We start from the raw sequence: 72,089 nt of genomic DNA, 5'->3' as shown, positions 1-72,089 counted from the left end.
GTTGTTTATGAAAATAAGTTCAGAATTCGTTTATTTGTTTATGATCAAATGTCCTTAAGTTTTTTCAAGCCTCCAATATTAGAATTTCAGAAATTAATCTTTATCAAGAAAGAACATCTATTTATGCACAATTGTGAATAAATTTTGTTGAAGGTCTAATCCAGATTTCTTGAATTAAGTTTAAAGAAGTTGTAAAATTCGGTTATGGAAGTCAATCAGTTGTTAGGAATTCAATTTTTTTGGCAATTTAAAGTTTAGAATCAGTCAGTTTGCACTATGAACAAAGATTCTCAGTGTGGTGTATATGGACCGTGTTAACGGGCCCACCCGAACAGGAACCTGAAAATCATGCCAATACATGAACCTGATATGACACCTGTATATGCGGTTGATACTCAGGTCAGACTGGCAGGTTCACAAGTCGACCCGTTTAACCCAACAATTTTATAAAAAAATTGACAAAAAGAAATAAACATTATGTTTTATGGTTTGAAAGTATTAGTCAAAACTTCTCAAACTGGCAGGATCGAAACCAAACACGTTTGGTAAACGAGTCGGGGTCTGGACTTGGGCCAGCATGGCTGGTTCAAGAGCTGACTCATGTAACCTAATAATCATTTCAAGTTTTTTTAAATGTGTGTTAACATTAGTTTTTAATATCGTTATTTTAAACATACTTATTTTAAACACATTTAATTTTTGGTTGTAAATTAGAGTTTCAGAATATCAACATGTAAAAAACTAAAAATTATGGGTTAAACGGATCACTTTCATGTCAAATATCAACTCACCTGACTCTAACTCGGCTGCAAAACGTGTTTTAGAAGTTATCACTAATAGTTTTAAATGTATGGTTTCAGAAAAAGACAACCTCTGCCTATATGGATATCCAAATGAAACTTGGGAAGTAACTCTTCCAACAGAGACGGTCCCCACAATGCTTCCGGACCCGATTCTTGGAATCAACTTTGCACGAGATAACATGGCCCGAACTGATTGGCTTTACCTCGTTGCAGTCCACTGTGACTCGTGGTTATATGCAGTCGCTTTCTTTAACGGCGCAGACCTAAATGCAACTGAAAGGTTTGTACATTCTTTTCACATTTATTACTGGTTCACTCTATTTTATTCGGTTCGGGTTAAAACAGGTCTTCTCAAACGGGTTGAGGTTTTAGAAACCTATGAGAACAGTTGCATTTGAAGCTTTGTGTAGGTTAACGGGCCTGTAGTTTTATGCAAGTTTGGTTCGATTCATTCACGGGCGTGTGCATTTTTTTTTGCAAGTTCGAATTGTTTTCCTTAACGGGCCTGTAATTTTTACAGGGGTCGTTTGTTTGGGTTGATTAACAGCCAACCCACCGTGTTTGAAGTTACAAGAGAATGGAAACCTAAGAAAGGAAAAAGTAGTGAAGCTAGCAGTAGCAAATCTAGCAGCACTCGGAAAGTAACAAAAATTCAATTTGTCAAATAGGTTGGGTGGTTTGACCGAAAAAACTTTTCGTTTAAATTTGTTCAACATTTTTGAAGTAGTTATAAGATCACAAAAACTAGAACTATTACTTTATTTGAAAGTATTTGGGTGTATCAAATGAGTAGCTTTCTGTATGGGTCAAACGGGTCAGGTGAGTTGATTCAATACACTTTCTGTGTACAATCTTTCAAACATTTTTAAGTGGTTTGTAAGTAAAATGTGATCACAAATACTATAACTGTTACTTTAATGGTAAGTTTTTGGGTGGTTCAAATGAGTAGTTTTTGGTTTTTGGTGTGGGTCAAAACGGGTCGTGTGGTTGACCCAAATCACTTTTTTTTTCAAATCTCAGAACATTTTTAACTAATTATTGTGTTAAATATGGTCACATATATTAGAATTGTTACTTTATATATTTAAATTTTTGAATCAAATGGCTTATGTGGCTATGGATAATTAAAGATACACTCCATTTGACCTGTCTTCTTGTTATATAAATTGTAATTATGATCATATAACCTGTTAAATCTTCATATTTGCAGAGAAAGAGTCCTGTAGAAAATAAAAGCACCTCAAAGATGGCAGAAGAGAGTAATGTGGAAAATGAGAAACAACACGAGAAGACACTATGTGGCAGCTGTGGAGGAGCTTATAGTGGGGATGAGTTCTGGATCGCGTGTGACGTTTGTGAGTTATGGTATCATGGCATGTGTCTGAACATAACACCTACAATGGCCGAGAAAATAAACCGGTATGAATGCCCGTTCTGTGCCCTTAAACAAACTGAGCCCATTAAGATTCCCTGAAACGAACCGGACTGTCATCTATAGCAACTGACTGGATTTAGCTTAAAGATAGTTTGCTCATTTTGTTGTGAAAAGGTTAACTCAAACATGCTTTAGTTACTTGTACATTGTTAAGTGAAAGTTAGGCGTTGCGTTGATTTCGATTAAAGTTTACTTGCTTTACTTGTTAATATACTATTTCGTATGCTTCATGTTTTCATGAATACAATAGCAGCTCCAAAATTATTAGTAACAATAAAAAACACTTGAAATTAAGAACAAGTTGTTCGAGAAGTGTAATCAAGTTGAAACAAACCAAACCAAATTAAAACAACCAACTTAATCAATTAGACAAAAGACAAACTTGCCCTTCATTTAATCAATCAACATGTGAACTTTAACGATTAATTTCCAACGTAATGATCTGAAAAAAAGGCCATGCCCATAAAGAAAACAAACTAAATTAAAGCAAACGTGTGTTGCAATGAAGTTTAGAATTATCAAGCAGAAGTAATGATTTTGTGTAGGAGGTCATCCTGAAACAGACCCCATAAATCCCAAGACTGTTGATGTGTTCGGAGGAGGGTTCATAAATATGAAGTTCTCTTTCCGAATAATGAACTTGTTCTACTATTGGTTGGCCATTCTCCCTAAATCCAAGTATCCTATCAGACCTAACCTTAACCGTATATAGCTTTGTAAACGAACCATTTTTCAGCACCATCCATACGTTGTTGGGAATTTCTGTTCAAGACCGTTACTTGACGTGCAAGGTTAAGTAACAAGATTTAAGGAGTGGATAATTATAGACAATTAAATGTGCTTATATTTAATTGTTAGTATAATTATTATGTCCTAATATTTAGCAATCCTAGTTGTAGTCTAAACGTGATAGGTTAGATTATAAATACCCGTGCTTTGGGGTTTAGAGATTGTAATTGGGTAATTGAGTTTTGTGAAGTTTCTCAATAATATAACATTCGTGTTTGGGTGCTTAGCCAAATTAACGTGTCTGGTTTTTGAGTTCGTGTTCAATACCTGGTACCAATTCCATTAATTGGTATCAGAGCGTTCGAGGAGGACCTGTGTTAAAAGATCGGAATCGTGGTGTGAGGAAGTTTCGATCAGTGAACAGCGGTGATTTGAGGTCGACAGTCTCTTCGGCAACTGCAGTCATTAGCCGGAGTAACCCGCGACGTGAGGGAAATTCCGAGCAGTGAGAGTAGCCTGTGACGTGAGGGAACTCCCACCGGCGTTCAATTGATTCGGCAGTAGCGGCATCCAAACCTGTGACGTGAGGTGGAAGCAGCAGCAGTCGATCAACGGAATCACCAGCAATCTGCGGCCTGCAATCAACGATCAACGTGTACCTGCCACCGGAATCAAAGCCTGCGGCGTGAGGGAACTTTGTCCGGTTATCAGAAACCTGCATATCGAAGGTTCGTTCAGGTAATCAGAACAGTGATAACCTGAGTTCTGATTTGGAGAGTTCGATCGGTTGAAGATTGAATTGTTTAAATCTGGTATGCAAAAGAAAATAAAGAAATTTGGTGTTCAACGAATTAAATCAAGTGTTAGGTGGTGGTTGAAAGAACTTGTTTTGTGGTGGTGTTTTGTAAAATGGCACAACAATCAAGGTTGAGCTCTTTCACTTTTTCACGTGAGCTTTGATCCAAAGTTGGTGGCTTGGTGTTTACTTTTTGTCAAATTTGTTTGAAGGGTTTTGGTTGTAAAAGTATTTAAATAAATCTTTATTCAAATTGAATACTTTGGTGGTTTGGTTGCGCATAAAAACTAAATCACGTGTTGGAACCAATAAATCGAGGTCACGTGATTTTTCATAAACATATAGTCGTAGAACCAAGATGGGTGACACGAACCAAGCGAAAAAGGAGACGATCTCCGGATCGTTTCAGTGTCCGCGTTTGACGAAAACAAACTACACAATTTGGAGTATGCATATGGAGGTTATTTTTAGGATTCATGGAGTTTGGGATGTGATTGACTCGGGATTTAATGATGCGAAGCAAAATAACATCGCGAAGGCGCTTATGTTTCAGTCGATTCCCGATGAAAAGACACTTCAAATCGGTAATTTTAAATTGGCAAAAGAGATGTGGGATACCATAAAATCAAGAAATATGGGCGCGGAACGTGTGAAGGATGCTAGACTTCATACGTTAATACGTGAATTTGACGGTTTGATGATGAAAGAAACCGAAACCATTGACGAGTATGCCTCGAAAATAACCGCGATCTCTTCTAGAGCAGCCACACTTGGACAACCGTATGAAGAAAGGAAGCTAGTCCATAAATTCTTCACAAGCCTGCCGAGCCGGTTTATCCAAGTTGTAGCATCCCTCGAGCAAGTGTTAGACCTTATAACAGTCGGTTTTGAGGATGTTGTCGGGAGGTTAAAGACTTATGAGGAGCGTATCAAAGGACACGTGTTGCATTCTGAAGAAGGTAAACTTTTGTTTAATAATTCTGAATCCTCTTCGAGTTCGAATCAGTTTTCACGCGAATCGAGTAGGGGCGCGGGAAAGGTTCGAACCGAGGACGTGGTAGTGGACGTGATGGTGGACGTGGGCGTCAGAACCGTGGTTCATAAGGAGGTTCCAACGAAGGGGATAAACGAAAGGGTAAAAAGGATTACTCGGAAGTTCAATGCTTTCGTTGTGATGAATTTGGTCACTTCTTTTCGAGGTGTCTGGTACGAAGGAAAGAGAGACAGACAAATTTGGCCGAACCAAAAGAAAAAGACCCGTCCCTCTATATGTTGCAGTGCGTTCAAGAAAAAGTGTACTTGAATGAACAGAAGGTTATACCAAAAGATTACGAGGGTGGTTCGAACGAACAACACTTGTGGTATTTGGATAACGGTGCGAGCAACCATATGACGGGTAATTTATCTTTTTTCTCTGAATTAAATAAGCGTGTTGGTGACAAAGTTAAATTTGGAGATGGGTCTTATGTTGATATATGCGGGAAAAGGGTCAATATTGCTAGTCGGTAAAACGGGGGAGCAACAATTATTGACCGACATTTATTATATTCCTAGTTTACAAAGTAATATTATTAATATTGGGCAAGCAACAGAAAGTGGTTGTGATATTCGTATGAAAGAAGATTACTTGTTGATGTATGATTATTATCAAGGAAAATTGTTGATGCGGGTTACTCGATTCAAGAATCGTTTTTATACGATTAAGTTAAAGACGGGGAAACCCGTGTGTTTACAAGCCCAGATTGATAACGAGAATTGGCTTTGGCACGCGAGACTAGGACACCTAAATTTCGAGTCTATGAAACAAATGGTGAAAAATAATATGGTTGTTGGAATGCCAAATGTTGATCAATAAAATCAAATTTGTGACTCGTGCTTAGTCGGGAAGCAAACGAGGAAACCGTTTCTGAAGTCGGCGACTTTTAGAGCAACCCGAGCGTTGGAACTAATCCATGGAGATTTATACGCCCATTACTCCTAGTACCATAGCCGAAAATAGGTACATGTTCGTCTTGATAGATGATTTTTCACGTTCCATGTGGATTTTTTTGTTAAAGGATAAAAGTGAAGCGTTTGATACCTTCAAGCGATTTAAAGTCATGGTGGAAGCGGAAAATAGTGAGAAAATCAAGACGTTTCGAACCGATCAAGGGGGAGAATATACTTCTCGTGATTTCAATTGGTTCTCTGAAAACAAGGGTTTTATTCGGCATTTAACCTCTCCATATACACCTCAACAAATCGATGTTGTGGAGAGGCGGAACCGCATATTGGATACAGCTCGGAGCAAATTAAAAGCGAGATTGGATCCAAGTATAAAAGTTTCTAAATTTGAAGACGAAGAAGATTTTGATGCTACGAGATATTGAAAGATTGTCGGGTGTGTCTGGTACCTCTTACAAACTCGTCCCGACTTGGCGTATTCAGTCGGAGTCGTAAGCCGGTACATGCAAAGTCCGAAACAATCTCATGCAACTCTTATAAAGCAAATTCTTTGTTATATTCAAGGTACTCTCAGTTTTGGTATTTCTTACACTCGTGGGAAAAACGTGTTACTTGGTTATAGTGATAGTAGCCATAACATTGACCAAGACGATGGCAGAAGCACTACGGGGCACGTGTTTTATCTTGGGTCTTCACCAATTACTTGGTGTTCTCAGAAACAATGTACGGTTGCACTCTCATCGTGTGAAGCAGAGTACATGGCGGCAAGCGCAGCCGCGTGTCAGGCGGTTTGGCTAAGAGACTTGATAAGTGAGTTATTCGACAAGGAAATTCAAGCAGTGGTGTTACGTATCGATAATACATCAGCAATAGCTCTCGTGAAGAATCCAGTTTTCCATGGAAGGACCAAACACATTAAATCTCGGTTTCACTACATTCGAGAATGTGTTGATCGTGAAGAAGTAAGTGTCGAGCATGTTAGTGGTGTTAAGCAATGTGTCGATATCTTGACGAAGGCTCTTGGGAGAATCAAATTCAAGGAGATGCGGGAATTACTTGGAGTTGAAGACTTGTCAGTTTCGAGTTCGAAATTCCGGGGGTGATTGTTGGGAATTTCGGTTCAAGACCGTTACTTGACGTGCAAGGTTAAGTAACAAAATTTAAGGAGTGGATAATTATAGACAATTAAATGTGCTTAGATTTAATTGTTAGTATAATTATTATGACCTAATATTTAGCAATCTTAGTTGTAGTCTAAACGTGATAGGTTAGATTATAAATACCCATGCTTTGGGGTTTAGAGATTGTAATTGGGTAATTGAGTTTTGTGAAGTTTCTCAATAATATAACATTCGTGTTTGGGTGCTTAGCCAAATTAACGTGTCTGGTTTTTGAGTTCGTGTTCAATACCTGGTACCAATTCCATTATACGTCACAAATCGGTTTCTCTAAATCAGAATCAACTATGTTGTAACCGTTAAGCACAACTAGAGATTCGTTGATCTTAGATATCGACAGTTGTTTGGGGTTTACTAGCTTAGACGGAACGTGTACTTCTCCTAATATTTCCCTTGTCAAATCAAATGAAATAATCCGCCTTCTTTTTGTAATCACACAGTAACTAACCCAATGAATAACTCCATCTATAACTACCGGATTATTCGTAAAATAATTATATTTTAAACACAAATTAATTGATATACGTCGCCAAGCCCCAGAACTTAATGTAAAAACTTCTGTTGTGATGGTAGTCGTATTCATTAGTTTTAGGACACACACCAAAACCAAAAACATATCTTCCATTCGGAAACCGTATATCAACATATATCCGGGTTGATGGATTCCAAACAAAAACCGTATAAATTTCATTGTGCAAACACACCAATCCATGAGAGGAGCCGAGTAATTTAAGGCTAGCTCGCTTAAAAACCGGAGATATAATAGAGGAGGACTTAGGGAACGTAACATCATCAACAATGGAAACGTATCTGTGCATGCAGTGAAAGGTATCATAAAAAGATACTAGCAGACGATGTTGGTGGGCTTGGTTGGCAGTGTGATGAGTGATGAACTTGGGGCTGTCGATTAGAGACTTCCATTGTTTTGAAACAGATTGGAAGTGAAGTAAAGACTTGACGGGAAGAACCCTTTTGATGATTTCCACTTGGATGTCGAAAGGAACGTTAATGTTGGCTGAGGACTCGGGAAATTCGTTTTCCGTTTTTTTAAACATAGACCGCATATCATTAACTGGGATTCTGATGGCATTGTTGGCAAACATTGTGACAATGATTTAGATATTGATTTTGTGTGCATGATAATACTATCTAACTATCTATATAATTGTCTAAAATAAAATCTTAGGTGTCACTCTCAAGTTGTCCCCCCCCCCCCATTCTATGGAGCCACCAGATTGCTTGATTTATAAATAGATGCTTCTCATGCATTTGACCCGAATTCGCGGGTATGGGTCTCACCAAACCCGGATAGTTTTTAAATGGGTTATAACATCTCATTTAATTGTAAAACTATTTCATAAACAAACAATAATTTTCACGGGTCATGAGTGTCATCAAACCCGGATAACCCTTAAACGGGTTATAACATCTCATTTATTTGCGAAATAACCCCTTTATTATCAAAGAATAATTTTCACGGGTTATGTGTCTTACCAAACTCTAATATCCCTCAAATGGGTTATAAGATCTCGTTTATTTATAAACACTTTCATTATGAAACCCTAATTTAATTTATTTGCTTTACATGTTCTTCGTTGCTTGTCTATCATCTCCATCGTCAGTTAACTTCCAATAATACCCACCATCGTCAACTAAATCAACACCTCTTTTTTCATTAGACAAATATTTGTGTTTATGTTTATATATTTAAAAAAAATCAACATGCTCGTTTTCGTTTATGTTTGTTCGTTAAAACTCTAAAAAACCCGGAATCTCAATTGATAAAACCTAAACGTTAAAAAATATAATAACAACCTAATATATATGTATTAAATTAAAACAAAACTACGTAAAAAAAATAAAATAATCATCATAAAATAGGAAAACGATTATAAACAAAACTTTAAATAAACTCCCGTAATACGGGAGGATCAAACTAGTATATAATAACGTGGAAGGGAAGATTAGTAGTTGCCCTAGCATATTATTTTGGGCTGCTAGAATAATAATAGTGAGTGATTTTGGGCCATTGATTAATGAGTTAAACATTATTGGATTATATATTGATTTTGGGGGTAGAATTGGATATTATAACGTGGAAGGGAAGATTTTTAGTTGGTCTAGGGATATGAAGTATAGGCTTTTAGGCTTCATATGCCATGAAATATGATAATTGTTGGGTCCACTTTGTTTGGAGTATGGGTGTTTACGGTTTGGTTGAGTCAAGCCTTTAATTACTGATTTTTTTTTATTGTTATATTGCGGGCTCATTCAAATGCTAATGATCTTATTTTGTAATGGATTTTATACGATTGTGTAATGTTTTTAACTTATATATTGTATTATGTTGAACTCTTTTGTATTTGGTTGAAGTTTATTAAAAAAAAATAAAGAAAACTTACCTTAATCGAGCCAACTTAATTGGTTTAAAAATTAAAACCAAAGTTGATGTAGAGCAAAATAGTAACACAATGCTAAATAATATCACACAATGTGGAGGAAAAAAACACAGTAGCGAGGAAAAAATACAAAATGACGAAAGTAAACAAATAACACAATGATAAATAAAAAGATTCAATAATCTGAATAAAAGTTCTAAAATCTACAAGCTAAAAATCGAAAAGCGAAAACCTAAAAACCAATATCGTAAAGTTTGATGAGACGGTTTCAATGCTGCTAGTTTGAGTTCAATCGGAGTCCATTTGATACCCTTAATCCAACGAATTTCTAGTTTTAGAAGACTGTGTATTTGAATCCAAGAAAGAAAAGTCTCTATATAAGCATAAGATCTGTGAACTCGATAAATTAATAAACAAATTATCTAAGAAACTATTATACCAAACTATGATAAAATCCTTTTTTTTTTCTTACAGTCACAACTCTCTCCTATCTTACTTAGAGGATACATCTAATATGATAAATATCACCAATAGTTTCCTAAATTTAGATCTATTCTCATTTGAATCTTGCGAATATATAATACCCTGCACAGTCATGAGTGTTGTCTAAGAAGGGTAGGAAACGATGATTATGCACCATGAGTACATTGTCGGCTCCATGCATGAGGGTATTTGCTAGTATTTACACACACAAAACACAATATAGTTATCCTGTGTAATTGTGTTGTTTTAATAATTATGCCTGAAGAGGTAGGTCCCCGCAAAGCCCAGTTGGACCCGCAAGACACACCTTGAAGAGGTACGTCTGCGCAAAGACTAACTGGCCCCGCAGGACCCACCATGCTCAGAGAGAAGACCTTACACGCAGTAAGCCAGCTGTTCCCGCAGGAAAGCCTCTCTTGGTATAGTACCCTGCATGTTCCCGCAGCTATGGGTACAAGCCAAGAAGGAAGGCTACCCGCACTAACGGTAAGGCTACACGCATAAGGCACTAACTCTTATACTTCAGCAATGTCACCTGAAGGAATGAGCAAGGCGGGAATATTCCCGCCCAAAAGAGCCAGTCCGTACGCTTCTGGAAGATCTTTTGTACTATACCTGCCAAGGTATGGACAAAATAGACAAGATCTGACCAAAGCAGCCCATGAACCAATCACAGGGTGACAGCTCACCGACAATAGTACGAGGAGGAGCACGCTCTAGTACAAAACGTCACTATCAGCCGCTGCCTACCCACCAACTCCCATCGTGGCACGTACATAGCCCGTAGTTGGTGGAAAAGGAATAGTATACAGCCGGCCATGTCACTATCAGCCCCTGCCTACCCACCAACTCCCATCGTGGCACGTACATAGCCCGTAGTTGGTGGAAAATGAATATTATACAGCTGGCCGTACCTGCTTGGAAACCTACCTTCGGCTATAAATACTCCAACACCTTGGAACGGTATCATTATCTTATCTTCTCTAGCTATTTCTCTTAATATACACTTATATTCAGAGCAACTTAGTCTGATTCTCACGCCGGAGGGTGGTCACAAGGAGGAACCCCCCCTTCTTAGTGACGAGCTCACGGTGTCTGTTTTGCAGGTTAAGAATAACCATCTTTACCGGACCTAATCCTCGTGGGAAACATCTACTTAACCCTAAGATTATCCGTAATCTGCCGGGGTCACTTAGTGTTTCTTCATTGGCGCCATCCGTGCATAAAAGCTAGAACTAATTCTTTTTCTCAGTTTTTTCAAAACCTCTGGAAAGATGGTTAAGGTTACTCCGATGCCAAGGCCAACGAGTGACCAAGAAACTCCGGTAACCACAACCCCAGCTACTGGGGGGAACACCGGCGAGTACACAATTTTTACGAACACTACCCCGGTTACCCAAGCCGGGGCAAGTGCAGTAAACAATCCTCCCCTGGGATTCATTGATACCCAGTTGGAGAAACAACAGACGAGGCTCCCCCGCCAAACACTTGATCAAGTTAAAGCGTGGGCAGAAGCACGTCAGAAAGAATTCCAAGCTGAGTTGGATGAACGTTTACGTTCACTCCAACAGGCTAATGATGAATTCGGAAGCACTCGACAACAGCTAAACATGAGCAACGATTGCGAGTACTTAGACGATGATTGGGAGGAGTCCGACAGCGACGCAAACCCTCGTTATAGGGCGAAAGGGAAGCGTAAAGAAACGGACTTCCAGCCGAGAAAAATTTTTGGATAAACCTTTAAACCAAGGAACGCGGGGGGAAACCCACGTGACTTCTCCAAAACCTTCAGGCCAACTGTTGAAAATGCGGGAACGTCCAAGTTTGCAAGGGACATTGCGGAAGCAATCGCCCCGAAAAGTGCCAAACAGATGTCCAACATCGGCACTTATGATGGCATATCCGACCCAGACGATCACTTGAACAGATTCATAGCGGGGGCAACCGTCAGCAACTGGACGGAACCCACGTGGTGTTATATGTTCCAGATGACGCTGGTCGTAGCGGCCAGGGCGTGGTTCGATCGTCTGCCGGTCCACCACATCTACGATTGGGCGAACTTCCAACACAAGTTCAGCCAACACTTCAGTCAACAGAGAAAATATACTGAAAAGCAGTGGACGATCCTCAATTGCGTTAGAGAGGAGGATGAATCTTTGCTAGACTTCATCACTCGCTTCAACTCAAAGAAGCTGAGTCTGGGCACCATAAGTGAAGATCTTGTTCGCAGCCGCTTTCATCCAAGGCGCCGAATACCCAGAGCTTATCCGCACACTGACGGGTAAAGACGGCATGCCATCCACATGGGATGCCATCATGACGGCAGCCAAGCGCTTTGCCAAAACGGAAAAGCAACTGGGTAGGAATCTTCCCCAGAGTACAAACCTCTACACGCAGAGGACCAGAGAAAACAACGTCCGTACCGCCCGGAAAAATAAAAAGAGGAAGCTTGGTATTTGGCAGTCAAGGGTAAACTTTGACACCTCATCCAGCTCTCGCCCTCTATTAGGCGGAAGGGATAACACGCACTCATCAAACCGGAACCCTAGATGGACGCCACTCACCAAAAGCGTCACAGAGATATTTGCCACCGAGAAACTCCCATGGCCAAAAGCTCCAATGATCCGACAGCGCCATAACGCTGATCAGAGCAAATCCTGTGACTTCCACGGGACAAAGGGCCACACCACTGAGGAGTGTACATCTTTGAAGGATATTGTCGAAACATTCGTCAAAGATGGAAAACTTACACACCTTGTGGCATCAATCAAGAATGGAGGGAGAAATGATAATCGGTACAAGGGCAACGGACGAAAGCCCGTCGACATCAGCATCCACATGGTTCATGGTAACGTCAGAGGAAGAAAACGACGAACGACAGAACCATGTGCGTGGAAGGAAGCTGAAGTGCGCTTCCCGCGAGTGCCAGGAGGGCACAACAAAGAAGGCCCTATAGTCATCAAAAGCTAGCTGGGGCACTACATCACTTCCCGCACTCTTGCTGATAACGGCGCTTCGTCAACGGTCATGTACAGGCATTTCTTCGACAAGCTAGACGACGAAGACAGAGAACGCCTGGAAACGGTCTACGCCTCGATGGAAGGGTTCGATGGCAGCACAAACACCCCCCTGGGTATCCTATCTTTCCCCGTCACTCTCACGGACGGGAAACACTCCCGCACAGAAGACGTGGACTTCGTCGTAATGAGGAAGCCACACCACACATACGACATTCTCTTCGGGAGAGACGGGATGGCAAGATTCAATGCCGTGGTGTCTTCAGTCCACGGCATGATGGGGTGGCCAATAGCTGAGGGTGTAGCGATGATCACCGGTATTCCCCAGGTATTCATCGCATCTGTCTCATCTAAATCCAAACCAAAGATGGCTAAACCAACCATTACCGAACCAGAAGAATGGGCCTTCAATGGCAAATACCCTGACCAGGCTGTTACCATTGGCCCAACAATCACCGACCCCACACGCACCTTACTCAAACGCTTACTGCAGAAAAACGTTGACATCTTCGCGTGGACACCAGCTGACATGACTGGTGTACCTCGAATTAAGGCAGAGCATAAGCTCAAGTGTGACCCGGCTTTTACACCGGTAATACAAAAGCGTCGAGTAATGGGGGCGGAACAGGCTAACGCGTGTAGAACCCAAGTCAAGGAACTCCTAGACGTGGGCATCGTACGCGTTAGTAGATATCAAACATGGGTTGCAAATCCCGTCATGGTACCGAAATCTAACAAACAATGGCGCATGTGCATAGATTTCAAAGACCTAAACAAAGCATGCCCCAAAGATTGTTACCCGTTACCCGAAATTGACCTTAAGGTAGATTCGTTAGCACCGTTTCGCCTTAAATGCTTCCTTGATGCGTATAAGGGATATCATCAAATCCACATGGCCGTTGACGATCAGGACAAAACCGCATTTCGGACGCCCGATGGCACGTTTTGTTATCAAATGATGCCATTCGGACTTAAGAATGCCGGGTCCACATACCAACGCCTGATGGACAAAGAGTTTCATGCCAAAATTGGGAGGAACTTGGAAGTTTACATGGATGACTTGGTCATCAAAAGCCCTGAGCCAGAAGCGATGTTGAAAGACATCGAGGAAACTTTCAACACGCTCAGAAAGATAAACATGAAGCTCAACCCGAGCAAGTGTTCCTTTGGAATGGAAGAAGGGAAGTTCTTAGGAGTCATCGTTACCAAATATGGCTTCAGAGCGAACCCTGAAAAGGTCGAAGCCATTATCAAAATGGAATCACCTACTACCATCAAACAAGCTCAGACACTGAATGGACGACTAGTCGCACTTAACCGCTTTTTGGCGAATCATGCGGATAGGTCGTTCCCATTCGTGTCAACATTGAGAAATTGTTTAAAGAAAACGCACTTCCGCTGGACACCAGAAGCGGAAGCAGCTTTTCAAGAGATTCGGTCACGCCTGATCGAACTCCCAACGCTCACAGCACTAGGAGCGGGGGAGGAGTTAATCTTATACCTCTCCGCCACAGACAGAGCAACCGGGGCAGTCCTACTAGTAGAACGGAAAGGCATCCAGATGCCAATCTACTATGTTAGCCGCGTCTTAACAGACGTAGAAACCCGGTACTCTACTATGGAAAAATTAGTCTTAGCGCTTGTACAGGCTTCACGCAGGCTAAGACGATATTTCCAAGGTCACCCAATCACCATTCTCACCAATTTCAAACTTGCAAACGTTCTAGGCAAACCCGAGTTGTCAGGACGCTTAGCCAAATGGGCAATAGAATTGGGAGAATACGCAATAAAGTACAAGCCAAGACCAGCCATAAAAGGCCAGGTCTTGGCCTACTTTATTGCAGAAGTCCCCGCTTCGCGGGAAAAAAGAGTGCCAGGAAGAGGCTCAACCCTCTCCAGCACAAGACATTGATGATATCTGGCGACTCTATACTGATGGAGCAGCCAACAACGAGGGTTCAGGCGCAGGGTTGAAACTAACTAACCCAGCAGGCCAAGAGTACACTTACGCTATTCGACTAGATTTTCCAAGTACGAATAACGAAGCGGAGTATGAAGCATTCTTGGCCGGATTGAGAATTGCGCGTAAGATGGGAGTGAAAAACTTGGAAGCCCACGTGGATTCCATGTTAGTAGCCAACCAAATAAACGGGACGTACACGGCTGTGAACGACACAATGGCCCTGTACCTCGCACAAGCAAAAACCCTTATGCGCGATTTCAACGATTGTAAAGTCATACACGTCAAGCGAAGCGAAAACAAATCTGCGGATGCGTTAAGCAAGCTTGCATCATTAGCCTTCACCCACTTGGGAAAGGACATCCGCATTGAACTCCTTGGAACACCATCAGTCCCGCACAAGGAAATTTGTGTCATCCAAACCGGCACGGAAACGTGGATGACACCAATCATAAATTACCTTGCGGCGGGTATACTACCAGAGTCAAAAACACAGGCAAGAAAGATACGCTGTAAAGCATTGAACTATCAACTCGTGGATGACATACTTTACAGGCGTAATTTTCTTGGCCCACTCCTAAGATGCGTGGACAACCAAGATGCTGATTACCTCCTAAGGGAAGTACACGAAGGCATCTGCGGTGTACACGCAGGTCCACGCGCAGTTGTAGCTAAGCTAAACAACGCGGGATACTTTTGGCCGGGGATGCATACGGATGCGCTGGCATACATCAGAAAATGTAGGTCTTGCCAACTCTACGCACCCAACACGCATCGCCCGAAAAATGAACTTGTTCCAGTCACTTCTTCATGGCCATTTCAGAAGTGGGCCATCGATGTGACGGGCCCATTTCCCACAGCAGCAGGGAACGTTCAGTTCCTAGTGGTAGCTATCGATTACTTCACCAAGTGGATAGAAGCAAAACCCTTAGCCCAAACAACCGCAAAAAATATCAAAAAATTTATTTGGGAATTTATTATTTGTCGTTTTGGACTTCCACAGAATTTGGTGAGTGATAACGGCACCAACTTTGCTGACAAGAAGCTACAAAAGTGGCTGGAAGAACTTCAAATCACCCACACCTTTACCTCAGTGGCGCACCCGCAGGGTAATGGTGAGGTGGAAAGAGCAAATAAGAGCATCGTCGACGGCATAAAGAAAAGACTCTTGGAACATAGATCCGGCTGGGTGGACGAAGTTCCACACGTGCTTTGGGCAAACAGAACGCTGAAAAAGGCAAGTACGGGAGAAACCCCGTTCAGCCTCTCCTATGGTACTGAAGCCATGGTCCCGGTCGAAATTGGTCTACCCTCACCAAGGGTCTTGACTCAACCAGAAGACAATGATGCGGAAAGACGGTTAGACCTCATGCTAACCGAAGAACGCAGAGACATAGCCGCAACGCGTGAAGAGAATTACAAGCGACAAATGCAAAAATACTACAACACGCGGGTAAAACTCTGCAACTTTAAAATCGGAGACTACATACTGCGTAACAATGAGGCTTTGAACCAAGAGCGCCCAGGAAAGCTGGCCCCGGTCTGGGAAGGGCCATACATTATCAAAGAAGTTTTGGGAAAAGGCACATACCGGCTCGAAAGGCTCGATGGCACCCCCATCCCAAGAACATGGAATGGAGCTCAATTACGCAAATGTTACATGTAGATCAATTCCAAACTTGTAAAGAAAAGGCCTAGAGCCACTTCTAATGGAAATGATTCTCCTCTATCACATTGTGTTGATAGCCTTACCTTTATACTTATGAACTTTCCAGACTGATATGCCAGTATTCACCGCATAAATGTGGAAAGAAGTAAGTCGTTGCGTGTGGAAGGCGGCAAAACCCGCATAAACATAAAAACGGTAAAAATTTCTAAGGAAAAGATGAGGAAAACCTTCACGCAGGTCAGATATAGGTAAAGTTTGGCCATCCTACTAAGTGAAAGTGACGGTCTTACCCGCACAATCATGATAGAGGAAGCAAAACTTGAACTTATTATCTACCACGTTGACAGGTTAACTTATCCTAAACACTTAGAAAATTGCTAAGTTAAACTAAAATATGCATGAGCACAACATATAAGGTTTACAAGGCAAGACATTAACAAAACATTTATATTCCATAAAAATTCAAACATTACAAGAATGGCTGGGTATCTACCCGCCTACAAATATATAAATCTATCCTAATGATGGGAAGGGATCTCAAGGTTCAAACTTCAGGACCACTCCCTCCAAACCCACTTGAACCCGCACCATCAGTTGGCTGTGGCGGTTCAAGGAAAGCCTTGAGAATAGTTAGCCCATCATCAGCAGCAGCAATCTCGTTCACCTTCTCCACCACCGGATGCGGGAAGGCAGCATACTGGTTCACTGCTTGGTCGTAAGCAGCTTCAGTGTCCACGTCATAAAGAGGGAAGTTGGAAGGCGGGATGCCCTTCTCAACAAACCCCAGACCAAGCAGGAAACCAGCCTTTTCCCCATCCTCATGAGAAGCGTTGAGGGTTGCGCTCATAGCATCGTCATATGATGTGTTCGTGAAAATCCGATGCACAACCTACAAAATAAAAATATATGTATCAAAAACTTTTCTAAGTATGAAGAAAAGCATAAAGAAATTACGGAATTACGCATACCTGCGACAACGCTTCTCGTATAAGCCATTCCTTGGTGATCAGAGCTTCCTGGAGGGCAGCTTGAGCTTGATCACGGGCGCATTCGGCTTCATTTTTGTTAAGGTTGGCAAGCAACACATCCTTAGCAGCAGCCTCTTCAACACCCTTCAGTTTACGCTCAGTGCGGTCAAGCATACCCTTCTGGTCCAGGAGCTCTTGGAGTTTCTTGGCATCTTCTAATGCCAAAGCATCATGAGCCTGCTGAAGCCTCTCTAGTTTGGCTTTAAGCTCTTCATTCTCGGCGCGCAGAGGCTCAGCAATGGCTTCAGCTTTGGTGGCCCTCTCGGTAGCGTTCCGCGCAGTTTCCTTAGCCAACCTAAGCTGTTCGTTAACAGCTTGGGTAGCCTTGGAACGGGCCTCATGCCTGGCCTGGACCTCGACCTCAAGGTCCTTGAAGGCCTTCTCCTTCTCCGCAGCAATCATGGCAAGCCTTTTGTTCTCCTCCCGCAATGCACGCGCCTGAGCCACTTCCAGGCTACGCGCCTTCTTTAACTTGTCGTTTTCACGACAAAGCAACTCGACGCGCGGCTGCATTCGAGTAAGGAGAATTCGAAGCTCATTGGTTAGCCTACCCTCATGGTAGCTAGCCATTACCTCCCCCAGCGCACCGCTCGGGGCGGCGTGGTGCGCCCATTCGACGCAGTCCACAGCCGTTCGAAGGGTTGTTCCCCGGCGGATGTTCCACCGTGGAACATACACCTCATTGGAATCTGAAACTGCAAAAACAAAAAACAGTTAGGAAAAAAATGATAAAAAAAAAAGATAATAGGCCAAAATAACCCTACGCACCTGTAGGGTCGACAACAGGCCGGTAGCCGCCAAACCCATCACCCGAACCTAAGGGATATCCATCCAAGAGGTCAGGGAGATGGGAAGGAGGCAAAGATTGGCTAGAAGCCCCAACCCTGAACATACCTGATGAACCGGCCGGGGACGAGGTAGTCGCCGGTGCCGGAGGCACGGTTGAAGCCGCCGCGGTAGAGACCATCGGAGGTGAACTCACTAGAGGTGAACTCACAACCGTGGCCGCTGCTGCGGAAGAGCCCGCAGAAAAAATCACCGCCGGCTCAGTGAAGGATGCGGTGAAGATGGCACTGACAGCCGGCGGAGATGACGACACAATTGGAACAGTTGCCTCAACGGGATGAGCAACTGAACCAACACTGCAAACAGGCGCAGCCGCCTGGGTCATCGCCTCGGGTAGGTGGACCAAACCTACCGTCGTGGGTCCAGAACCGCTCCTTCCCGCACCACTTTGGAATGCGGTTGCATCCACGCCTGCATGAAGATTAACAAAATATTAAAAACAATGGCGGAGAGGAATGCGGGAAAGATAAATAAAAAGTACACTTACGGGTTTTCTTAATCTTGAAGGTTCTGACGGGCGGGGACGAACCCGATGGAACTGGCCTCTTCATACCAGTCACCGTCGTAACGCTTGGCTGCTCGGAGGTGACAGCTGTCCCAACCTCCGAGACAATTGTCTCACCACCACCAGGGTTCCCCGCCGCCCCTTCTCTTTCAGTCTCGGAGTCAGACTGATCTCCTAGGTCGACGGCGGAGGTAACCTTCGCCTTGCCCTTCACGGCAGCAGCTTTCTTCTTCCTCACGAAGACAGGCCCATCTACGGATTCCTCATCAGAAGATGACAAAATTAGAGGAACTCCAGCAGAAGTCTGAGCATGCAGAGGGCGAGGATTAAAGAATCCCTTACCTGGCCGCGTGGCGCTCAAAATCTCGTGGCCCGGCGGGTAGACCTCCACGAACCTATCCGCCGTCTGCTCCAAAATAGGAAACTCGTTCTCGTCGAGATCACGAGTACCCAGTCGAGCGGGACCACCAGTCTCCCACGGTTGCAGAAGCGATTGTAAGTTGTTTCCCTCTGAAAATAAAAAGAAAAACAGTTAGAAGAAAAACCCTAAATCAGCACAAAAGACGGAGCATACCGTAGGGAGTAGAATTCAAACCGTATTCGAGGATGATAGGTACTTGCGGCGTCCCAGAACCGGCATCCTTCCATACCCGGCTCATCCCGAGCATCACCATCCCAGACTCCGCAAAGCGGTAAACCGGAGTCTGGATCTGGGAGATCTTGGTAAACCATTCCGTCTCCTGATAGTTGGAGGCGTGAAGGTTGGGGAGTGCTCTCCCGTTCTTGAACGCCATCGCAATGGGGACGACGCAGGCAGAGATGTAGAAGAACTCCCGTTTCCAAGACCGAAGACTGCGCTCGGTAGCGCAGATCTTCAAACCCTTGATCCGGGTGACCAAGGTATACCAGCCCTGGATGCACATCCAGGAGTAGAAGGTCATCAGGCGGTCGACACGGGGCTCAATGCCCAGAATGTGGCACACCCATTCAAAATGGCGGACCTTAGCGATCGCCATTGGGTGTACCTCCATCAAGTGTACACCCTGTTTCTCCAAAACACGGTATACAAACTTCGTTAATGGGAATCTGAGATTCCCATACATGAAGAATAAGGCATAAACCCCTATCTTGCCCTTGGGGGCATCATACACCGTCTGGTGAGGCTCTGGAAACTCAGGCTCGTAGGGCTCGAGCATGAACTTCTTGACGATGTAGTGATACAAATCGACAGAAAGAGCACACTGGCACTCGCCAGCAGTACTCTTGTCGTCCTTGTCAGACGTGGACATCGGGTTCTCAGGGTATACGTCGGACTCTTCGGCAGTAACCTCAGGATCATGAACGGATGACATGTTTTAAGGTAGGAAAGAGAACGATTTCAGGAGAATGCTCGACAGAGAAGTTAAGAGTATTCGCCGAAAATCGCTTAGAAGAAGAAGAGTGAAGTGAAGGTGTGAATTGAAGTGCACCCTCTCTCCCCTTTATATACTCATCGCAGTGAATGCGATGAATTTAATGCGGAGGAGAGAGGGAGCGCAGGTGCAATGAAATGGCGACACGTGGAAAGCGCAAACTGGCAATAGCTGTCGAAAGGACGCGTGCCGTAAAATTCGCGCCCACGCGCCCGAAAACTCGCGCCCACGCACCTGAAAAAGCGTCTAGAATGACCATATACTGTCACGTCGCCATAACTTCCTGCACGTCCTGAAACCGTCAGAAGAAACCGTCAGGAGACGCCAACGTCACTTCAACAGTTTGGACTGTTCTTATCCTTTCACCAACTCTTCGAATTGCAAAAAGATTCAAAAAGATTCAAAAATAAGAGGGAATATACCCCCTTACCTTGGGAAGCAAAAAACCATAAGACAAATGCGGGTACAGTGTCAAGGCGAAACCCTTCACATACTTAGCACTTGCAGGGAATTGAAGCCAAGAAGGGCCTTATGGGCCATGCTTGCGGAAAGGGAAATAACACCTCCGCATGGCGGGAACGTTGAGAACTAGATTGTTTGAAACTTCAAGGTGGAATTGGTAGTTTAACATAACTTATCACTATGTCCAAAACTACCAAAACCTCGTGAAGAGTCTATATAAGTGAAATTCAACACTCCCGACTTGCGAAGAGGTTAAACACCTACCCGCATCATAACCAAAGATCAGGCAGAAAAGTCGGGAATTTCTGCAAGTGACGATAGGAAAACCGCGGGAAGAATCCCCACGGAAAACCTTAAAAAACAAAAACCTCTTTAAAACCCCTTGCTTAAAGTCCAAAAGTTCACCTCACTTATTAATAATTCATGAGAAGAACAATGGACTGGGGGGACTTGAAGAGGTAGGTCCCCGCAAAGCCCAGTTGGACCCGCAAGACACACCTTGAAGAGGTACGTCTGCGCAAAGACTAACTGGCCCCGCAGGACCCACCATGCTCAGAGAGAAGACCTTATACGTAGTAAGCCAGCTGTTCCCGCAGGAAAGCCTCCCTTGGTATAGTACCCTGCCTGTTCCCGCAACTATGGGTACAAGCCAAGAAGGAAGGCTACCCGCACTAACGGTAAGACTACACGCATAAGGCACTAACTCTTATACTTCAGCAATGTCACCTGAAGGAATGAGCAAGGCGGGAATATTCCCGCCCAAAAGAGCCAGTCCGTACGCTTCTGGAAGATCTTTTGTACTATACCTGCCAAGGTATGGACAAAATAGACAAGATCTGACCAAAGCAGCCCATGAACCAATCACAGGGTGACAGCTCATCGACAATAGTACGAGGAGGAGCACGCTCTAGTACAAAACGTCACTATCAGCCGCTGCCTACCCACCAACTCCCATCGTGGCACGTACATAGCCCGTAGTTGGTGGAAAAGGAATAGTATACAGCCGGCCATGTCACTATCAGCCGCTGCCTACCCACCAACTCCCATCGTGGCACGTACATAGCCCGTAGTTGGTGGAAAAGGAATATTATACAGCTGGCCGTACCTGCTTGGAAACCTACCTTCGGCTATAAATACTCCAACACCTTGGAACGGTATCATTATCTTATCTTCTCTAGCTATTTCTCTTAATATACACTTATATTCAGAGCAACTTAGTCTGATTCTCACGCCAGAGGGTGGTCACAAGGAGGAACCCCCCCCCCCCTTCTTAGTGACGAGCTCACGGTGTCTGTTTTGCAGGTTAAGAATAACCATCTTTACCGGACCTAATCCTCGTGGGAAACATCTACTTAACCCTAAGATTATCCGTGATCTGCCGGGGTCACTTAGTGTTTCTTCAATGCCATATGATATTGTAGCAATGAACATGTTTCAGTTTGACTTTGACCAAAGTTTACTCTCTTTAATTGTAAATTGGGCCTGCCCAATCTTTTGGAAGACTCAATGTGAAATGAAAATATGAGGCATTTTCCAAATTAAATTGTTATAAACCATGTCATTATCCGAGCATGTGACCGGCAATAATAAATAAAATTTTATAAAATGTTCAACGTGTCTCTTAAGAAGAATTTTAATTGATGTGATACATGTGCAACTATATGATATAGACTGTAATAAGCTCAACTACGTGGAACTATGATATATATGTCATCTAGAACCACAAGAGTTGTGGAACAAAAGGTTTGTCTTAGGAAACCTAAGGTATGAAGTCTTGTAAAACTACGCGTAGTTATCTCAAGAATATTGTTTGCCATCTACAGATGATGTTTTCAACCCATTGACAGGAACAACTAGATCAGATTCTGATGCTATAAATTACAAATACATGTAACTTTCCGACATGACATCTAAAGACATACCGATCATCTCCTTAACCAGACTAAAGCATGCAGACTATTGTTTACTTAAGATGGGACCATTTTGAGTTCACACAAACGATAGTTGTGGAATATAGAGCTTCCACAATTCAAGATTCAAGTTCCATCTGGTTTTAAATCACAAGGCAGCAGATCTGATGACAATCAAAATATGGCCATTTAATAGAATAGTCTGACCCTATTAAAGTAATTGGTTTTTTTGGTTTAGGGAATTATGTAATTAATGATTTTAAGAAAGGAAACATGTAACTGATTTTTTGATTGGGGAAATATGTAATTGACGAGGTTAGGAAATAGAAATGGAGATACGTGAAAATTTCTTTTTCAAAAACATGGTATATATGTTATATGTTCATTTCGGTTGTAATGATCAACCCAATTGTTCACGCGTCTTGTATGTTGAGATTCATCTTGTATGTTCATACGTTTGTAATGGCCAACCCAATTGTTCACGCATCTTGTATGTTGAGATTCATCTTGTATGTTCATACAATTATACGTTTGTAATGACCAACCCAAATGTTCACGCGCCTTGTATGTCGAGATTCATCTTGTATGTTCATATGTTTGTAATGACCAACCCAAAGTTATCCGATTTCCGATCTCTCTGTTCCCATTCGTTCATACAAAAAAAAATAACAAAATCAGTTCACCCGATATAATAATGGCTAAGGCGAGGACGGAGGTGGTTGTGGCGACAATGGGTACGATGTAGAAGGTGGTGGCGGGCGTGTCAATGATGTCAGCCACAGGAGAGGTGGCGATAGTGGGGTGTGGGGTGGTGGTTGGTGGGTGCGGTGGCATTAGTGTAGTGGTGGATGTTGGGCTGGTGTTGGCTATGACTGTGGAGGCAGCAACGACTTTGGTTTTGTGGCGACACCGAAGATGATGGTGGCGGCGTTGGTGGAGTGGTGACGATGATAACGAGCCTGCGGTGGAGAGAAACATGGCCACGAGCGGTGCTAACCCAATCAGATATTTTTAAGTTAACAAGTTTTATATTACGTGCATGTTTAACCCGGTGACTCATTTGTCATGACGTGAATTGACCCATTGTGGTGACCCAGATTATTTCATAGACAACTTACATTTGCTCAAATCAGCTCATTCTTTGTAGAACAAGTCGAGGTTGCTACGTATAGTCAAAAGGGTCGATACAGGCAAAATGTTGAATACATTGAGTTATTTCCCAAAGATGTTTAGCATCGTTATAAGTTGAAATGTCCTTTTCTTTTGAGGTTCATTCTTGTTCCTAAACATAGTATAAGGATCCAAACACGATTCAATGCATCTTAAGTATGCTATATCTTACGTTGATTAAAGCATCTGTACTGTTCAACACAACACACACATCCCAAACATATAGTGTAACAAATAATATCAACTTCATAATTACCTAAGCAAGAAACAAACAAACTATTGCAATACAAAACCACCTGCAACTACATGAATTAGATATAACCTCGAATGATTATAAATGGGCCAATTCTTGCTATTTATACAAGTTTGGCATCATGTAACTGTATGCAGCTTTTCCTTTAATGACTTTAAAAACTAATTGCATTTTTTTTTCTAAAAACATGTATCAGCCTCAGGACTGATTTACCAATCACCGTGAGGTAAGCGACATGTGAATGATCCGCTCACTCGGGCCGGGCCATTAGTTTGTAGGTGACAATTAACACGACTGGTGAGGGTGAGCATAAGTCAAGTCAGTGCAGTTAGTGTCTAATATCAAACCACAACCAAATACTTTGGTTACAAGAAAACCATAACCACCCTATTTCGGTTATTAAAACATGAACCATTTGTACCTAGATTAATTGGTTAACCAAATTATACCCATATAGCCAAAATAAATAAATAACTATTAAAACCACCATTACTAGACTGGGCCTAATTTTATTTTAATGGTTCGTTTTTGGTTATAAAAAATGCTTAACTTAACCAAACGACCATACCGTTTTTGGTCATAGAAAATGCTTAACCAAACCAAACAACCGTACCAGTAAAATCTCGAACTTCAGTTTGTCATGACTCAACTAATCATTTTTTCTACTCACCCCTACATGACCCGCAATTTTCTTCTAAAGCACTTTCTTCAATTAAAATGACTATCACGATCCAAAATTACCGACCCTTTTGAGACAGACATTATAGTGGGTATGCATCTCTAATTATACCCAAAACTAGAGCATTAGAACAACATATTAATTCAAAATTTGGCTACAAAAAAGATGACAAGTACACAAAAAATAATTAAAAGAAAAACAAGATTCATTGACATACCATTGTTTTAGAAGTCTTCGTCATCGTCTTCACCATACGCATTATAGGCGTTGTTGTCATCATCGTCGTCGTCATCCTTGCTATCATTCTCATTGTCATTGTCTGAATCCTCATACGCATTGTCACTAGAAGTCATGATTTCATCACTATCACTATAAAAGTTTCTTTTAGAAGACTTAATTGCCCGATCAGACGGATCAGATAACTTAAGCACACGCCTATACTTTTCGGGGCTATCCCACCATGTAGGAGTAAGAATTATAGCTTTTTCTAGCCAATACGGATCATATGGGACCGTTGCTCTAAACTTTTGATAAAATTCAGCAAACGCGTACATTATAGTCCTGATACGAGGACCTTTTTTTCCCAATATAAAGTCGAAGATATATCTTATGAAGAGCTTCAGCTGGTCATGCCTAATGATGTACAAGTACTGAAAACACACAATAACAAAATAAGTGTTAGCGGGTCAACCCACAAAATTTTGACTTTTGACCCGAACCCATGTGAGCCCATATTGACCCATTACCCAACTGGCACGCCCTACTGTTTTGCCTAGGCATGTAAATGAAACAAATGAACATGTATGGGGCATGTTCCTGTTCGTACGTTAACTTTAACCGAACAAGCGCTCGAGCACGAACTATTAAAAGAACAGGTTTTCTTGTTCATGTTAGTTCATTAAAAAAATGAACTTGTTCGTGTTCATTTATAGTATAAATGAACGGGTCACAAACATAAATGAACATAACTGAAGATAGATATACCAACATAACTGAACGAACACTAATTAAAAATAAACGTGAACATCAAATTGTTCAGCCTAAAATATTAATAAAACCAGACTAAATTGTAATGAGTGGTATTTAGTTTCATAAGAGTAAACTAATTTTGTAAAGGGCCTAAACATTTTAAATTAATGCATAAACAAACAAGAACGAACTTAAACGAACGAACAAAACACATTTAAATAAATGAACAGTAACCGAACCAAAGTATCCAAACCAAATTAAAAACCAACGGTTTACTTTGTGTTTTGTAAAAAACCGATTTTTCGGTTCGGTTTTGCATTAACCGGTAATCGAAAAATCCAAACAGAAAAGAAGAAATATACAAATTTTATATGATTAGTTTATATATAATGTTGATATATGTATTTAAATTACTGAAGTGACGGACGGTTAATCAGGCATCATGTAGTGGCGTTGATAGCTGAAAGATAAGGGTACATGCACCGATCAGCCGGTGTCCCGATGATTGAGTGCCATGTGCCTTATGTCCAAGGCTTGATGCAAAACTACTATCGAGCCGGGGGTCTCACCGGAAACAGCCTCTCTATCCCTATGGGGTAGAGGTAAGGCTGCCTACATCTTACCCTCCTCAGACCCTACCATAGCTTTGCTATTGGTGGGATATACTGAGTACGATGATGATGATGATGATGATGATGATGAAGTAAAAGAAAAGAAATAGGCCTAAAGTTTTTAGTTCTAAATGTATAATAATCAATCAATCACTAATTAGCAAATGGTGTAATCTAAAACCTTTAGCTCTAAATGTGTAATAATCAATTAATAATTAACTAACAAAAAGTTTAGGCCTAACGTTTCTATGCCAAATTCAATGATTTTCAGCCCAAAACTTTCAAGCCCAAATGGTAAACCCAAATAAACCAAACCCATTGTGAAAATCAAACACCAAAACGGAGTTTTTGGTTTCACTTGAGCCCAAAACGGATCCAAATTGACCCAAGCACACCCTTATTGGCTGGCCAAAAAAACTTTTTGTCCACTTATAAATTAATCTAAATAAACCTAATTACAGTAATAATTTTGATTTCTGAGTGCGTACTTTAGTAGTGATTAGTGAACACTAAAAATACTATATGTGGGCTTCAGATTGTTTGACCTTTGACCTGCTAAAAATAAAACATAACCGAATCGACATGTTCACTTTAAGCAATCCTAATGTTGTTGACCATACTTTTAACTCTTAAAAAAAATCCTTGACAATTTTAAAAAATAGAATAGATAAAATAATAATATCATAAAATAATTACCAGAACGATAAGCGCAAGGATTGCCAATGTCACTTGCAGTATATCATCCAAGAGCCCATCAAAGCCTTCATCATCTGTCCCACCAAACCCACCGCCACCGTCACCACCACCGCCATCGCCACCACCAGGTGGATCTCCATCATAGTATTCTTTTCTCTCCATTTGTTGCCTCAATACATCCTCTAGAGACGGTTCCTTTTTAAAACTACTCATAGCCTTTTCAATAGATTTCCATGGAGAACCACCCTGTTTAAAAAAATAAATATAAATAGAAGTAGTCACAAGTATCATGTCTATATCAGTATACCATACGACATGAACTTGATTAACTTATCATAACGTATGGAGTGCACACCATAATATTGTAACCTTTCTTTAAAGATTAACAAATAATATTAGTAATTTAAATACTTATGTTATATGTTTCTGATAGAAACCGGAAATCTAAATTACTGAAACTAAAATAACTAAACAAATTCGAGACAGGCTTGATCTCCGATTAGCCAATTCGAGATGGCAATTCTCCAAATCAAGGTTAAGAAACCCAAATTTTATAATAATAACATCGACACCATTAATAAACAACAAACGATCTACTGATAGTCTAATACTACTTCTAATGATGGTTATTCACTTAACTTCCCACTACACATTCTCCTACTAATTCTCATTAATAGTTGGGTACGTATCAGTTTCCATATTAACATGTCGTCAAATGTATATGACTATATTCAAGGTTCTCTAAAAAATTCAATCATTCAATTGCATTACACATTACCCTAAAAACTATAGGCATGATTGACATATATACCACAACTTTATAACCAGGGGACAACCAAACAAACACAACTGAAACACTATCCAAACACCACTTACGTATCGTACCCCCTAGGTATTCTCTACCTACCCACCTGTGTCGGTTTGACCGTATATTTCATTAGAGTTCTATGCTTCAGAGTAGCCTTTCTTATTTGATCCCTTTGAATTCCATATTCGAAGTTGCGATCGGATCTATTCATTAAAAGAATCGATTCAATAAGCGCATGGTCCATATGGGCCGTATGACATGAAAATGAAAAAAATGGCCAATTGCCCGTATGACATGGAGAAAGCGAACATATGGGCCGTATGACATAGTGACGATTCATACGGCCCATTTAAATTTTTTGAGTGACAAGTAAATAAATGGTGACCCTGACAAAGTCCCATATGACAATTTAGCTTATTATACGGCCCATATGATGCGACAGGTTACAACCCATTTGATTTTTTTCTTACTAATAAATGACTGATGTGACCCTAACAAAGTCCCATATGACCGTTTTTAGCCCTATCATACGGGCCGTATGATGTGGCAGGTGCCCAATGTATAAAATTGGGGGCGGTGTACCAATGGCATGACCCTATAACTATCAGATATATCGGTGGTTTAAGGTTTATGTATATTATTGTAAGCCAGTCTAGAGTAATTCATATTCAAAATCATCCAATATGAACAATATACATGCTGATATAACTATATAAGTCATATAACCGGTTTTAGTGATTACCAAACATATTATCAGAAAGAACCTATTAAAGATATGCCTCCACCTCCATATAGTTTCAGCTCTCCGTTCGATTTTCACAATACTCTTTGTTGCAGATTTCATACATACCAGCACACGAAACAAAACAAAGCGTGGATAACATATCATACCTCGTTACCATTCTTGGAATCTTCTTTGCCACCAAACGAACACACAGGCGTACACTGTTGATAGCAATACGCACTCCTTTTATGCAACGTGTTACATTTCATTAACTCTGTGCATCTCTTTGACGAACCAATTGACGGTTTTAGCGCATTATGATGGTTAACTATCTTCACTGGAGCAATGCATTGTATAGCTGATCTACCTAGTGTGTTAAACTGATCGGGTACCCGTAACGAAGGCCGGACCGCAGTGACTTGAAGATAACTCATTGTATGGCATTCAAAAACAGGTTTAAATGCAAGTTCTTTTGTTCAAATAAACCTGAAAATAACAAACTATGAAATTAACCACTAAATTTCATCTATTTCTAACTTATTTTTATAACACCACAAATTAATTCTAAACCCTAAATTAAACTAATTAAACTGATTGTATAATTCGAAAAACAAAAAAGTAAATTTCAGAAATTACCGACAGAGAAGCAAAATTAGTGATTTGAGGCTTGCCGGAGAATATACGCCGGTGAGGATTGGAAGGCCGGAGATATAGTTCGAGTGTTGAGGTGTACGGCAGTGGCCGGTGGCGAACAAGATAAGAGTGATAAAATGAAAAACTAAAATTGGTTAAACTACATATTAAGTCCTTCGATATTATTTTTTACTTTTAAAAGTCCTCATTTTTTCATTTCTTGACAAAAGAAAATTTAATTGTATAACATAGGTTATTCCCACACCATATAGGTTATTTGGACTCCATATCCGCATATACGGCTCCTACGGGGGCTATACTAGCCGTATAGTTGCAAAATTTTGTTCTTTTGTGATGAAGAGTGTCAAGTGTTTGATGTCTATATGGCTCGTATAGGGGCTATACAACCCGTATAGACTAGAAAAGTTGTCATGCGTACATTTAGTTAATCATGTGTGGGCTATATGAATCGTATAGCCCCTATAAGAGCCGTATAGAGTCGTTAACACATCATGGATGTGGTGTTTGAATATAACGATCCAATTGAATTCATCGAAATTTATCAAAGTATCAAACAACAAAATATATAATGCTAGTATACGTAGTGGTGGACTCACAAAATTTTCTCACGGAGTCGGAAGTTTTCTCAGTTGGCTATCGTTATATACTCACACTAGCTGATCCGGTTTTTACACTATAATAATACTTAGAAAACTCATCTCACAATAGACGTTCGACACTTGTAACACAAGCTTAGGTTCGCCCTTGTAGTATAGCAGTAGGTTGCCCGTGTAATGTTGAACATTTATAGATATAAGATAGTGGTAGTTGGAATGTGAAAATGTGCGATATTGAGATAACGTATATTCAATGCCACACTTACGTATGAATGGCAACATTTCTAGTAGTTGTTGATAGTGGGAAATGGCGATTGTAAACATGGTCGACGATAATTTGATAAAAGTCAACCATAAAAGTCAACACAGTAAAAATGTAGATTTTAGATATTTGTATGCAGAAAGTTAAAATTATAAGGCGATAGTTTACAATTACAATTAGTTTGATGCGTCACAAAAGTTTTAATGAAAGTCACCAATGAATAAAGTGGAAACCAAATTTTTATGTTTTGTGACAAACCGGCAATGGAGAAAATTGTGTTTTCTCATTGTGGAGAAATCCATTAAACAGCCGGTACATCAGGTTTAACTTTGATTTATTATGATGTAAAGAAAACGCTATGTAATGCTAAGGCTCCACGCTATGGGAGCCAAGGGCACCGAAAGGGGGGGGGGGGGGCTTCACAACGATGGGCATCGTTCTCTCTTCATATTTCACACACACATACATATATATGTATATATAGGGCGCTAAAGGGGCTTTAAACCATAGCGGGACGTTATGGAGAATGGCTTCGAAGCCCCGTTTCTTACGTGCCTATGACGTGGCATTGTGGAGGGGCTTCGATACTCCCACCATAGAGAACAACCTAATTAAAATTCACTATACACTAAACTCACTACCCAATATTAACATAACAGCATCAATACTAGTTTCAACTACTTTTAACAAACCGAGCATATCTCAAAGTTTTGTCCGCTTTTGCAACATGTATGCGAAATGTCATTACACGAAGTGAAATCTAGAAGTGAGTTAGCATGTCTAGTGGACTTCGTATGCGTTCATGTCCACAACCAAAGACATCTCGTTTGGGTTGGTAATAGGGGTGTGAATGAAATCAAAATTAACGAACCATAACCGGAATTACCGACTAACTAGATCGACTGAAAAAACGGAAATTAAGACATTTGATTTTATGCTTTGTAAGAAACCGATTTTTCGTTTCGGTTTTGCTTTTGCATCAACCAAATTCCAAATCAAACCAAGAACATAAATAACCTTAAAAATTGATTTTAAATAATCAATAAGAAATTAATATATGTAATAATCGACTAATAGTTAATTTAACAACAAAAACTTAGGCCCAAAATTTCAAATCTATGTTCATTATATCGAGTCATTTTTTTTCCTAACATTTTAATGTACAAATGACACTAAAAAAACTGAAATCCAAATTAAACCCATCATAACACTGAAATGTAAGTCAAATGGTATTTTTGTTCTACTTGAGTCACAAAATCAAGCAATGAAAACCCATAGTTTATAAGGCTTACTAGGCATACTTTGACTATTGCATAAGATGATGAATAATGTCACACTACTGTATGGCTAAGACCATGCGTAGTGATTTTGCTCCAAAATGGCTCCACCTTCCTTTTCATTGGCCTGAAAAAAGTCAACCCCCACCATACATTTCCTACAAGGTTACAAAACACTCAAGCCAAATTTTCCCCCAAAACATCTCAACACCCCCCCCCCTTTATCTGCGCGTTTTGGGGGCTTTCAACTCTCTAAAACGCCCCCACTACATTCGGTGCAATGGACCCCTAGTTATATATAGTAACCTAGAACAATAATTCGGTTACATACAGAAGACCTAATTGAAAAGTAAATAGAGCACTAATGCACTATTCCATGATAGAACACGGCTGGTCGATACGCTAAGAATCCAAATCCATAATAAGATTCTCAGATTTTATGCGCTTAATCATAATCCAGTTGTTTAGTCAAAAGTTCTTTAGTTAAAACTAGACGTTTTATGAAATATTTGTTTGAATAATGTTAAATATCTAAACATATAGATTAGGTGAACTGTTTATAGATGTTCATAGGTGCCTAGCTCTATTTGCTAAAATCCACTAATCGTGGCATCAAACAAAAGATCAAAAGCAGCAGCCCCACAGTCATGATTCAACCTAAGATCGCCAATTCTCTGCCTAAAGAGACAGCAAGACCACGGTCTATTGAAGATTAAGAAGTGTAATGCAATAATCATTGTTTTTCAGTGACAGCTCGATAAGTAAAGTGGGTAGTGTGTGCTTAAAAAATCTTGTTTAGGAGTCGCCGATAAATAAAACGACGAAGAAATAAATAAATTTTTTTCACTAAAAATGTACTACGCCAAGAAAGTTGAGGGTAACTCCCTCAACCTATGCTAGATCTGCCCCGTTGCTGGCAAGGTTGTCTCACTATTTAGCTGGTTTATAAAATCTTAAAAGTCTACATACAGTGGCGACGCTTGGACGAAAACGCAGAGAGTGGACTCAATGCGTATATAAAATTATATAAATAATCACTACACAGGATGGGGGGCTCAAAAATTTCACTATATATATTTACGTATAAAAACTTTCGGAATAAATGAGTAAATATACACTATTGATAAATAACTGGGACGGGTGAAGGGAGGAGGGGGGACGGACGGAACCCATGTCCCCATAAAGCCTCGCCATGGTCTAAAATGTGGTTTATGCAACACATTAAGTAGATGTTTTGGTGGATTAACGAGCAAAGAGGCTCAAGGTGATGGGACCACAATCATATTCAACCAATGAGAATAAACCTTTTTAATTCAAACCATATATTTATAAAAACAAAAATGATTATAAACTTGGTTAGTTAAAGCCCCTTCACTACACATGATTTACATATTAGTTAGTTAATGCCCTGCCACCTAGGCGGCAACGACATGACATCCCCTTTGGTTAACTAACCATGTTCCACAACAGATATAGTCTAACAGAGTAAAATAAGTACTGAATATCTTATAAGTAATTCTTATTTAATTCAAACGCACTATATATATCATGATACTAAAAAGCCTGTCAAGTGAGCTGCGAGTACTGCAGAGGGTTTGTGACACTCATTATTAAGGAGGGTGCTGATCAAGATGGAGAAGCAGGGCACGTGCATCACGGACTCACCATGCAAAACTACACTTCAATTTCAACAATATATATATACACCAGTTCTCAGGTTTGATGATCTTGTGCTATGGCTCATGGTTCAATCAAACCATGGCCCAGCTTGTAAATGTATCATGTACGTCAGTACGCATGTCTTGGTTTAGTCTAGAAATTAACAAGTAAGCTAGCCCATCTTCAGTTCTCTGGTGCATGCAAATGAGTTAGTGGTTCATGTGCCCAGCTCCCCCATCATGACCACCGAACCCTTTGTCCAAAATGGTCAGTTACATACACACTTAAACTACACTTCTTCAGGTTAGTAAGTTTATCTTCTGTTAATGGCTAATTGCCTAATTATATAGCTGGAAATTAACTTCATTAGTATCTTTTTATTTTAACATCAATATTTTTGAGTACTATTATTATTATTATTTAATCTTTCATCATCATGCGTATCTCGATCCTTCTTTTTTGTTTTTGTTGGAATATTTATTTAACTTAAATTGAAATCAGGAATCATTTTTATAATATATATTAGTCAGAGACGATGCCAGAGATGTTAGTTATGAGGGGTCTTACTGTTACTTTTAATAAGAAAAAATTATGTAAAATACATATTCAAACTTTGTTAATAGTAATAGTAGTTACCAACTTACCATTGTTACTGTTATAAAACAATATGTCAATATATAATGAAAGTAAGGGGTAGATGAACTACTTTTTCTATAGTGTAATATTGTCATTAACAACTAGAGTGAAATATAAGTGACACTGATTACACTGCTTGATATATACTATTAAAAATCAAATTTCAAAATAAAATAAATAAATTACAAAATACTTGTTTCACTAGGAAACACGGATAATAAAGTTAAATAGTTCACGAGAAAGATCATATAAATGAACTTTTTTAAAATCTTGTGAAGTTTGGTAAAAAATGACAAATTTTGGTGTTTATTGTAAAGAAATAACAAAACACGTACCAAAGTGTTGGCAAAATCTTTCAAGACTTGGAACCGACACAAGCGGGGCTACCTTACCCATAAAAGCTAAAAACAATTAGTAAGACAACAACACAAGAACAAATGTCAACCACAAATTGCGAACCCATCCAAATCACACTTGCTGTAACAATTATTAAATGTATATTATTATATTTAAGAATAAATAGGTTCACAAAAGAACTCTTAGGATAGTTCTTGTTCTTTTATGAGATCAGCTTTTTGTTATTGTTATTTTTTCTGACATTAATATAATTCTCGTAAACATTTGTCTCATGCTTAAGAATTTTTCGACCAATTTGACCAACATGAAAATATGACGCTAAGCACAAGTGGTGAACTGTGAAGTATAGTTAGCAAGTTGCCAGGACTTTCCCTGGTCCATGTGTCATATACTCATATATATGTCTCATTTCCACTTTCTTGGTTAGAAATTAACAAATTAATTAACATATATTTAAAAATATATGCATGATCAGCCTTTTGATCTTCTTTATCAAAAAAAAAAAAAAATATACATGTAAGTATATATTGAACACAAATAACAGTAAGGATAACCCTCTTTCGGTTCCAAGACTATCACTATCACACGATAAAAATTTTAACCAGTGTTCTTTTTTTCTCCTCTCATTCACTGTTTTTTTTATAAGTGTCGCCCTTTTCCACACCCCCCTCTCTCTCTCTCATATAAAACGGACGCCCATGATTCTTCTTCACGTCAAAGCCTTGGAGATGGTCTAAAGAGCTAGCATGCCTATATCCATATGTTCGGTTCCCAATTATTCACTGGTCTTGTCACTATGACTAATGGAAGGATCATTTGTCATTGACAAGTGCATTTACTACTACGCTCAATCTCGTGGTAACATTGAACACTTATGCAATTATTTTCCTAAACTAATGGTACATGTATATTGTGTTCAGGTCAATCTGTATCATTTAGATTAATACAAGATTTTAGGATGGGTTGTGTTCAGGTTCAACACTCGAGCAAGGCTCTATAACATTATTAGCCATACACAATATTTTTACAATCAAATGACCTAGAAAAATAATTGAGAATATTTTCCCGGAATATCGGACTAACCATGATTTATCTATAGCCCATTATTGAAATCTAATTGCCAAATCAAGATGCACACAAAGAAAAAAATAAAAATAAAATTCTAAAGTAAATAGAATTTTGAAGAGAAGAAAACGGTCCACCAGTGGAAATGAACCTGCATATTCGCAGCTAGCAATATCCACACCGGTACGTGCATAATCTTACAGGCCCTGGGTTCATGCTCCACCATCGTTTACATAAGATAGCAGCTAGCTGCAACGATGATGGTGGTGGACCCGAGATACTTTTCATCTTTCAAGGTCGATCTAGCTATTGTCCGAAAGTCGTTAACCGTTGCCGACGGCCATCTCAGCTGTGTCCTCGATGTCAATGGCAATGTCATCTTCATAATCAAAGACATTAACTTTAGCCTTCATGATCGACATGTCTTGCTTGATGCATCGGAAATCCCGATATTAACGTTCAAGAAAAAGGTTCATTTGATTATTCATATTATGTTCTTAATTATGTCTAGTTTTTTTCATACCTTCTTGTATTTTCATATGTAAATTAACAAATAATGAATGAGGAAATTGATCGGTTAATTGGATTAGTGATTTAACATTGTAAGTTTGTAACCATAAAAACCGTTTGTGCTTTTGTTTTGTTTTTGGGTAACACCACATTTGATCTCCATTTATAATATGACATCAAAGTTTTAGATGGTTTAGAGATGTGGTAAATATTTTTAAGTATTTCACTTATTATGATCGAACTCAAAAGAAATCCAACAAAGATTGTTTTGAGTTCGCCAGTGTAGCGAGCGATGCTGGCTTGAGTTCGCTGGTCAAACGAGCGAACCTAAACTAACTTATTTTTCATGAAAATGTAGAGTCAATAGAGTTACTTGTTGGCTTGAGCTTGCCAAGCTAACGAACCTAAACAAATATTGTCATGTTTCCTTTAGTTCGCTACATAGGTAGCGCGAACCACATATTCGTACAACTTTCTAAATATTGACTAGAAATGCTTAACACGTCTTTAAACCACCTACAAATAAAACACATTACAAGTTTTACATGTTCTTCTTACAAGTTTTCATGATCTCACAAACCGTAACGTAGCTTATGATAGCAATCCCGAGAGGTTGATAGGGTGTTATCATTTGTGTAGCACCGGAGCATACATAGAAGGTGGCAAGCTTTCAGAAACGATAGCACAAGTGCAAAAGATTTGATATTTAGTACCAAGAAGACGTCGTTGATTCAACGGGGTACTGAACTCAGTGTGTTCTTATCAGACAACAAAGAGGAAAGTGTTGGTGATTATAAGGTTGCCGGAGACTGGAAGAAAAGATCCTGCACAGTTTACTCTTATGATGGATCTACCATCCTTGCCCAGGTAACATAGCCTAGATATACCAAACTACTTGGAACTAATAATGAGATCAATAGATTTCATAATAAGGTTTGTGCAATCTGGCCATTTTAGATATTAATAAAAAAACACCAAAATAACCATTTTTACTAATAAATTTGACAAAATACTCTTTAAGTTTTTAAAGTTTCCAAATAAACTAATACTTGACAAGTATCCGGCCTGCCACCAAGAGAAGCAATGACACCAATCGATTCAATAGAAGGCATTAAGTAGACAAAGCGAGAAGAGAGAGACAACTCAAATGTCAGCTCGCAAGGAGATGGAAAGAGTCATTTCAAGAAAAGTGAAATTTTTCTAAGATCCATCAGTCGGTAGTCTTTTGGCGAGGCAGATTTTTATATTGACACAACAAATCCATTCTCCTGCGCTAAATGAAAATTTGTTGCACCAAGTCAAAATTTGTCGCACTAGCGCACTAGTGTGTGCCTGTGAAAACTTTTGATTGACTTAAGCATTTTCTTAACTAAAAGTCAAATGATATCTTTGTAAGACAAAAAAAGTAATGGCTATTTTGTTATTGTTATTGGTCAAGATGATTATTTTGGTTATTTTCCCTATTAATAATCCTTGGTTAGGTGTAATAAAATGCAGATGCATAATAAAGATATTGATGCGTGCATCGAGTCTGATAAAGACACATATGGGATATCAGTGTCTCCAAATGTCGATTACGCACTGGTTGTCGCCCTCATGGTGATTCTTTATGAGGTTAACAAGGATCGTAAGAAAAAGAAAATTAAGGGAAAGAAGAAGCGTGGTGGTACTAGGGAGATCAAGGATGATGATGAGGATAATGATGACGAGGAGGAAGAAGACGATGATGAGGATGATGACGAAGGGGAAGACGAAGATGATGAAGAAGAAGAATATGATGATGACAGTGATTATGATTCCGATTAATCTTTTTCTATTTTTGCCTTGTTTATAAGACGGTGAATGTTCACAAATCCAACAATGATACTATTTTTTGTATGATCTCTCTCTATTCTAGGAAAGAATCTTATCCTACTAATTGAAATTGGATTAGTGTCTCAAAATTTTGAGGTATGCCTTAACTACTACTATGGATCATGTAACATACATTTAGAAACTTAACAAACCTTCATTTGTGGTATGCTTAGAATTAGACATGTAATCCTGTTGTTTAGAGGTGGCAAATTTAGTTGGAGTGACGGGACAAAATGGTTCATGATCAAAATAAGTAAACTTTTTATTTCACTTTCAAAACTAATTGGATATTCACTTTCACTCTTTGACGAAACACCTTACCAAAATAGTCATGCATGTTTGACTAATCTTTTTTTCTTTTTTTTGCAAAATACAAGTCCTTTGTAATCTGTAATCCCTAATTTAAACCAATCAGAACTCGTCACATATTCTAAGTCAGCAAAATTAGAATCTTAACTTAGCTTAAAGAGCGCATATGTCCATTGGTAGACTAGTTTATAGATATTAACAGACTTCGCAACATAGATCTGTAGGCTAACTTTAACCAGTCAGATAGGTCGTAGGCTTAACCAAAATGTCTCTTTTTTCTTTTTGAAACAAAGTCTCTCTTTTTTATTTTTATTTTTATTTTTTATTAATCCTATTCTTATTAACATTTATATGAAGATTTTTTTTTTAGTATTTGTTAATATTCATACAAAAATAAAGAGACGTGGAATTTAATGGAATGTGTATTGTTCATTTGTTTGATCAATGTTTGAACCCTTTTCATTGTAAGTTTCATATTGAAAAGTGAAACATTCCCTTCACTTTTAGGTCATGTATAATGGTTAATACCATGTAAGTGACATTTTTGTCACATCATCAATATTTTTAGTCAAAAACTTATGCAATAGATAATGTTCATTAATGTATTTTTAATCATTACCACTTCGATTAAAATATATCGGGCTTTATTGTAGAAGTGCTCACGCCCCTAAATGCCCTAATAATGATCAGGGGATAGTGTAGGCAAATTTGTAAAAATTTCTAGTCGCTAGTGGGGCGGTGTGGTGGGGATTAATCGGATTGGAATTTAATGTATAATTTTCAGTTTTATACAACACGCACACATTTTTATATGTAATTTCCAGTTTTATACATACACAAATACATTTCGGCTGAAATTGACAGGAATCTCACTGAAAACCGCTGATTTTTGTTGGAATCTATCCGGAAACCGCTAATTTTGGTCGGAAACTCGCAGGAAACCTCTGATTTTTTGCCAGATGCTCATCAGAAAAATCCGATAAATCCTGATTTTGGCGGAATTGACAATTGGCTGACTAGTCAAAATCAGTGAAGTGTAGACTAGTGATTAGTTGGAGATTAATCGACGCATAATCAGAATATTTGCAACACTGAGTGTAGGGGCTCACCTTGGCATTCTTTAATGCCCTGTTACGAATGTTCTTAAGAAAATATACTCAACTTGCAAAAGACATCCAAAAGAGTTTGGTGAGATTGTCTTATTTCTTGGACTGCGTAGCATATAAGATAGGACTTTCATACATCATGTACCATGTCCTTTAATTACCAAACCAGGGCCGGGAATATATTAGTGAAGGGTATCAATTAATATGTTATAGAAATAAACTTTTACTAATGAAAAATTTGTCCACGAATTAAACAAGATCCCAAAAGAAAAGAAAACGTTAATGGTAGTTGGTGGTCCCGAGAGAGGAGACAAATCACCTAACATAAAAATGTAAAACGCTTTTAACTAAAATACATTTTTTTAAATATTGCTGATTTATTAAATTAATGGACAACATATAAGATATAAACTATGTGTAATCATACACAGGGAAGTAATTGTCTTTTATAAAATTATTATTCAATTACATGTGACTCAATTTCAATTACTGCATTGAGTGCCCTCGTAATCTAGTTTTGGCGGCACATGGTAATAATGACAGACTAGGCGAATAGGCGGAGATCGCTAGTTTGATCCTTGAACTGAACGAGTTTTATATCAATGTACTGTTTTGTCTTTGGGAGTGTTCACGGGCGTCAGCTCTAGGTGAGGATTTTCTTCAGTTCGGAGACGAGTGTATCCCGATGTGGTGGATTAGAATTCGTTGATCGTTCAAAAGATAAAAAGGGGAGTTTGTGCCACATGAGCGCATATGATGAAAAGTCATGAGCCGAGGTGGAATTCAGTCACCATTTTGAAAAAGGAAAGTCAAAATTATTTTGGTTAGCATGGTACTTTTGACGATTTTTAATAAAACTTTAATTTGTTGAAATTTTAAAAATAGTAATTTTCCTTATGTTTATAGCTATACATGCATGTACGTACGCTTTGGTCTTGTACGTACGCTAGATCCAAAAGGTAGAATAAGACCGTACGCGTATAAATAAAGAAAAATTGCATGGATAACCTTGTGGTAAACCTAAATTTACAGATTTTGTCACAGTTAGCCGTAAGGACTAAGGACTACACCTCAACAGTTAAACTGGAGTGGGACAGAACATGTGTAAGAATAGGAAAACATCCGACACTAATGGTAGAAACTTTGTATTTATATGGACAATCTTACAATTGAAATACGAGAGAAATAAGCAATTACAGTAAATACACCAAAGTTTATTTTGTTCTAACGTACAATATGCCTGTTAGCCAAGAACCATCATTTAGCGATTATGTTCACACACGTATTGCCCGTAAAGAGTAGTGAGGACCAAAGGTGTAATTTCTCAGTTTGCGATTAAATGCATAAAATAGATACACCCGGAGATGAGAAGCATATAGAATTTTCAATTTTCTTTGAAAAACAAATCATTGATATCGAAAACACACAGTATGATACTTCCATATCCAAAACAAATACTAAAGACACCTAAATACATGTGTGTTTATTCAATTGTTCTTAATTTCCAGAATCTTGCTGGATTTTAAATTATTATATTTGATTTTTATTCCTTGAAAAGAAAATGACACAGGTAGAGTATAATTTAGAAATCAGTATTAATGTATACCCCTGTTGTTTGGTTTATTAGCTAGTGTCACGGGACAGTTTTTGAATAGATCATGAATTAATGCATGTCGTTAAATACTTAAATTAAATGACATTTTGTTGTTTAAATTTTTAACAAACTGCTTTTTTTATATTAATCAAGTAATTATAAGTTGTTGAATTGTGAACTAATGTACTGCTAGTTCAACTAAAAGGGCAAAAAAACGTGTCATCGCATATTCACATGAAAGCAAATGTCATTATGACACAAGGAAACCGGGCAATTGCGACCAGATGTAGGCGGTCAAAATCTGCAACTGAAATCATAATGGTATAACATATAGAGGTCGTCCAAAATACATTCACAAAGCGGTTGTATATTTTGCAACCATTTATAATAGGTCGCAAACGATTTCAATATTTAGGACCGACAATAAAGAATTTCTTGGATCGGCTAAGTGTTTCTAAGCATTTTTTTTAATTACTTGTACAAATAGGCGCTCGTAGTAAAAACTCATGTTCTAGTTGACAAAGTTGTGAAAAAGCCATATGTAAGCAACTGATTTTGATTTTAACAACCCCCGCCAAAATATAAAGAAAAAAAACAGCCTTATATATAGATGATGCATAAACTCTTAGTGTATCACAACTAACACTTATTTTTGAAACACTAGCCAATTGCTGATATTGCTTTTATCAGCCTTTTCTTCTTCATTTAAGCTTTTAACTTATGCATTATGTTTGTTGGGTTTGTTCACCACTAGTTCGTGTCAGCTATCTGCCAATTTCTATGCTAAAACATGCCCCAATTTCCAATCTGTTATAAAAAAGACGGTGAATGAAGCTGTGTCAAAAGAAGCTCGGATGGGAGCCTCCCTGCTTCGCCTTCATTTCCATGATTGTTTTGTTAATGCAAGTCTTTTGATTAACTTTCTTACATTCCCTTTTTGTTCACAAAATTATGTCATTGTTGAGTCGTATTGTTATACGTACTAGTGTAGTATATGATCTTCTCCATCTAGCACTTCCGGCCAGGTAGTATTAACCATATATTGCTCCGCAGCACATAGTCTTATATAACGTGGTTTTATTGAAGATTAATGAATGTTCCACTGCCTAGGTGACAGCGACGTGACAACACTTTTGGTTAATTAACCATGTTTCACAACACATAGTCGTATATGCTTCTAAATTCTTACGATTTTCAATAATTTCATGCCTTCTAAATGCAAACAATTTGAATTTGTTTTTTTTATCTATCGTATCTAAATGCATAAAAGGAAGAGCAAATTATTGAAATACTTTGTGCATATATATGTAAAAAGGTGAAAGATCATTTTTATCTTTTCCATGTCACAGTACTATATATAAATCTACTAATTAAATACTTTGCATGCCAACTTTTGGATGAAAACTTATATATCCAATTGAACATAATATATTCTAGTGGAGAATTCTATGTGTGCTACCCACACAGTCACACGGTGTTTACTTGTTGCTTTAGTATGTCGTCACATTCTTCAAGTTTATATGCACAATACTTGATTTCTATATATACAGTTCTGTTCATTTTCTTTGCACATAAGGTTTTAATTAATTAAGCTGAATTTAAGAAACATTTCTTATTTATCTTTGTTGAATATGTAGGGATGTGATGCATCTGTGTTACTAGATGACACTTCAAATTTTAGGGGAGAAAAAACAGCAGGACCAAATCGAAATTCGATTAGAGGATTCAACGTCATTGATACCATTAAAACCAAACTTGAACGTCAGTGTCCTGGTGTAGTTTCATGTGCAGATATCTTATCTGTCGCTGCTAGAGATTCCGTCGTGGCTGTAAGTAAAAAAAAATAACACAAAATAACAGTCACTACCTTAAATATATTTGGATTGGGATTCTGTTTCTTCAAAATAACCTGAGAAGTCATAGTGAACCAGGGCCGGCTCCGAGAAGAGGAAAATTTTTTTGGGCCAAAGGCGAAAGTTGAGTTGTGTAAAATACTTTTGCATAAAAATAAGCTTAAAAATATCTAAAATATGAATAGAACCCACAACCTTTTTATTAGATTTCATACCCCTTTACCACTAAACCAAGCTAATGGTTAAGTAATTGTGTTGAAACATTGATTATACATATTGTTTTTCTTATAAAAATACATATAATTTAAAAAAAAATTCGGGCCTAGTGGGATGTCGGGCATGTGGCCGTCGACTACCCTGCCATACACTAAGGCCGGCCTAGCTCGTATTGAACAACAAGAAAGTTTTCGATTATATAATAGGACCAACAACTAGCCAGGGTGTGATTTATGGTGCAACATGAAATTCGCCGACTTACATTTAGTCTAAACAGATTCGGATTATTTTTCTTTAGAACCATGAAAATGTTTAGAAAAACTGCTTTGGTCGGGTTTGGGACTTTGGGTTGATCATCTAACAGGTCACAGTTTGACATGTTTAACCCATAGATTTTTCTGATTTTTAAAAATGCATATTTGACTTGTTTAAAAGGGGGGTGGCGGCGCAACTTGTTGCCCACTTACCTGCCTCTCTGATGTAACTGGATTTAAAAAATGGAAATATATTTTTATTAAAAAAAAAACTTGTTTAAATGATTAAGTATTTTATGCCAAAGTTTAAAGAGAAATTGACATCACAATTCATAATTTTAAAATAGTTATTTTATATACATTTGTTTTTTTTTAGATTTGTAATCTTAATAATATGCACACAAAAAATCATGTGAAGCAGGCTGTGCTCGTACTAAGTTATGAATATGTGTACCGTGTCCAAGTTATCATGTTTGACATGATCACACGAGTTTCAGGTTAGAGTCGTATTGGGGTTCGTGTCAGATTCGTGCCCCCTAACCCGCAAGAATGACCCACTTAACTTCTTTGGCCGCAACAAATTAAAATATTTCGTTTTACAAAATCTTAGGTATCATGAAAATATGTTTATTTATGTTTTATGCGAGCATTAATTGATGTGTTACGACGATTCCTTTTTCTTTTGAGTTCAGCTTGGTGGGCCAAGCTGGAAGGTGTTATTCGGTAGAAGGGACTCAACAAGAGCAAGCTTTAGTGATGCAAATTCTAATCTTCCGTCACCAGCTTCAAGTCTTAGGGAGCTTATCTCATCCTTATCAAATCTAGGCTTTAGTGCTAAAGAAATGATAGCTCTCTCTGGTGAGTTACTTTACTTTATCATTTTTCGTTGATCAAATTTTGGTTAAGACTTTTCATTCTTACTAAAATCAACAACATTAATTAAGTCACTAACCACCATGATACTTGTTACAAAAATCATTGCTCATTTGTCATTAGATGATTAATTATAACTTGTAAAAATACCAAGTGACAATTGTACTACTAGAAAACTAGGCATTGGGGACTATTAAAAACCGGTCACAAAATTAGCCACCCATTACTCAGTTTGTTGGGGATTTCTACAAATCGTATGTCTTAAGAAAATCTGAGAGTCGTACAACGCTTTTAGATCAAAACTATTTGTTGGTTCCCAAATGTTTTGACCGGATAAAACTCAGATTGAGTGCAAGAATCAGTATGGAGGTTGAGAGAGTTTTATGAACCAGAAAATTTATCGTATGATCAAGGTAGTTTTTAATCAGGGTTGGGAAGTTGTAACTGTCTTTGCAGTTATTTGATTTTGAATTTCAAATCAAAAAATACGCTCCTGGAATTTGTGACAAATAAAACATACAAAATTTAATTAAATTAAATTTCTAATGTGTATTTTAATATAACAATATATGTCACAAACACTGAAATACCCTCCAGCCAGGGGTGCTGTCCCTTGGACCTTGCCAGGTGATGCCGCCCCTTCCACCCCGCCACCAGGGGTGTTGCCTCCGAACCCCCACCAAGGGGGCGTTGCCCCTTGGAACCCCCATTACTTAGGGGCTTCGCTCTACGTACCAATATGATTAAATTATAATACTATTGAAATAAGTGTGCATCCCGCACCCAGCTTTTCCAATTCATAATACAATTAACTTGATCACCAAGTTAATCCCTAATTACACTAAAATCACTAACACAATTTTCAAGTTGTAACTTGTGAGGAATACATGGTTTCTTACATCTATGTATCTATGTAGGATCTCATACAATTGGCCAAGCAAGGTGCACAGTGTTCCGCGATCGTGTGTACAATGACAACATAAATTCATCGTTTGCGAAATCATTGAGAGCAAAGTGTCCTTCGAGTGGTGGTGACAACAATCTTTCACCACTAGATTCATCCGCTAAATCCTTCGACAATAGATATTTTAAGGATTTGATTAGCCAGAGGGGATTATTGCATTCCGACCAAGAGTTATTTAATGGGGGTTCCGCGGACAAACAAGTGAGGACCTATAGTTCGAATCCTAAGGCATTCTCTAGTGACTTTGCGAGTGCAATGGTGAAGATGAGTAACCTTCGCCCGTTAACAGGCTCCCGTGGTCAAGTTAGGATCAATTGCAGAAGAAAGAATTGAATGACCAATGTTATTCTCTCTCAGTTTCATGTGTTGGTCACGTCTTTTTTTTTTTTTTTGCTTTCTTGCGAATCATGAAGTTGTGGTTTGTGCAAATTGGTGTGTTGTAATAAAAAAAATATTTTTCAACTGTATACACATATTCTTCCAATAAATTTTTGTAAAATCTTTTATTCTATTTCATAATTTCATGTATGCTTCTTAAAATAGCTATATATATGTATCAACTACAACATGATTACTATTAACATAAAATTTACGATTTTTTATACTATTGTCTTCTACTACAAAAACACAGTTTTGTGTCCCATCAGGCCATCAAAATATAATTTCACTAGTACAACTTTTAGGAGCCGTCCCAAAAAAAACTTTTTTGGAGCAATTGTAACAATGCCATTTCAAAAATGAAACCTAAAAGATTTTGATTTTGAAGCGGTTTCTACACTGCTCTCAAAAATTTTTTTGAAGCGGTTATATAGAGAGCCACTCCAAAAAATATGTTCAATTAAGTTGGATTCAAGGGAGCTCTTTCAAAAACCTTTTTCCACCGGTAAAAAATTTCCCTCTACTAGTGTACTTTTTAGTTTTTACCATCAATTTGGTTACTGATTGACGGATAAAATAATCTTTTCAGCCATATTGTCAATAATCAAACAACATAAATTTTCGTTTAAATGATCAAAATCAACCTTAACGGCAAATACGATGTGCATGCATGGTATGCATGAATTTTGGCACAACATTTTCCTATGATCATATACTTTAAAAAAAATTAACAACAGCAACAGCATCATCATCATACTCAATATATCCCATCAATAGCAAAGCTATGGTAGGGTATGAGAAGGGTAATATGTAGACAGCCTTACCTCCAAGGCTCTACCCCATAGGGATAGGGATGCTGCTTCCGGTGAGACCCCTGGCTCGATAGTAGTTTTGCATCAAGCCTTGGACATAAGATACATAGCACTCAATCATCGGGACACCGGCTGATTGGTGCATGTACCATTGTCTTCCGGCTATCAACGCCACCACATGATGCATGATTAACCTTCGCCACTTTTAACATTATTTTCACGAGATTAGTAAAATAACGTCAAAATTAGTGCAATTTCACTTTTGCCCACCCGAGGGTTCACACATATATACATTATATGCGCGCACCGCAAACAGGGCGTATTAACAACAATTTATTAAAAGAGACAAGTTCATATAATGTTAATTAGTTTATATATCGAATATTGTGGCCTGCAGGCCTGGTTGTCATGGACTCATGGGTACATGCATGAAAGACTTGTATAATGGCCACCGACACTTTGGTGATATTAAATAATTAAATATCTTTGCAATAATTTTCAGTTACATCCAGTTATATCACTTTCAGTCCTTAACTTCAGGTGGCCACGTCGATTTGAACATAGGATTGTGTTTGAAGTTTTGAACCAAATTCTTGATCGTGTTGGGCTTTGGGCTTTGGGCTTTTTGTTTGGTCTTGTAACTAATTCTTTCCTGTTTTGGGCCTGCTATAATGCTAAATATTGGTAATTATGAATCAAAAACAATTTACATGCAAAAGTTAGTATCTACTTTATAAATGTTTGCTAACGCAACAAGCAAAAACAGTTAAAAAAAAGAAAGAAAAAAATAAAATAAAGAAAATTCAAATCAACCAAAGATAATAAATATGAATCGATGAATGTTTTTTTAATAACATTTGGAATTACCTTTAATACATTAGTGAGTTTCCTAAGACAGCATAGGCTTATCTATATGGTAAATGGATGGTTCTTCGGAACCACCCGAGTTTCAAAATAATAGTGTATTTATTTATAGAAAATACTATAGGAACCACCTTATAAATTAAGAAAGAACCACTATGTTTACAGGTCTAGCTGGTAAGAAGTTGGTTTTGTAAACTATGGCCATGGTTTCGATTCCAGACGTAGGCTATATTTTTGAACTTTTTTTTTTCTAATTTAGCTTTATGCCCTTGTATCAATTTAGGGTTTTATAAAACACACAATACACAATTACGCTGCATCCTATTCAAACTCATGCACACAGCTACCATACCATCGCCATTCTCCGACCACCACCGTTGAACACGTAATGCAATGATTTCAAAAGACGAAGACTCGTAGGGACAACATTTTTTTTCTTAATTCTTAAAGACTATTGTATTTATATTATGTGTTTTTTAATTTCTAATTGGTTTCTTTAATATTTTATCGTATTTTTATTATGTAATGAACTTTACCGGAACCATCGAATCGACCCGAACCCAGACCGACTCGGAGTTTTTTATACCCGACTCTATGAAATTGAAGCATCTAAAAGTAGTGCACCACCTAAAAAAATTCATGAATCCGCCACTGTAAGACAGGTAGTCGATCATCCATACCGGTCTTAACGCTTCAGACCTAACTCACCCATAAATGCTTCAAAAAAAACCATTGTTGTGATAATACTCACTTTTAAGTCAGGTTTGAATTTGAGAACTTAAAAATCATAAACCTTAAATCATGACTCATATATCACTGGATCATAATGTCTTATTACTTCATTTAACTCATGAGAATGAACTAACATAATTAATATTTAAATGTGTCTTACTATAGCATAATTCTTCATGGTTTAAGCATTTTTTTATTCAATATCCTCTATATTCAATGTTAGAAGTTAACTTTACCCTCTAATGGCCTTTAAATAAAAATTTTACACATAACCCACAAGTCGACCCAATTTGGTAAACTTTTTGCCAGTTGTCTTTTTATTCAAAGTTCAATTTCAACTATTAAAACAAATAATATCCAACGATATAACATCATCATAGGAAATGTTCTTATCCCAAAACGTAAATGATCCTCTAGTTCAAAATTTGAACCGCTTCTTCCTCTCACGATATTTTGTTCATCGTTTTCTCTTATAACCATTGTAAAATTTAATTTAACCAAGTCAATGTGACACATTGACTTGGTTAAAATATGACACATTGGTCACTTACTCACTTGAGTTCTTTAACCTATAAATTAAGTGATGGCGAGGGGAATGAGTCAAGCATGGCGGGTTTCGGGGCTTGTAAACCGATTCCAAACGAAAGTGGCTAAGTGGACTCGCGGGCTTGTTCGGGACCGGCCCAAGCTACCTCTACCTTGGCCGACCCTAATCTATCTTTAGTATAATATTTGCTTAATTTTTATGTTTATTTAGTTGAGACTTGTTCCTCAAGTTTGGATTTTCTATTTAATCTCTTTCTCTTTTACGTTTGAAACTTGGTTGTTTATTTTCGAGAATTTAATAAAGTTTATTGTTTGGAGGATTCAAACTTGTTCTTGACATAGCTCAGGGAATTAGCGTTGACATAAATCAACACCGTGTGACCATCACGCTATCATTAAGTTTCTTACAAGTCTAAAGAAATAAATAAACCCTCCAAATGAACTAATTGAGCTTTAATAAATTTTTTATATAAAATAAAACAGTTCACATGTATAAAAGTATTCGTTTAGATACATAACATTCTTACGCAAAAATCACGATGTTATATCGGAGAATCATGAAGCGAAAAAAACAAAGGAGGAACATAACAGGTGGTGGTGCTTAGAAGTTAATAGCATCAGTTGTGTCATTATGATGGGTATTGAAATATTAACAAAACCGATACTTGATGAAAATGTAAAATCAAATGTGACGGTTGAAAATTTTATGAGGGTAGATAAGTGAAGCAAATCCTCAACTAAAACTCTCCACTACAAGTGTGTCACGTTAATTATGTCTAATAGTTTAATGAAGATGTTTGGATGTTTGGTGATTGCATCTTATAACAAACCAATAAACCAAGATGAATAAAAAACTATTTCACGTGGTTGAGCTTTTCAACATCTTATTGCTGTACATTGACTATTCATTGCAGACCGATTACTTTCGATGAACCAAATTCGTGCATGAGGGAACGCATGGCAAACTATTTTTTTCAAAATGGAATTGTCACTCTCATGTCTCAATCCCCGATAAAACAATCAAACTTGGAAAAAAGAAAAAGAAAAAAAAGAAAGTAATCACATTTTTATAATTCGTTTTAGATCTATAAAAAAAGTGTTGCTTGGTATCTTTTAATGATTTCATTAAGAAGTTACTTCTTAATCGGTCAACAATAAGTGTATTTGGTTCATCAGAATCATTCAGCAAACTTCTTAATTACCAATGTTTTAAAACTGACACGTACCGGCCAGTTGAACAGGTTACACCGGATTTTGATAAGGCAACCGGTATTTAGATCCGGTATATTTGGGCGGTTTGCTATAATATAATACCGTCGGTTTTTTTTTAATACCGGTTTTAACTAGAGATTTTTGATATTTTTGCGGCCCATATTTTTTAGATATGACTTTAAACCTAACGGGTAAAGTTGGAACAAGTAAACATAGTTACCAACGATTTGCTAATAAACAATATATTGTGTATCCTTCAAATCCATGATTGGTTTCGTTACATCCTATGTAGTTGATTAAGCCCCTATTTGACTCGATTATTGCTCATGTATGTTGTTTGATTCATGTTTGAGGTTTATTAATGTATTTTTGAGTTATTTCTTTAGTTGAGGTTGTATTTATATGGAATTACAAGATAAACTATTGAACCCGGTTGAACCTTCTACATCCAGGTTCAAGCGGTTGTACCATTTTGAACCAAATCCGGTACGAATAAAATACCGGTTTTTAAAACATCCATTCTCACCCATTAAGTTTTAAAATGATGTTGAATGAAAAGTTGTTCATTTGTCATTCACATGTGTTCATAACCCTTAGTCTATCACTCGCACACTACCTCCTTTACCCACCACTACATCAGCATGGTTAACACTTTCTCAACACTTACTGATTCATAGTCTTTTTAAATGTTCATACCTCTTACTAGTCTAGCGGTTAATGGTGCAGATGTTGTCAAACAGCCTTTGTGTGGTGGTGTGTGTACTATTCGTGTTTGAGATCGAAGAAGAGTTATTCTTGAACAAATTTTGGAAAAGAAGATTATTTAGCTGTAGTTCTTTTAAATTAGTATTATTGATTATTTAATTATTATTTGGTAACACGTATCTCAAAAGATAGAGATCCAATCAAGTTTCAATAATATTATAAGATTTAAATGGACAAACCAGCTACTTACGCCATACATATATGTTTGTGGGGTTAGTACCATTTAATTAGTAAATTGACAAAATGAGTTAATAAAGTTTGGAATGATTGTATTTAATGTCTAGTATCTCGTTCTATATTTAGTTACCGATTTTATTAAAAATTTAAAATAAAAAACTAATTATTACACTGGGGTAGACCGTAGACATGCATAGCGAATTATGGTTATAGTCCCGTTAAATTTTGGTTATATCCTTTAGCAACAAGATGTTAACTCTATTATGCTACAACAAGAATTCCAGGCGATGCTAATGCATTTACATGCTTTTTAAATGGTTAACTATATCATGCATTTCAACTTAATAGATTATTTAGTGATGGATAACACTTTCAATTTGTCACCTTTTTTTTTCTTTGAATTGGATTAATTGGTCACAATTCCCAAATATCAGCTTTTTTAGAGGCCAAAATGAATTTAATAATCCAAACTGTGTTCCATTAGTTGATAATAATTTGTCACAAATACCGCCTAAAATTAAACTCCTAACTTTCACTTACGTTGCCTAGTATTATCTTACTTTAACATAGAAATAACTATGTTTGTCCATAACTTTCATTTATGTCGTTTTAAACAACTCACAACATTTTAGTTATGATAAAGTTATATAATTGTTTATTAGAGGTGAACGAAGTTACTTTTTCATTAAAGTGAAATTACTCTCTTCAAAAGAAAATAAAAGTTTAGAAATACATAGATCACAATCAATATGAATTATTATTGATCTTCCTAAATATCAATCAATTATATAAGTTTAGTCCATCCTTTCTTATTTTATTTATGTAAAATAAATAATTTAATGTTTTAAATTATCAAAGTAGAGATTTAGGCTTAAATGAAACAAGCCTCGCATCCAATATTTAGTGCAAAGAGGAAAATTGTTAGAAGTTGCTTTCGTATTGTTAATTTGGACTCATGTATCATCTTTTATTATTGTTTTGTGGTTGCTATTAATGATTGTCAAGAAGATGAAAGGAAGGTTCCTCTTTACCATTTAAATATCTAAAGCTCGTTTCTGTCGGTGGTACCTCAACAAATTGTCATTTAGAAGCACAATAAGGGGAAAAAAAAAAGAATTGTCAAACATATGGTGACCTAACATTTGACAATATAATTTATCACTTTAACCAACTAATTACTAAATTCGTGTCTGGCATATTAGATGGCTTGAATAAAATTAGTAGAACACAATCGAAAAATCAATTGAAATAGCTCAACTGTTTGAGAACCCGATCAGTCTTTTGATAACTGGTTTTATGATTCGGTTAATATTATATGTGTGTAAATAATAGAACTGATCACGCACTATTCTTTGTTTGTGTGTTCATGTAAAGCTCGACTAAAGTGGTTTCAATGTTTCATGCTCTTCTCCACTTTTTACAAAGATAGATTAATTTGTTAATCAGTTATTAAACAAATACAAATATTGAAGACATATACAATCTAACAAAGATTCCAAGTTACTAATTCAAGGTCACTAGCACATTCAAAAATCGAAGTTAAGAAGTCACGGTCTAAGAAAATGGAAGTTACTAACTCCCCATCATAACACATTTAAAAATCAAAATCCAACTAAATTAATAATTCACGATCCAACAAAGATAAAAATAAGTCACAAATCTTTACTTTTTTAAATGACTTTTTGAAAAATTCAATAAGTTAGTAAGTTATTTTCAAACTCAATACCACTTATGCCCTTAATGTATCCAGCGCTAACACGTTTAGCTATTTTAGGTCGTAAAGCCTCATGTCACACCTCGACTTAAGGCCTAGGCGTGTGACCAATAGTTGGTACATATTTTGTAAATAAATCAGAGTTGCGGGTTTTATTTCAGCGGAAGTCTTTAATAAAATATTATTATATTGAAAACTTATTAAACTCTCGGGTTATAATACTCATTCAATGTTTCAAATACATTTCTTTAGAAAACATAACTATTTGTAATATTTTGAAATAAAATATCTGAGCCATCAGATAGCATCTAATGACTATCACTCCAATCTTCTATTCTTTCTTGCTTGTTTGTTCTAACCTTTCTTGTTTCCCTGTAACATGGGTGGGAAAATACGTCAGCACAGAGCTGGTGAATAACGCTGACTCTAAAAATATATTTTCAATACCTTTGTGAAACCAACAATAATACCTTTGTGACTACTCATTAGGCACCCAACTAAATTGAGATCAAATTACCCTAAGTACCATGTACAATTAATTACATACACAATATCATTTCTCTGAATAGTCCCGTAGACCTTCAGAAGCATGTTGATGATATGCATGGCATCGGGGAACTCCGAGTCACCATGTATGTTTGGATCCTGACACATGTATACTCTTAATCAAAGTGTCCGTTTCTTATTATTGTAACACAAAGTTTTAAGGATTCGTAAATCCTATGCAAACATTCTGACTCAATATAAAAGGTTTGGGGGCGTATTCACCTTTTCTGTTTAAAATCAGTTTCTGTTACTGATTCCTGTTTTCCGTTTCCTTCTTCTTGTTTTGTTACCTCGGACCTATAGTACGAGAATAACATTTGTATAAATAACTAGATCATCGATCTAGCATCAAACCTTTAGTCCGTTTTGTATAGCTTTAACCTTGATAAAATCATTTGTTTATATAAAACATTTGGACCTTTAGTCCCTTTGTTTGTTTATCATTTATATACTATGTGATGTGTGCAGCGCGTGGCGTAAAATATGATAGGATGGAATGATTTGCTTTTGCACAAGATCGTGTTTTAAATTTATAAAAGTGATTTCTACAAAGACTAAACACACACAAAATAGGCAAGTGTACCTATCGTATATGTAGAATAGTATTGGTAAGAACCAAGTATCGATCCGTGGACACAAAGGTTTCTAATAATGAATCGTTGGTTTGCTTTAATCGGAGGTTTTAGTCATTTTAGGGTTAATTTTCAACTTTTTATAAAATATAAATACTTATATATAATATATAGGTGACCAAGATAAGAAATTCTAAACGAGTTGTTCAATTATGCGAAGGTTACCATCTAAGATCAAGAATCCACTCCATTTTAGCATTGATAATTAATATATAAACATGTGGTAGACTTGCCGTAATAATATATGATAGATAGCTCCTTAAACCTTAAGTGAGCATCTTTGGCACTAAGGAGATAGCATGTACATTTTAAAGTCCATCCTTTCTTAATGTCATGCCACCTCAATAATGTCAATTTAAGTTGGCAAGTCGTTTCGTAAAGTAGAAAGATTAGGATTGACTTCGATTTCTCAAATACCAATTCTAATAACTTCGGGTGGTTGTAGTTAACTCACACAACCTCCCCTTGGTTGATTTATGTAGGTTATAATTACACATTCCATTAACATATGACTTCTTTAACTAATTTGATATCCTAAGCAAAGCCATTTTCGGATTACCAAGGTTTAGAGAAATACATCATAACTTACATCTCATCATTTCTAAGTACAATATAAGGATCCATGTTTCGATAATGTATCAAAGTATTTCTAATTTTCAAGAACATGAATCGATCATGAACGATTGCCAATGGGATTGGCAACCACCAACTTTGAATTAGTGATTTAAGATGGTGAAACATTTCTCATCAAAAGATAATTGTAATATAACCATGTACTTTACTAGACTAACCCACATGTTTTATATAATCATCAAGTAAAACAAAGCTTTTTCATAGATTTTAGATGGTAAAAGGAGTTTAGCTCATAATGAGCATGATGATAAACATTAAGATGAATGATGATAACAAATACAAGATTAAACTTGAACAATCTAACCAAATGTAGATGAATCTTCCTTCCTAATGATGGTGATGATGGATGATGATGATAGTTGATGATGATAACCTCTAAGCCTTCAAACTCTTAACTAGATCTTCAATGTGAGTGTTAGTGTGTGTTTTTATAAGTGAAAACCGGATAGAACTCTTTTCAAGGCACACCAAATGAGTGCAACATGAGCCACTATTTATAGGCATTCTGGAGTGTGAGGCACGGCCCCGTGCTTGATGGGCACGCCCCCGTGCATTTTTATGACATGTGCCAGATTCTTTTTGTCGTTTCTGGTAGGTAAGCACGACCCCGTGCTTACGTAGGCACGCCGCCGTGCTTTTTAGTGACATGTGCTAATTCTTTTTGTCGTTTCTGGAAGGTAGATACGGCCCCGTGCTTCCTGAGGCACGGCCCCGTGTCCAGCTGTTCACTATTTTGTCTTTTCTTGTAAATTATTTTGTCTTTTCTGAAATGTGACCAGAAGCACGGCCCCGTGCTTCCAAAAGCACAGCCCCGTGTTTCCCAAAAGCACAACCCCGTGTTTCCAAAAGCACAGCCCCATGTTTCCTGAAGTTTTCTTTGTTTTTTCATTTGTTTCTTCGTTTGAGGCTTGAATTCACCTGAAAATACATTTTAACATGATAAGTAGTTATTTTAACTATATTATACGATGAAAGTTGCAATTTTTAGAGATTATTTGATGCTAAAAAGATGTATATTTTTATATACATCAAACATCCCCACACTTGAACCTTGCTTGTCCTCAAGCAAGCTACTTATAAATATTCTCTAAAAATAGCAAGTTAGGACCATAGCTTAAACATCCCCAAAAGAGTTCCAAGAAAATGGGAACAAAATAACCAACCTTAAATCATAGGAATATATGTAGTGATATAAAAAGATGATTTTGTTTTTATGAGTATCCGTTTATGCAAAACGTCACGTTCTCACAATGTTCACTCACACTCAGTTTTATATCTGATCATACCTGTGATGTATGTATGTGAACACTCTTAGTCAAAATGCAACCTGTGAAAAATAAGCTTGTAGCAATTTCAAATCTCCACCTTTGTGAAGGGTTGTATAGATTAGAAGGTAATATGGGTTGGTTTTGTGAGTAGGGATTTGGTACTTTGTGGTGGTTCAAGGGTTTAGGTTAATGAGAATGGTAAACACAACTTCTGCTGAATGTCGGGAGTTTTAAGATGTCTTCAACGGTTAGCTCCTTTCTCCCGATTGTTTTCCCTCCCCACACTTGAATCTCACATTGTCCTCAATGTGAAAAGATTCATAAAAAGATTAATAATAAGATTCATATGAAGTATGGAGGGTAAAATGGAAAGGAACTTCCCTACGGGCTAACGAAATTTCGACAGAGCGTCCCCTGTGTTTCGTCCGTTTTCCTGTAGTGTACCTAAGTAGTAAAACTGCAAATAACTAACAAACATCCAAATTACAATTATTATATATTTATTTTTATTATTATTATTATTATTATTATTATTATTATTTACAATGCTTAGTTTAATCAGGGTCTTGGCCAGACCCTACTCCCAATATGTTTATCGGTTTTGGTGGAGGATTGGTACCTCTGAGACGGTCTCGAATAGTCCATCGATGTATGGTTTTAATCGATGTCCATTAACTTTGAACTTGTGGCCGTCAGAATTTGAAATATCAACTGTCCCGTAGTCAAAAACTGATTCAACAATGTGTGGACCTGTCCAACGAGATTTCAATTTTCCTGGGAAAATACGTAAACGTGTGTTATATAACAGTACACGGTCGCCAACATGAAATTTCTTGTTTCTTTTTAAATGGGCGTCGTGTAAACGTTTAGTCTTTTCTTTGTAAGACCAGGAATTTTCATATGCCAATGCTCTTAGTTCTTCGAGCTCGTGAATTTGATCTTCTCGGTTTTTACTGGCGAACATTAGATCAAAATTCACTGCTTTCAGAGCCCAATACGCTTTGTGTTTTAGTTCCACGGGTTGATGACATGCCTTCCCATAAACAAGTTTGAATTGTGTTGTTCCTATGGGGGTTTTGTAAGCCGTCCTGAGGGCCCACAAAGCGTCATCTAACTTTTCTGCCCAATTTTTGTGATTCATTCCTTTAGTTCTTTCTAAAATCCTTTTAATTCCTCGATTCGAAAATTCTACTTGCCCACTAGTCTGAGGGTGATATGGTGTTGTCAGTCGGTGGTGAACCCCATATCGTGCTAAGACTTTGTCCATCAGAGCGTTACAGAAGTGGCTACCTCTGTCGCTGATTAGGGCTTTCGGAGTATCGAATCGTGAAAATAACTTTTTCAGAAATCGTACAACTACTCGAGCATCATTAGTAGGAAGGGCTTGTGCTTCTACCCATTTAGACACGTAGTCGACTGCTAAAAGGATGTACTTATTTCCGAATGAGTTAAGAAATGGGCCCATGAAATCTATTCCCTATACATCAAAGACCTCACAAAATTGAATGCCTTTTTGAGCCATCTCATTTTTTGCTGAGATGTTTCCGGCTCTTTGACAAGCATCGCATGCTTGGATCAAAGCATGTGTGTCTTTATATATGGTGGGCCAGAAGAATCCTGCATCAAATACTTTTCTGACCGTAGTGGCGGTACCGTGGTGTCCACCAGTAGGTCCTTCATGACGGTGTTTGAGAATATCTAAGGCCTCCTTTCCAGCTACACACCTACGAACTACCTGATCAGCACCTATCCTAAACAAGTAAGGGTCTTCCCAGAAGTAGAACTTAAAGTCGGAGAAGAATTTCTTCCGCTGTTGATGAGTGAGCCCTTTTCTTAAGATTCTACATGCTAAATAGTTCGCGAAATCGGCAAACCAAGGACTTTCATCTTCCTCCTGCATGACTGCTTGGATATGCATGAGAACATCATGTGAAAAATTATCATTGATAATTTCCTCGTGGTGTCCTTTTGAAGCTGGGCATTCTAAGCGCGAAAGATGGTCCGCGGCTACATTTTCTGCTCCTTTTTTGTCCTTAACTTCAATGTCGAATTCTTGGAGTAGTAGAATCCATCGGATGAGTCTGGGTTTTGCATCTTGTTTGTTGAAGAGGTATCTTATGGCGGCATGGTCGGTGTATACTATGGTTTTGGAAAGAACTAGGTAGGATCTAAATTTTTCAAAGGCGAAAACTACTGCTAATAACTCTTTTTCTGTTGTGGTGTAGTTTTCTTGTGCATCATTAAGAGTTTTATTGGCATAGTAAATTAGGTGAAAGTGTTTTTCTTTGCGTTGTCCGAGTACGGCTCCAACTGCAAAGTCACTTGCATCGCACATAATCTCGAATGGAAGGGTCCAATCGGGTGTAGTCATGATTGGTGCTTTGACAAGTTTGTCTTTTAATATGTTGAATGATTCAACACATTCTTCAGAGAAGACGAATGGTGCGTCTTTCTCCAGAAGTTTGGTCATAGGTCTAGCAATTTTGGAGAAGTCTTTTATGAAGCGGCGGTAGAAGCCTGCGTGTCCTAGAAAACTTCTAATGGCTCTGACAGAAGTTGGTGGTGGAAGTTTGGATATGGTTTCTATTTTGGCCCTATCAACTTCTAGTCCTGCTTGGGATATCTTGTGACCTAGAACGATGCCTTCTTTGACCATAAAATGGCATTTTTCCCAGTTGAGTACTAAGTTTACTTCTTCACACCTAGCCAACATTTTGTCTAGGTTTTTCAGACAATGATCAAAGGAGTCTCCAAAGACTGAGAAGTCGTCCATGAAAACTTCCATAGAGTGCTCGATCATTTCATGAAAGATGGCCACCATGCAACGTTGGAAGGTGGCTGGAGCATTACATAATCCAAATGGCATTCTTCGGTAGGTGAATGTTCCTTACGGACATGTAAAGGTGGTTTTCTCCTGATCCTCGGGAGCAATGGGAATTTGGAAATATCCGGAAAATCCGTCAAGAAAACAGTAGAACATTTTTCCAGATAATCGCTCAAGCATTTGATCTATGAAAGGAAGAGGAAAATGATATTTTCTTGTGGCGTCATTAAGCTTCCGGTAATCAATGCAAACTCACCAGTGTAAGGCCCCGTTCCAGGTGCCTCACATCTGGTCGTTGGATTTACTCATTCACGTAGTTCACAATCAGAGTTAATTAAAACTTTCGCGGAATATAAAAACTGTAACCGTTCATTACAAAACAACTAAACTTTCTTTAAAACCATAGCATAACATATCATATTTAAAACATCGTTTCTTCCATCTTCAGATGCCAACCATTCAATCCATGACATGTGTCATCCTCATACCCTCTCAATGAACATATGTACCTGCGTGCATACTAAAAGTCAGCTACGCTGAGTGAGTTCTAGTTAATCAGGCAACATACAATTCGTTCTCATACATTTTAACACGTATCCGAAGACACGTAATAATACTGTAACTCTGTATAATTATCCATAAGAGGAACGTCACATAATATCAAATAAGGGAATCAGTACTACTACTCGTACTGTATATGTTTTCCATGAAATGAACAATCTATATATATTATCCATAAAAGGAACACTCTATATATTATCCATAGAAGGGACACTCTATACATATATTATCCATAGAAGGAACACTCTATACATATATTAGCCATAGAAAGAACACTCTATATATATATATATTATCCATAGAAGGAACACCCTATATACTTTCCATAGAAGGAGCACTATACTTTCCATAGAAGGAACACTATACTATCCATAGAAGGAACATGATACTATCCATAGAAGGAACAATGTACTATCCATAGAAGGAACAATATATTATCCAAAGAAGGAACATTATACTATCCATAGAAGGAACACTATACTATCCATAGAAGGAACATTATACCTTATCCATAGAAAGGAGCTCAATATATTATCCATATAAGGAACACCGTATATAAGCTATTATGTAATATCCATGTAAGGAACTAATCTCTTCCTTTGGCAATACGTGCAATATCCGAAGATCGTTCACGCACCGACAAGCATTATATGATAAATACCTCGTATAGCATCTATAGCAAACACTTACCACTTAAGGTAAGTGTATTCACACTTCACATCGAGTATGCACACAGCCCCGAAAACATAACAAGGAAAATGGGGCTAGAAACTCACCTGGATCCTGCTGAGCTCGCCGTTAATCGAAATTCCTCTCTTCAGTTGGGCACGGCTAACTGTATAATAATTACATGCATCAATTAACAATCACTACTCATCTCACGTTTCTAGTCAAATGATTACCCTCAACGAACAGGAGTCCGGGGGCAGCGCTCCTGGCAGCAGGGTTCTAGGGGCGGCAGCCCTAGCAGGGTCAAAGGGGCAGAGCCCCTGGCTGGGGTCGAGCTGTCTTAACACTTTTTCCATTAACATTTCAAGTTATTTCCTAAGTTGGGCTTGTTTGTTAAGCTTAAGATAATGGGCTGGTTTGCTTTACATTGGATATGGGCCTGCACCATGCAGACTTAATCAATTCAGCCCAACCATTCATTATGGCATCTGGGCCCAACTGGTCAGGCCCAAGGTCAACAGGGAACTAAGTGGCCGAGAACTCTTGGCAGAGAACACCTGTTTGACCGAGAACCCATGTGTTGAACGAGAACCTATGTTCTTGACTGAAAACTCATGTGTTGAACGAGTTTGACCGAGAACTCTTGGCAGAGAACACCTGTTTGACCGAGAACCCATGTGTTGAACGAGAACCTATGTTCTTGACTGAAAACTCTTATTTGACCGAAATCTTTGGTCACCGAAAACCCTTGGTCACCGAGAACTCCGTTTTGGCCGAAATCTCAAGTTGACCGAGTTCTCGCGTTGACCGAGAACCCATATGAAGGCTCAGGCCACCGAGAACTTTGGTCTGAAGCTTTCAGCTTAGATTTTTTCTACCTTATCGTTTATTTCCTTAGCTCAGTTAACCATTTTATTGTTTATACCATGAACTTAACCAATTTTCTCCACCATTTAACTATTATACACCCATTATCATCATGGCTTCAAGATCTAACCCTTTTTAGACATAAAGCTTAAACCTTTATAGGGTTAAAACGTTATAGGCTAGATCTAGGGTTTCCTTTATGAACCGTTTATATCTATGAGTCCCTCTCATCCATTTTAATCATCAAGTTTGCATTTTTGTGATGTATCTAGACCCGATCTACTCTAGGTTTGAGTTTCATGATTATTCGTTCATAAAAACGTAACCTTTAAGATCAAGAACATACCTTTAGATGTTTCTAGGTTATGGCTAGCTTGATACGTGATCTTGGGCTTGCTATCTAGCTTGTATGATCGAAGATCCAACGCTACTATGATCGGTTTAAGGGTTTGGATGGTGGCCGGCGGCTAGGGAGGGAATGGTTGACTTAAGTGTGTGTTTTTAAGGTGTAGAGAGAATAAGATGGATAATATGGATGGAAATGGAAAAGATTAGGGTTTAAGGGATATTTATACTCCCTTAAGCCCATGGACTCAAAGCCCATCTTTCTTTTTTGGTCCATGATTAATTTCCTTTAACTAGCCTACTTATCCTTTTATTATTATTTACCCACTAACTCAATTACTTCACCCGACGCAACTAATACATTTAAATATTATTTTAGAATTTTCGGGATGTTACAGCCAGCCTGTGACGGTCCTCATTGGTATTAGTTCATCCTTCTCGTTCATTACTACTGTCATTCCTCCCTTATTGGGTACTTCTTGAACGGGACTTACCCAAGGTGAATCCGAAATCGGATTAATCCGGCATCAAGTAGTTTGATTGCTTCCTTCTTCACCACATCTTGCATGTTGGGATTGAGACGTCTTTGATGTTGGACCACGGGTTTGTATTCTTCCTCCATGAGAATTTTGTGAGTACAAAAGGAGGGACTGATGTCCTTGATATCCATGATCTTCAATGCGATAGCCTTCTTATGGTTTTTGAGAACCTTAAGAAGTTCGTCTTTCTCTTCTTTAGAAAGGTGAGAGGAAATAATTACTGGGAGTTGAGAGTCTTTTTAAAGAAAGGCGTATTCGAGATGGTTTGGTAGTTCTTTTAACTCTAAAGCTGGTGGTTCTTCGATTGATGGTTTTGATTTTTCATTACATTCAGTGATCTCATATACTATTTCTGATGTATCCTGATAGTTATTGACAGTATTAAGATTATCATTTTCTAAATTAGGTTTGGTAATAGTGTCAGTTAAGATTTGTGTTTCTAATGAGGTATTAATGGAAGATTTTCGCACATAGCAACTCACGATAGGATTGATTATGTCGACACAGTATAATGTGTCATCGTGATGTTGCGGATATTGCATAAATTTTCCTATGTCAAAAGTGATTGCCTCGTCATTGACCCTGAGAGTGAGTTTGCCGGTGCAAACATCAATTATAGCCTTTGCGGTGGCTAAAAATGATCTTCCTAAAATCAGAGGTACACTTTTGTCTTCCTCCATGTCTAGAATCACAAAATCTACTGGAAAAACAAACTTGTCTATTTTGACAAGTATGTTTTCGACAATGCCCCGAGGATATTTAACAGATCGGTCAGCTAACTGAATGCTCATGCGGGTGGGCTTTGGTTCTCTTATCCCTAGTTTTGCAAAAATCGCATAAGGCATTAAATTAATACTAGCTCCTAGGTCAGCCAGGGCATTGCTAACAGACAAATTTCCTATGAGACAAGGGATAGTAAAACTCCCTGGATCGGTCATTTTTGGCGGCAACTTGCTTTGAAGGACAGCTGAACATTCTTTACTCAAGGTGACATGCGAGAGCTCCTCCAACTTCCTTTTGTTGGTCAGCACTTCTTTGAGAAACTTTGCATAGTTCGGCATTTGAGCAATGGCTTCGACGAAAGGGAACTTGATGTGGAGTTGTTTGAAGAGTTCTAAAAACTTCTCGTACTGAGCTTCCAATCTCTCCTGTTTCAGCAGTCCAGGGTATGGAATAGGTAGAACATAAGTTCGGACTGGTTCCTTAGGTTGTACGGTGCCTGTCGGGATCAGTCTTTCCTGTATTTTCTCAGGGGATTCCTTTTCCATAACTGGTTCTGAAGTTGGTGAGGCAACAGTGGTTGTGCCACTTCTTAATGTAACAGCGTTGGCTGTTGCATTTGGGTTTGTTATAGTGTTGCCTGGAAGAGCGTCGGGTGATCTTTCTGACAATTTTCGGGCAATCTGTTCGATCTGAGTTACTAGATACCGCAATGATGCTTGTTGACTTTTGAGGTCGGCTTCATGTTTTAACAATACTCCGCTGATATCAACAGCTCTTGAGTCGGCCTTCTTCTCTGCTTCATTTGTTTTGGTTATGATTTGGATTAACATCTCTTCGATCTTTGAGTAGCTCGGGTTTTGATGGTTACTGGAACTTTGATCTTGGAATTGAGGTTTAGGCTGGAAGGATTGATTCATCGGTCTTTTTTCGAATTCGGGTAAGGGTTGAGTGTTGCCTCCGTCTTTTCAGCTGAAATTCGGGTGGTTTCTCCATCCTGGATTGTAGTTGTTGCTGAAAGCTTTGTTTTGTCGAGCGATGAAATTGACTTCTTCCATGGCCATGATGACTTGTTTGCAGTCACTCGTCTTATAATTTCCTCCACAAGTGTCACAGGTGAGTCTGGTTTTTGATAGCTCGGCTTGAATTTGTTCGAATTTTTTAGAAAGGGCTTCAAGCTGTGCTGTGACAAGAGTGTTTGAATCGACGTGGTGTATTCCTTTATGGGTAGGTGTATATCTTGGTGGATTGTAAGCAAAACTCTTCTTTGCGGCCTTCTCCAGGACTTCAAATGCTTCGTTAGGTGATTTGGATCCCAGGTCTCCACCAGCGATCTGGTCGATGGCCTGTTTGTTTTGACTGGATTGTGCGTCAAAGAAAGTTTGAACTTGTAACCATACGCTCAGTCCATGGTGTGAACATCTTCTTAGAAGACTTTTGTATCTTTCCCATGCTGCGTGTAACGACTCATCATCATCGGTCCGGAATCCGGTAATGCTGGCTCGGTATTTGGCAGTTTTATCGGGCGGAAAATATTTGAGGAGAAACTGTTCAACCATCTGGTCCCAAGTGGTGATGGAACCAGAGGAAATAGATTCTATCCATTCTAGGGCTTGGCCCTTTAGAGAGAAAGGAAAGAGTTTGAGTTTGATTTGATCGTCCGAACAATTTTGAATTTTAAAGGTTCCGCAGATTTGTAGGAATCGAGATATGTGAGAAAGAGGGTCTTCGTCGAGGAGACCATGAAATTGAACTGAATTTTCCACCATATGAATGGTGCTTGATTTGATTTCGAAATTTTCGGTGATTTCGGGTGGAGCCACTCCATTGCCGTAGCCTTCGAGAGTTGGCTTGGCATACTGGCTCATGTTCGGCTCATCGTTCTGGGCTGGCATCATTTCTTCTGTTTGATTTTCTCCTGATGTGGTGGCGTCTACTGATTCGTCTTTGATTGCTTCGGCGGTTTCTGCTGTCCGTTTACGTGCTCGTCGACGACGAAAGAGTCGTTCGGGTTCAGAAAGTGGAGAAACAAGCTCAGACTCAAAAGTAGAGGACATACATGGGACTAAATCAAAATTAAACACTAAAGTAAAAGTTAGCTAAGGTTAGTCTAATTAGTCTAAGTTAAACTATGAGTTATGCTACGCTATTTTAAACTAAACTAAACTAAGGTCTAAATTAATTAAGCTAGAGTAAAGATAAATAAAGGTAAAAAGTAGGCTAGCCGTAAAATTATATATATTTTAGTATTTAGTAAAAAAATAAAATAAGATAAAATAAAATAGAAGTTAAAAATTTGTACAATTATAAACAATGATTAAATTAAAACTTGGATTGTTCTTAGAAACGTACCGTGTCCCCGGCAACGGCGCCAAAAACTTTGATGTGTGCTGCGCGTGGCGTAAAATATGATGGGATGGAATGATTTGCTTTTGCACAAGATCGTGTTTTAAATTTATAAAAGTGATTTCTACAAAGACTAAACACACACAAAATAGGCAAGTGTACCTATAGTATATGTAGAATAGTATTGGTAAGAACCAAGTATCGATCCGTGGACACAAAGGTTTCTAATAACGAATCGTTGTTTTGCTTTAATCGGAGGTTTTATTCATTTTAGGGTTAATTTTTAACTTTTTATAAAATATAAATACTTATATATAATATATATAGGTGACCAAGATAAGAAATTCTAAACGAGTTGTTCAATTATGTGAAGGTTACAATCTAAGATCAAGAATCCACTCCATTTTAGCATTGATAATTGATATACAAACATGTGGTAGACTTGCCGTAATAATATATGATAGATAGCTCCTTAAACCTTAAATGAGCATCTTTGGCACTAAGGAGATAGCATGCGCATTTTAAAGTCCATCCTTTCTTAATGTCATGCCACCTCAATAATGTCAATTTAAGTTGGCAAGTAGTTTCGTAAAGTAGAAAGATTAGGATTGACTTCGATTTCTCAAATACCAATTCTAACAACTTCGGGTGGTTGTAGTTAACTCACACAACCTCCCCTTGGTTGATTTATGTAGGTTATAATTACACATTCCATTAACATATGACTTCTTTAACTAATTTGATATCCTAAGCAAAGCCATTTTCGGATTACCAAGGTTTAGAGAAATACATCATAACTTATATCTCATCATTTCTAAGTACAATATAAGGATCCATGTTTCGATAATGTATCAAAGTATTTCTATTTTTCAAGAACATGAATCGATCATGAACGATTGCCAATGGGATTGACAACCACCAACTTTGAATTAGTGATTTAAGATGGTGAAACATTTCTCATCAAAAGATAATTGTAATATAACCATGTACTTTACTAGACTAACCCACATGTTTTATATAATCATCAAGTAAAACAAAGCTTTTTCATAGATTTTAGATGGTAAAAGGAGTTTAGCTCATAATGAGCATGATGATAAACATTAAGATGAATGATGATAACAAATACATGAATAAACTTGAACAATCTAACCAAATGTAGATGAATCTTCCTTCCTAATGATGGTGATGATGGATGATGATGATGGTTGATGATGATAACCTCCAAGCCTTCAAACTCTTCACTAGATCTTCAATGTGAGTGTTAGTGTGTGTTTTTATAAGTGAAAACCGGATGGAACTCTTTTCAAGGCACACCAAATGAGTGCAACATGATCCACTATTTATAGGCATTCTGGAGTGTGAGGCACGACCCCGTGCTTGATGGGCACGCCCCCGTGCATTTTTATGACATGTGCCAGATTCTTTTTGTCGTTTCTGGAAGGTAAGCACGACCCCGTGCTTACGTAAGCACACTCCCGTGCTTTTTAGTGACATGTGCTAATAATTTTTGTCGTTTCTGGAAGGTAGGCACGGCCCCGTGCTTCCTGAGGCACGGCCCCGTGTCCAGCTGTTCATTATTTTGTCTTTTCTTGTAAATTATTTTGTCTTTTCTGAAAAGTGACCAGAAGCACGGCCCCGTGCTTCCAAAAGCACAGCCCCGTGTTTCCCAAAAGCACAGCCCCGTGTTTCCAAAAGCACAGCCCCGTGTTTCCAAAAGCACAGCCTCATGTTTCCTGAAGTTTTCTTTGGTTTTTCTTTGTTTTTTCATTCGTTTCTTCGTTTGAGGCTTGAATTCACCTGAAAATACATTTTAACATGATAAGTAGTTATTTTAACTATATTATACGATAAAAGTTGCAGTTTTTAGAGATTATTTGATGCTAAAAAGATGTATATTTTTATATACATCACTATGTTTTTTCTTCAAGAAGAAACATTAACTTTATATTCTTTTTATATGAATATTATATTTCTTAGTCATAAAGAAATATTATTTTAACTATAACCTTTGTTTAAGAAAAATTATATTATTTTTAATCATAATCAAGGTTTGGGCTATACCCCCGACTATGGTCTAAGCCATTTATAATAATATAATAACTTAGGCATAACCCCTTACCTCGCACGAGTATTCGGAGTTAGATATCCCTAAGTTTATATGGGCAGCACTTCTAATCTATGCACGTTTATCGAGACGTTCTTGATCAACCCTTCTTGGCACGCAAATCGAGACGATGTTCAGATGTCGCCGGGTCGTGCACGTACTTCGAGACAGAATGTCAGGTTATTTGGATGGCACGCACTTCGAGGAAACGTCGGTATTTGGCACTGATTACAAGGTAATGATTGGCGGGTCGGTGGCACACAAAACGATGTTCGGCACGCAAACCGAGGTAGAGAGAGTGAAATTCTAGAGAGAGAGTGGTTGTGGGTTGTGAGAAATGAGTCGTGGCCCTTCCTATTTATAGCCAATTTCGTGTCCCATCGCGGTACGCGATGGGCACCTTTTTCAACACCGTCGCGTATCGCGACGGGTTCCATTCTGAGATCTCGCCACGTGTCGCCACGTGGCCTGACACGTCTGCCACGTGTCATGCCATGTTGCAACGTGTCACCAGAGTGTGACACGTGTCTCTGAGTCATCACGGTCCATCGCGGTAAGTGCAAAGTGCGCCATTAAAGCGCCACATTGCGCCCTTCGCCATCGCCCTCTCCCGGGCCCGAGCGCGTGCGCGTCGGGTGCTACGCACCCTCCGCTAGGACCACTTGGTGCATGATATTCATAAAAGAATATTACTATGGAAAATCTCTTCCTTATAAAGAGCTTCTATTTCTTTATCACTTTCCATGTGGGATGGATTCCATCTTCCTTATTTATACATTAGTGGAATGCTTCCACTTTCTTACATCTTCCAATGTGGGATGAAGTTTTATTATTTTCCTTCATGTAAGAATACTTGACTTAGGAAATATTTTTATTTCCTTATTTTTCTTATATTTTCTTATTTAATATTTTCTCATGACTTGTATTGATATTATTTTTAATCCCTCAAATTTCCTAAGTTGTCAAATTTGGATCAAAATTTTGGGGATGTTACATCTCATCCGTTAACCAATGGCTATCATATCTTCTCCCATCATTATGTCTGTAAGTTGTAACATTCATACCTCTTTAACCTATAATACCTTCGCAATTTGAAAAACATAAGTTATTTCATTCGTTATAAGTTAAAAAAAGTGTTTGAATAATGTGACTTTTTTTAAGTGTTTATAGAAGGAAAGGGGAGTTTTTGATAAGTTACGAGGGAGTGACTTAACAAAAACAACTTATATATGTTAATCTCTTCTCATTTCAAATTCTGCCATATAGGCCATGTTTGGGATTCATTATTTTCATCTCCTTTTGTTTTGACATATATAAGTTGTTTTTGATAAGTCCCTCCCTCCTAACTTATCAAAAACTGCTTTTTCCTTCTACAAACACTTAAAAAAATCACACTACCTAAACACTTTTTTTAATTTATAAAAGTTAATAAATTATAAGGAGGTAAAAATAAGGAATCCCAAACACCCTCATGATTTTCCCCCAATTTTAGTCATATTAAGATTTTAACATTTGTATATCTGATTTTGGTAATTTGCTAAATACTGTATTGATCAATGGTAGCTAATTATAGTCACTAACCCGCCGGAAGGAATGTCAGTAATTGGCCCACTCCGATAAAACTTTGAAATTTTTTTTGGTTATAATGGAAATCATGTCCTTGTTTAGTGACTGACATAATCTCTGTCAACACTCAACATCGTGTTCCTACCAATGCCAATGAAATATATGATGTTGGTGGTCGTTTCTTTTCTAATTTTACGGATTCCATCAATAACTGATGGTCGGTTAATTTGTAGATGTTTTAGTTCGTTTATTAATTAGTTTTAATTGTTTATTCTAGAACTTTTGATACTTCATACGTGTATTATTGGATTTCAGGTCACAGGCGTTAAAGTATTCAATATGGACCTGTTGTGACACGAAATGAAGACCCGACACGTCCAGCACGCGAAACGAGACAAGTTAATAATCTTTGCTGGTGACACGACCCATCACGGTACACGATGGGCTTACTGAGGACCCATCGCGGTGATTAAATTAATTTAACTTTTGGTCCATCGCAGTACGCGATGGATTAGTGAAGACCCCATCACGTACCGCGATGGGTGCTCAGACGGGAAAATTAGGTTTATATCATATTATTCATAAAACATAACCCTAACTCCGTTTTGACGAACCAAAGGCGATTCCAGCAGCTCCAAGAGGCGATTTCCACCATTATTACTTGTGCCAAGACCTTCCGCATGATCCATATCAAAGATTCAATGATGTCACGGCTCGGCTAATCTCCTAGAATCGCACCCGGGATGTATAGTTTGTAATCTTTACAGTTTTTCTCATGTGATTAAGAACACTTGTGTATTATTATTGATGATTGATATATGATTATTGATGTTTAGTATTTCTGAGTGTTCGATCGGTTTAAGTTTACATTGGTCTGAACGATCTGTTACCAGTTGCTAGATAATTAGTCATATAACTGTTTGGTTAGATTAAATACGATAAAACATACGATTGCCCTTAACTGAGTCACACTGGCAAGGACTGTTTGATAACCAGTGCCGTGTGTAAAGTGATTGTTGATGTCTAAGGTTTTGTCTGATTGATCAGTTTTCAGTTAATCATTAATAATTAATCTGTTAGGTTGCATGAGATAACTGTTGGTTGCTTACTTGAATTCCTGGGTGTGATTTGCTTGTTAACTGCTTAAATTCAAACTATTGTTTGTGTGATCAGCACTAAAAATCATTCACTTCATAATTAGAAATCTGTTACACGAATACATTGACCACATACTCCTTGTGATACGATACCCTACTTGCTCTAACTATTTAGGGTCTGTTTGGTATGGGGTAATGGAATGAACGAGTGAATGGAATGGACAAAGGAATGGAATGAACAAAGGAATGAAATGAATCATTACTATTTCATTGTCTTGTTTGGTAACCACATAGTAATGAAATGAATCATCAATTTATTATTATTTTTTAATTAAATAGTAAACTATGAAATTATAATATTTTTTATCAATTAATAAAACGGTTATAAGATAATGCGATATAGTAATAAAAGTATAATAACAATTATAATTTAATAAAATTTATACTGTAATAAAATAATAACGATGATGATAAATAGCAATAATAATAGTAGGAGTAATAATAATAACAAAAATAATAATTATTTTTATTATTATTATTATTATTATCATTATTATTGTTGATCATTTTCCATTTCATTCCTAGAAGGAATGAAAGAAAAACCATCTTTTGATAAGGAATGAAAAATGTTATATGTATTGAAAGGTTTGCATTCCTTAGGAATGATTCATTCCATTAATGAATGGTAACCAAACATGTTTTCTTCCATTCCTTTGGAATGAGTCATTTCATTCCACCTCTCATTACTTCATACCAAGCACTACCTTAGTTTTTTTTTTTTGAACGGCCAACTAAGTAACGCCGGGTACCCCGTACGCGGCCTAAATTGAGTTTTTGATTGACTTGAACGACGGTCATCAACAATTATAAATAACAAGGTTCAGTTTATAATAAGTTATCGGTAATAATTGTTTGTTTAGTAGCGTAAATTTGTTTCAAAGTAAACACCTAATTACTTATCTCACTTTATTTATAAACATTTTTTACTTATTTTAATTGAAACTCATAAGAACCAATGGCTTAATTTTTTATGTATCTCTTTTACAAGACTAAATTTGATTTTTAATAGCTTAATTTTGTACTAAATGAATTATTTCAAATTAGTCTTATATATATCTGTAATAATTCAAAACCAAATGTCTTATTAAAATCAGGTAAATTAGATGGTCATGTAACCCCAAAATTGCAAAAAGATATGCATCCAAGATTTGAATCAAATTAAAATACATATTATATCTTGTGTCTCATATGCATGTCTTTATTGTAAGTTGCAAAACGATACTGTCTATACCAAAATAAGTATCAATGGAATAAAATAATTACAATATAGAGTTCACAAACAAGATATACACCTATTTGTTGTAGTAGATGTCACTACTGACTACACAAGCACACCAACCACCCCAAATCAACCTAACAAACAATTAACATTTAACAAGCTAAAGAAAACTTTCTGGTCTCAGAATGATACTTACACTTTATCTATCATCACATGTATCTTATGCACGACAAGGAGATAAAAAGAAGAAATGGACAGGAGAGTTCAACCGAAAGAAATATGTTTTTTTATGTTAGTTGGATGGTTTAGAACTCAACTAATTATTTTTAAGTGTTTTTTTTTCTATATTCATGTACTAGACAGTTCGTTGTCCTACAAGAGAACTCATACAAGTTCTAACAAACCTTTTATGAAGTCCGTTGTGTAGTAAGCGAACTTTACAGAGTTTTTAATTAAACTTAACCTGTCGGTTATAGTTTTTCACCAACTCTATGAAGTTCGCTTCACACACAGACATCCAAGTAAACTTGTTGAGTTAATTTGTAGGAGCAGAACCCGTCTAAAAGTACAAGAAATTCTAAAAAAAAATACCAAAAATATTTAACTGAATTCTAAACCACCTACAAATATTATTTTTGCATGGTAACTTGAGGGATTTATGCCGATGATCTACGGCCGACAATCGATAAGAAAGCTTTCTTCATGATCACAACCGTATACGAACCACCACCATCACCACTGTCACCATCACTACCACCATACATGCTTCCTTTATCAACCGAAGAACCAAAGCTCATGAAACGACGGCGTCGCCTCGACTTGTATCCTATAGAAGAAGGAACATGATCATTACTAGTAGTACTACTACTCATTGAAGAAGACCATGAAGGTGATGATAGAGTGGACGGTGAGGATGACTCCACGTGTCCTTTGACTCCTTTCTTGACCATGAAGAGATTGTATAGGAAGTTGGATCTTGCATGATATTTTCTGATTCTATGTTTGGTTTGAACATGATCAAGATTAGAGGTGTAGTAAGAAGGAGGTGGAGTAAGTGGAGGGAGTGAATTGTCAGAGAGTTTATGTTTAGGGGTGCCAGGTTGAATTTCCCAAGTGAAAGGGACTGAACCTGTAACATTGCCATAGTAGACTCTAAAGGAAGGATTTGCAACTGAGCTCTCTTTGGATAGAAGTTTTGAGAAGAATTTGTCATCTTGTTTGATCTTCAGGGGCTTTTGGAAAAAATCAGGGCTACTATTATCCGGCATCTCTCAGTTTGAGTTAGAGAGAGAGTGTGTGTGTGTGTGTTTGATTGTAGATGGAAGTTGGAAGGATACATGCATGTTATGAATAATGAGGGTACTATTTATATATTCAAATACAAAATATTAGCTAGGAAATCAATTATCAGTATCTTTTATTTTTAAATAATGTTTAGAACTTCACATATGCCCCATTACCTGAATGAGTGTTTTTGAGACGGAAAGTTAACTGTTAATACTGATTTTGACGTTCCAGTCCTGATTTATCGAGAAACATCATCAAGGAGAGGACTCATCACCGTGATAAAACTCCATTGAATCAGGTTTCAAACCTGAGATCATAAAGATTCAAAGTCTTAACAATCATCTGCATGTAATAGAACCAGAAGACTAACCGCAATCAGTATACGTGAAATCGTAGATTGTGTTTAAATTTAGGCTATGTTGATACATAGTTTTTCTTTTTAATTTAGTGGCTATGATTGATTGATTTATTCTTAAATGCTAACTTATTATTTATATATATTTTTATGTATATGAATGTGTTCAATCGATTGGTTTGTTGGAATGATGTATTAAAGAACAAGATTTCTATTAAAGAGATGGTGTTAATGTGTGACAATGTATTGAATTCCCGGAGAAGAAAGTATGTAATAAATATCATGGGCTACATGTGATGATTTAAATGAGTTAGTTGAATTTTGTTGGCTTTAACATGTGTGATACATACATATACACAAATCACCATTATAAAATTGATATTTTTTATTGGTGATTTGGATCATCGACAGACCACTAACTCATTTGATCATCTTCATTTCATCTTTAGGAGGAAACTAATTATATGTGAGAAAATCTCATGGTCCAATCTAAAACCCCCGATTAATAAAAGTAGGACTTGAGCACAAAACAAAATCTCCACATTTTTAAATTGACAGGTTTTAATTTTGTTTTCGTTTTCTAAGCTATTCTTCTTTTCAGAGTGTTTCTCATAATACAATAATAACAGTTTAATAATTTTAAAGTTATAAGCTAATTATCTATAAAAAAAAGAATTCAAAAGTTAAAAATATATAATAATATAAATTAATAATGAGCTCATGATC

General features: G+C 37.8%; 4 protein-coding genes across 5 annotated transcripts; 3 read left to right on the top strand and 1 right to left on the bottom strand.

Moving 5' to 3' along the window:
* The first annotated feature begins 348 nt into the window (after positions 1–348).
* LOC143553030 (PHD finger protein ALFIN-LIKE 1-like) lies at positions 349–2,277 on the top strand. The gene is made up of 4 exons (XM_077043106.1): positions 349–412; positions 861–1,083; positions 1,351–1,444; positions 2,014–2,277. Exons 1-4 carry the CDS (start codon positions 349–351, stop codon positions 2,275–2,277), a joined length of 645 nt encoding a protein of 214 aa, XP_076899221.1.
* A 22,592-nt stretch (positions 2,278–24,869) lies between these two features.
* Positions 24,870–29,313, bottom strand: LOC143552981 (uncharacterized). Of its 2 annotated transcripts, none has more exons than XM_077043069.1 (4): positions 29,123–29,313; positions 28,654–28,986; positions 26,955–27,200; positions 24,870–25,328 (listed from the first exon to the last, which is right to left on the bottom strand). In XM_077043069.1, exons 2-4 carry the CDS (start codon positions 28,918–28,920, stop codon positions 24,903–24,905), a joined length of 939 nt encoding a protein of 312 aa, XP_076899184.1. In that variant the 5' UTR covers positions 28,921–28,986; positions 29,123–29,313; the 3' UTR covers positions 24,870–24,902. The 2 variants fall into 2 exon arrangements, with proteins under 2 accessions (XP_076899184.1, XP_076899183.1); XM_077043068.1 differs by having other exon boundaries at positions 28,654–28,972.
* Positions 29,314–34,852: 5,539 nt separating this feature from the next.
* Positions 34,853–37,660, top strand: LOC143553012 (protein LURP-one-related 15-like). The gene is made up of 3 exons (XM_077043090.1): positions 34,853–35,462; positions 36,142–36,369; positions 37,000–37,660. Exons 1-3 carry the CDS (start codon positions 35,250–35,252, stop codon positions 37,306–37,308), a joined length of 750 nt encoding a protein of 249 aa, XP_076899205.1. The 5' UTR covers positions 34,853–35,249; the 3' UTR covers positions 37,309–37,660.
* Positions 37,661–41,048: 3,388 nt separating this feature from the next.
* LOC143553029 (cationic peroxidase 1-like) lies at positions 41,049–44,858 on the top strand. Its single transcript, XM_077043105.1, has 4 exons — positions 41,049–41,267; positions 42,003–42,194; positions 43,381–43,546; positions 44,479–44,858. Exons 1-4 carry the CDS (start codon positions 41,220–41,222, stop codon positions 44,856–44,858), a joined length of 786 nt encoding a protein of 261 aa, XP_076899220.1. The 5' UTR covers positions 41,049–41,219.
* The last annotated feature ends 27,231 nt before the right edge of the window (positions 44,859–72,089 follow it).

This window comes from Bidens hawaiensis, unplaced genomic scaffold, assembly GCF_021521415.1.
Source record: "Bidens hawaiensis isolate Kalapana, Puna unplaced genomic scaffold, B.hawaiensis_p1.1 tig00017066_1, whole genome shotgun sequence".
Classification (NCBI taxonomy): domain Eukaryota; kingdom Viridiplantae; phylum Streptophyta; class Magnoliopsida; order Asterales; family Asteraceae; genus Bidens; species Bidens hawaiensis.
Note: the sequence above shows the minus strand (reverse complement) of the source record. Positions and strands in the feature narration are given on the sequence as shown.

What these genes read in the sequence shown, in the direction of transcription:
- LOC143553029 (XM_077043105.1), top strand. Translation starts at nt 41,220, where the DNA reads ATGGGAGCCTCCCTGCTTCGCCTTCATTTCCATGATTGTTTTGTTAAT. An exon ending in CTAGAGATTCCGTCGTGGCT is followed by an intron (nt 42,195 to 43,380) that starts GTAAGTAAAAAA and finishes TTTTGAGTTCAG; the next exon opens with CTTGGTGGGCCAAGCTGGAA. An exon ending in AGAAATGATAGCTCTCTCTG is followed by an intron (nt 43,547 to 44,478) that starts GTGAGTTACTTT and finishes GTATCTATGTAG; the next exon opens with GATCTCATACAATTGGCCAA.
- LOC143552981 (XM_077043069.1), bottom strand. Translation starts at nt 28,920, where the DNA reads ATGAGTTATCTTCAAGTCACTGCGGTCCGGCCTTCGTTACGGGTACCC. An exon ending in ATTCCAAGAATGGTAACGAG is followed by an intron (nt 27,201 to 28,653) that starts GTATGATATGTT and finishes TTTTTTAAACAG; the next exon opens with GGTGGTTCTCCATGGAAATC. An exon ending in TCCTTGCGCTTATCGTTCTG is followed by an intron (nt 25,329 to 26,954) that starts GTAATTATTTTA and finishes GTGTGTTTTCAG; the next exon opens with TACTTGTACATCATTAGGCA.
- LOC143553012 (XM_077043090.1), top strand. Translation starts at nt 35,250, where the DNA reads ATGATGGTGGTGGACCCGAGATACTTTTCATCTTTCAAGGTCGATCTA. An exon ending in TATTAACGTTCAAGAAAAAG is followed by an intron (nt 35,463 to 36,141) that starts GTTCATTTGATT and finishes TCATTTGTGTAG; the next exon opens with CACCGGAGCATACATAGAAG. An exon ending in GATCTACCATCCTTGCCCAG is followed by an intron (nt 36,370 to 36,999) that starts GTAACATAGCCT and finishes AATAAAATGCAG; the next exon opens with ATGCATAATAAAGATATTGA.
- LOC143553030 (XM_077043106.1), top strand. Translation starts at nt 349, where the DNA reads ATGCCAATACATGAACCTGATATGACACCTGTATATGCGGTTGATACT. An exon ending in TACTCAGGTCAGACTGGCAG is followed by an intron (nt 413 to 860) that starts GTTCACAAGTCG and finishes GTATGGTTTCAG; the next exon opens with AAAAAGACAACCTCTGCCTA. An exon ending in GACCTAAATGCAACTGAAAG is followed by an intron (nt 1,084 to 1,350) that starts GTTTGTACATTC and finishes GTTGATTAACAG; the next exon opens with CCAACCCACCGTGTTTGAAG.